The 72089-nt window shown below is 43.0% G+C and overlaps 1 protein-coding gene across 1 annotated transcript; it reads left to right on the top strand.

Annotated features, from left to right (window-relative positions):
• The first annotated feature begins 41784 nt into the window (after nt 1-41784).
• WDR1 (WD repeat domain 1) lies at nt 41785-65936 on the top strand. Its single transcript, XM_090035594.1, has 15 exons — nt 41785-42000; nt 42229-42350; nt 46273-46363; nt 49261-49408; nt 51662-51842; nt 54077-54154; nt 54922-55002; nt 55118-55351; nt 56246-56335; nt 57086-57240; nt 59153-59240; nt 60880-60990; nt 61416-61589; nt 63041-63185; nt 64183-65936. Exons 1-15 carry the CDS (start codon nt 41985-41987, stop codon nt 64290-64292), a joined length of 1824 nt encoding a protein of 607 aa, XP_089891720.1. The 5' UTR covers nt 41785-41984; the 3' UTR covers nt 64293-65936.
• The last annotated feature ends 6153 nt before the right edge of the window (nt 65937-72089 follow it).

Genomic DNA, 72089 nt, shown 5'->3' with positions numbered 1-72089 from the left:
CAAGGGTCTGTTGGCAAGAGGTTAGAGACTGCCTCAGCAACTGGGACCTTCTCAGATCGGGCGAACCTTCTCCAGCAACCTTCTGCCACACGCTATTGCTTGGGGGGCTATCGGGCTATGCCCTGCGTCCAAACAAGCAATACAGACAGATTCCCAGTTATCTGGAAGCAAGCCTGATGCTTCTCCTTATGGGTGAAGGGGGATTTTCATTTGCTACTCCAGTCAATGTAGAGGGTTTCAGAATTCCTTTATACCAGTAACAATGTGAAGGAAAGTCTCATTTTCTTTCTTCGTTGGTTCAGCTGTCCTCAGGCAAACTGAAGTAAACTAAAATTAGCCTGGATCAAATGCAAAGAGCAATCCAAACTATCATGAGAGAGGGAGCAGATGATCTAGCTGCATAGGAATTGCCACACTGAATCAAACTAGCAGTCATCCATCTAATGCAGTGTCCCACTGCCAACAGAGTGCCAGATGCTTTTCTATGAAGGTGTAAGAAATCGTGCTATGGACAATTATGGGATAACTTCAAACTTCAAGGAAATGTTTCCATTGGAGCCCTCAATAACCAGAGGCTGGATTGTGCTCTGAAGCAGGAATGTGTATATCCATTTCAAACCTGTCATAAAGGTTTTCAAAACATTGTTATAATCCTGGACATTTTTTTTATTCATAAGAAAGTCTAATCCTTAACTGGTAGGACTCTGTGTCAAAAAACATCTAGCCAAGTTTTTGTACTTTGCAAAGCACTTAGAACTCAAGAGCTGCACGTTGCAATTCTGTCCTGCAATGCCTCTCTGAACAACACTGTACGCAGACTGTTTCTGGATTTTAAAAGATACTTAAAACAATCCCTATGATAAGCTTGCAAACGTTACCTTCCTTATGACCACTTTCTGACCACTGTATTTTTATTCAGATTCAGATCAAGTGTCCCTTAAAAGGCTCCAGGTGGAGGAAGAAACATTAGATTTTTCATAACATTAGCTTTTAAAACTCTTTTATGTAAACTCACTTTCACAAACCCCCTGAGAAGTATTTCTCTCTGTTCTTTCCACCTGCTGCCTCCTGTGAAGTATTCACAACAAACATACATTACTTGCAGTGCAGTTTTAGAATGGTTTTGCTTCTAGTCCAATAAAGCTTAAAACTATGTTGATATTGTTTGATAGACAATTTTGAATAAAATTGTTCTTTTAGTATTTTTGCTATCCATTATTAACATACAAAGAAGAAAATCCTCACTCCTGTACTTTATATAGAGGCCACTGTAGTTTGTGTCCAAGATCTCAACAAGATTATGGTACAAGAAATTATGCTACTGTACAGTCTGACATTTTATTGCATTAAATATGTTTGAAATTTATCCTCATATTCCTTGACATACAAAGATATACAGAAGAATCTTGGTGGTGGGGAGGGACACTTGCATACTATAATGTACTAATTTGAGACACAGCTGTACTATTAAACGTATGTAACCTTGGACAAGTCACGTAAGGGCAGATTGAAACTCAACACCTAAGCAGGATTTAGATGGCACAGATCACAAAATGTGAACCAAATCAACTCTATTCCAATGACTATAAAACCCCTTGGCACCTAACTTTATTTAGAACCTACATATTAGCCTGCAAAAAACCTACAATACTTTTCTTAGGCGTCTCTCTATGTAGTTAGGAGCATTACTCCTGATGAAGCTCTATCGTGATATATACTGGAACTGGTACAACACCTAAACACTCTAGGAGTCCCCCAAAGGAACCTTCAGAATACACCTAACATAGACAATTCAGTACAAAGTGCAACAGCATTGTCACTCAAATACAGCCAAAGCAGGAAAAGGTAGTGGCATCCACCTATTGCAAAATAGCTTACTGGTTAGGACACATGTAGGTGCCCCATAACCTGGTGATTACAACAATCTGGAGGGAGGCGCCTTGCACCTTCTTATTGATATGCGGCCACTGGGCAGCCAAAAATAAAAGATTTTTGGGACCAGGAGTGCAAGCCAGAGATGGCCTGCTTATACAGCACAGTGCTGGGAACACACCTATGAAAGGGAAGAATCCTGCATCCTGGTTCCCCTGATCTCAGTAATTGTGTATAGATGCTATCACCACTGGAGCACTAGTTACATCTCCAGAAATCACCAAGCTATTTTAAAAATGTAGGGTGTGCAGATTAGAGGCCATGGCATCCTGTATGGCATCCATTATACAAATATAGTAGCTGCATGTTGTTCCTGTATAAGTAAAATAATCTAAATTTTTAACCTGTAAAGACAGGTTTGCAAGACCAGATCTAATTTTTGCTGAGTTAAAAAGGAAAACACTGCCTAAGGTCTTTGACCGCAGAAACACAAAGCAAGCAACTGAACCTCATTACTATAAGGAGTGGTATTCAGTGTTAAGTCAAAACCTGATAACCTCGGAAGACCATCATAGTTTAACAGTTGTTAAACAATGAATGTGGAATCTTATAAATTCTTCACTTAGCTGAAGATGTCTTTGTGATCATCCCTTTTTTTTAACACATACCTGAAGTGTAGGCAGATAGATTCATGGTATTAATGACTGTAGATCTGTTGGTGTGAACCCTGGAAAGAAGAGGATTTAAGGACGTGGAGGACTGAGGAATCCAGCAAAATCTCATACATCCTGGGGTGCAGCTTACGTTCCTTCTCCTAGGCATATGCTTTTTGCATTTCCATTAATGGCTCTGAATGCTAGTTAAATTTTTGTTTAGCTTTCCAATAAAGTGATTCTTTTGAGAAGAGACAGGTGCATTCTGTCTTTATTCCAGGACCCCACCCAACAGATTAAGCTCTTTTACCCTAAATTTGGGATGTATGTTCCCTTTCCTTTTACCCTAGGGCTAGGAACAGACATTCAAAAAGACGGAGCGTGAATTGATTCAGTCTTTGCAGGTAAGTCTAACCTGTAAAGCTTGCACCAATTAGGAGATAGGTAGACTTTAGGGCTTATTTAGGGCTGTGCAAAAATTCAGTTGCCAATTCAATTTGGAGGAGATTTGGCCCGATTCAGCAGCCAAATCTCCTAATGCAAATTGAACTGGGAGACCCATTAAAAGGTCCAAATCAAATCTGAAGCCTCTAAATCGATTCAGAAAAGATCTGGAAAGATTTGGCGATTTGGATTCGGAGAGGCTGCAGGTTCTCCTCTGGCTGTGCCTGCCTCTCCCCAGCGTATGTCCTGGAGCAGCCAGAGACACTACCCAGGGGGAGGAGGTCATGGCCAGACTGCCTGGTGCAGCTCTGGAGCCCCAGCCCAGGGTGGGAAGTGCCACAGGTATCCCCTCCTCTTCCTTCCCTCCCACAACAGGCTGGACTCACATGAATGCTGCCACCCACATGAATCAGAATTGCCACACTCTGACCCGGTTAGGACTGGGGCAGCTGAGGGCCCCCTCCAGCAGGCCTGGGGAAACCAGGGGGCTGTGGGTCAAGATTGAGGGGCACCAGCAGGGTTGGCCGGGTTGTGGCTTGGGAGTGAGGGCATGGGAGGGGTGGGGGGCTTGTGGGTCAGGAGTGTGGGGCACTGGCAGCACCAAAGGGATGAGGGTCAGGAGTGAGGGGCAACAGCATGGCCTGGGGGGGCAGGGAACTGAGAGTCAGGAGAGAGGGGCACTGGCTGAGCCAGGAGGCTGCAAGTTGAGACTGAGGGCTGCCAGCATAACTCGGGGAGGGGGTGGGGGAGGGGGAGGCGAAGGACTGCGTGTTGGGAGTGAGGGGCACTGTCAGGGCCAGGGGTCTGTGAGTCGGAAGAGAGGGGCAGCAGCAGGGATGGGGCGCTGCAGGTTGGGAGTGAAGGGCAATGGCAGGGCCAGGGGGCTGTGGGTTGAGAGTGACGTGTTCCTGCAACAGGTGTCCTCTTTTTTGCAACTGGAAATATGGTAACCCTACATAGGTAGCACTACCTGAATTTAAAGCTAGTTTTGGTACATGTACCTGTACTGCAGGTTGGTGCAATGTAGACAAATCCTGGGCACAGCAAGATAAAAATAAATTATACCACTAGGCACCTAGAGGGAGCTAGCTTCCCTGTATCCAACTACCTAACTGAATTCCTGGCAGGTTTACGATTCCCAGGTAAATGTCCTCTAATTTTTATTCTAGGCTCCTGTTTGGACTTGGGGGCATCCTCATGAACTAAGGATTATATGTTTTGATGGTGTGTTACCAGAAAGTTTATTTTTAGGCCATTGTCTACTTTCAACCTCCACACACTGATAGGCACTGAAGTGCTTGTTGACTTTTTTTTGTAAGGAATATTTTTCGTGTTCCAAATCAAATCACTCAAATCAATTCAAAATCTGTGAGTATTCAAGAACCAATTCTATTAACCTTACAGATTTGTACAACTAAACTCAGCTATTGAAATGTTTTTTGGAAATGGCAGCTATGCTACAAAAGTAATTTCACATTTGCAGGGATTTCCACAGAGCTTGTTATCTCTGGTAGACACGCTAGGAAGGTCTCTAAAGCTATCTATCTTCGGGATTCCAAGTCAAGATAAGGAATCAAACCTCCCTAAAATGTGTTTAGGTTTCTAGTATTTCCTCTTCCCCCATGTACTCTGTGACCTAAATAGCTCTCTCTGGAATTTGGGACTCCATTGTGCTATTTAATGTTGGAAGGGTAACAGCAAATCTCAACAAATGTTTTGTTTCTATATTTCTTACAATAAAAGTAGAGAAAAGTGGAATATTTCAATCCATTTTGTTGAGTCTTCAATATTGAATGAGGCTTTCACAACAGGAAAATACTTTTCATGAGCCTGCCTTTGCCAAATGCTTAGCCAGCTCTCTGCAGACCTGCAGCCAGTCTGTTGTTCTTTTTTTATTTTTACTCAAGAGAGTGTTTTTCTATCTAAATAAAGACAGCTTAAATTTAGAAGTCAAATAAAGTATTTCAGAGCGCTAATGCACTGCTGTAGCACTTGGCTTTGTAAGCATATTTATTAAGTGGGGAGAGAGAACAGCTTCATCTTTTTAAAGTATTCAGAGCTAGTAGAAGCAACTTCATGGCTGAATCACAACTGCAGTGAGTTTGCAATCACAAAAGAGTTCAAATGCCTATATTTAGTTTGGTACTCTCCCTGCTCCTGCAACATTCAGAGCCCCAGGAATCAATTCATATACATCTAAGAGCTCTGGCACTAATGGACCAGAAATGTTTCAGGTATTGATACATTGATATAACATAAGCATAAAAGAGCACATCACCAAGCACATTAAAAGTAAAGCTTTAACAAAAGGAACAATGGCAAGAGGGAAGGGGACAAAAGAGACCCAAATATATAAAAGTATGCATGTCCACATAATAAACTGCTGCCTGTCCTTGCGGTAACAGAACATTGACAGCACCCGCATCTCCCTGCATTACCTGAGGCAAGTCAAGGTGATCTTGACATGTCAGACAGTTGCTTGTGTAGTTTTACAGGATAAATATATATATATTGCTATAGCAGGGGTGTCCAACCTTTTTGAATGTTGGGCCGGATCGTGAACTTTTTACCACCAAGTCGGCCGGCGAGCCATATTCAAAGACCTCACAGGAAGTGGTATCACATCACCCCCCTGAAACAAAAGTACAGTGTTTACTTTCGTTTCCTGTCGCAGCACCTCAGACCTCAGAAAACAGCTTGGAAAGCCACATGGTCCGCAGGCCGCATGTTGGACAAACCTGTGCTATAGGATAGCTTGCCTTGAGCATGAGTTTGGACTATATGGCATCCTGAAGTCCCATCCAGTTCTACTTTTCTATGATCCCTGCCCCAAATAAACTTAAAAGCTTCCCCCACTACCAACATCTCTTACATCCACATGTGAATGGCAAATATTTTGTAAGATTTTGCGGGGAGTTGTTATAAGGTTTTCCGACTAAAAATCAGTTCCTGGGGTTTTGCAAAGCTATTTCCTTCAGCGGCTGAATTCCTCCTGATAGGGATAAAAAAATATTTATACATGCAACCTGCTACCTGGTACTTAGGAAATTAATCCCTACTGTCAGGGACTGAATTTATCCTACAGGTTAAATCTGATAACACTACAATAAAGGGATAGAGCTTTAGCATCAGATTCTTTAAATATATTTAGATGCCTAAGGATACATGCCTCGTATGGTATGCTTTAGGGCTGTTGGTTGTAGCCATGTTGGTCTAAGGACATAGGCAGACAAGGTTCTTTGGGTGGATGTGATATCTTTTATTAGACCAACTAAGTAGTTGGCAAAATTGTTCTTTGCTATTTGTTTTTGTGCCTGGAAGCTTGCAAAGAACAATTTTTCAAACTATTTATTTGATATAATAAAAGATATCACATCAACCCAAAGGACCTTGTCTGCCTAGAGTGGTATGCCAAACTGCCTAGATACCAAATTCTAACTATTTTAATTCAATTTGCATTCAATGGGAGACAGCCATCAAAATCTGGCCCTGGGAAGTTGATTTCCACTCACCTGCACCTTGGGTAACCTTTACACCTCTTGTAAAATGATTGCAAAATACCACAGATTCCTTCTCTCTGTGAGCCTGTCAGATGCACTTTGAACAGTTGTAAATGATGGAGTGATGATGGAATGACCCTAGAGGTACCATTCTTTGCCTGCAGTTCTCAAATGTTAAAATCTTATTGAAATCAATAGCATGTGCAGATGCCTGCTGCTGAAGAATTTCTGACATGCAAACACTTGCTCAAATCTCAAAGTCCCTTCTATGCCTGGCTAGTAACAAAACACATCTTAAGGTGTTCTTATCTAACGTATTTAGTATACGTAAACATGCACAATCCCTATTAAATTCAGAACTCCGTGCAATGGTGTTTAACACGCACAGCAATTCTGTTACTTAAAAGAAGCATTGTAATAACAACAGCAAGAATAAACACCAGCTATCATCACTAATCACTTCCTGTTTCTTCAACTGCTGTGAGCAAAATATTGTATGGAAAATGGTCTGGCTAAAAACTGTTAGGCTGCTCTTTGAAATTACTAAGATGTCAGCAGGAAAACAGCATATATGCAAAAAAGGAAGACAAAGGAAGAATCAGTAAAACTCAGGAAGCCGGGAAAACAAAGGCACACTCATGTGTTAACTAATGTTAAATGTCATTTGTATAGAACATGCCTGCAGAACCAGAAGCCCTGACCTAGTCATTGGCGGTTTCATTTCTGCTTTATGTTTCAGAATGGTTCTACCCAAGACATTTCTAATGCGCATCTCTAATTGCATACTCTTCAAAATTACTGTAAAACACAGCTCCGCCTTACCAAGGATACTGCCTTCCTGGGCTCAGACCAGAGCTGAAGACATGTTTGCTAGTGTTCCCTAGTTATCTCTGTCTGACTTACAGCCAATGCACATTACTAGGGACCAGTAACAAAAGCTTCTGCTATAAGCTGGGAGCTCAGCAGTTGAAAGCAATTAAGGAGGAGAAGCTCCTGGGGGTAATAGGTGAATTCAGTATGACAGTGAGCCGCCAGTGGGATAAAGCCAGGTAAAGGCACATGCAGCTGTTTTAATGCCATTATCAGGCACTGATATAACATCATCTGGTCTCTTAGGTTTAGGAAAGATGAATTTAAACTAGCGCTGGTATTGAGAAGAGATCTGGGGATGATTAAGGGAATGGAGAGCCTATCAAAAGACAGGAGACTGGAAGAAGTTGGTTCATTTAGACTAGTAAAATGAAGGGAATGTAATTGCTGTCTATAAATATATCAAGAGGGAAACACGAGGGAAAGAAAACTATTTAAACTGAAAGACAATGTTGGCATAAGAACAAATGGGCATAAAAGCGATCTTGAAAAATATAGGCTGGAAATTAAAAGGAAGTTCCTAAGCATTAGAGCAATCAGGTTCTGAAACAGTGTTTCACTAGCAGTAATGGAGTTAAAAACACCTAACTACTTTTAAGGTAAGAAAGCTACTTTTTAAAATGGATCTTCATTAGCATATAAAAGCCATTATATGACATGCTGCTTGAAAATAACAGGTATTGTGTTTCAGTAATGCAGGATGAACCTTCTAGTTTTATGTTACTATATCAGTGCAGTACATGCTAGAATAAGGGGGATTTGTCTGAAAAGCATTCTCAGAGTCCAATCTCTGCTATCAGAAACAGTGGAAAAGATTCGCCATTGATTTCCACAGAATTTGGAGTGGATCCATAAGAATAAAACAGGTTCTCATTAGGAAAATGGTACCCAGAGCCTGTGTGACAAGCATTGAGGGGTTTAACTGCTTCCACAAATTTCTAGTCTTCTGACTACCACTTGCCATGCAAATAGACAGTGGGATAGTGAATGGTAGTGGTTGTTCTCCCCTGTATGCTGGCCTTGCCATCACAGCAGCCCTTATTGTTCTGGCAGTTGCACTGAGAAGCCCTGTAGCCTAGATCTTGTCTACCAAGTAATTTGAGTTTGACATCACTGAATTATATCATGAATAACAGTTCCTAGGAGGGCCAAGGAAGAAAGAGTGAGTACCCAAGGCATTTACCATTGTTGAGCAGAAGAGCCAGATTGTGCCAGAAAGGCACAAGTCTATAGTTTGGGGTAGCACAGAGCAGTATAATAAGGTATGAATTATGGGGGCACCAGCCCAGAACCCATTTTCGAGGGAGTGCCAGAATGACAACCTGCGCCACAGCAGCAGCAGCCTCTCAGGTCAGGTAAGATTCACTCAGCTCAGCTTTTGCTCTTCAGTGCTTCGTACAATCCAGTCCTCCCCACTCTGTCCAGGGCACCAACATGGCTAGTTACACCTGTCAGCAGAAGGATATCAGTGAGTTAGCCCTACCCATCTTCTCTAATAACCATTTTCACTGGAATACTTTCCTAAAGATAACTAGATTCACTGGCCTGCAGGGATCCTTTTTCCTGATTTGCCAAAATCTGCTACAGCCCAACAACTGTCCTGAGATTGTGGGTATTCTTTCACTACAGAGGCACTTCATAGTTCAGGTAAATAAATAACACACAAACAATGACAGTGGAAAGTACAGGCTCAGCTAGTGAAGATATAAATTAATAAGGGATGAGTCAAGTCACTTTCTTCCTCTGATTGGCACTAGAAGTCATTTTAAAAAAATGTCATTGCTATTCATAGTTAAGGGTATATTAGGCCCTGTTAACCAATGAAAATGTATATCATTACTGTGCAGGAAGAAGTTCAATATGATTAACCATTTATTCATGGAAATATTTTTACCAGTTAAAAGGCAGTATTTCTACAAAATAACAGTTGAGATTTTAAGGCCTTCTATATATAATTTACGGTGCAATGTTGGGATACATAAATGGAATGACTGACATAGATATTTAAATTTAGCGTTAGGATACCCTGGATGATAAGGTTCGTTCAAAGTCTGTTTCTGGAACTGCTTCCATGCAAAATTAATTATTTATCCTTTTTTACAGATTGAGTTTTGGAATCCAAATGTCTACATTCAGTCCCTACATTCAGTAACAGACTGGACTGCTCATCTACGAATTTTTTAACTTGTCCGTGTTTTAATTCATGAATTTACAGCAAATAGCGGTGAAATTCTCCAACTCTTAAGTGGTTTCCACAGGATTTTTTAGACTTATCATAGTTCATAGAAAGATAGATGTATGTAATTTGATTTTATTATGTTTTGTATATATAAAAAAGAAACAAATGGGGAAGTACAATAAGTTCCCTAAAAAATGTGATTTACAGGAATTAGATGGCATCTATCAGAAATTAACACACGTTCTATGAGATCTTACTTGCTTAAAACAGTTTTTAGGTTTTTTAATACCTATTATAATATTTATGAATCAGAAATAGAAAAAGCTTGTCTACAAAAACAGAATTCTAAAGCATTCTAGGTGAAAAGTTATAAAAATTATATTAAGCAACCTTTCCCTAGCTAAGGTTACAAACTTCCTTTCATTTTGTTTGGCAAATTGTTTAGAACTCGAAAACTGCAAAAATACATCTGAATGTGGAAGGGAGAATTTCTGTCAAACTATTTTGGGTAAAAAAGCCATTGAAAAGTCATTACCTTGATGTGAAATTTTAGGAATTTTGTCGATTTTTTTTCTCTATATGTAATTAAATATTTTTTTGTTAATCCCTGTAAACTTTCACTATAGTTAAATATTCTTAAATATATTTACACTAACTATAAAGAAAAAAAAGATAATTAACAAAGCAATAGACCTCTATTAGGGTGTATTCAACTATGATTGATGTTGATTGGAACTTTCTGACACCCAGGATGCAATTAAAAAGTATATTCATGGGAAAACATGTTGCCTTCTCTTGGGTGATTGCAGTTTAGAAAGAACATAAGGGGTCTTTTACAGCTGACAACTAACAGTAATCTTTCTTTAACTTGAGTCACAAAAAAAGTGCATTTTGGAGCTACAGGTCTAGATTTCAGTGTTGGTTCTGGAGTTGTGTATTTTGGCTGATGGAGATGGTATAGCCTTCTCATAGGTAACCACAATCCCACAAAGAGATTAAAAAATGTATACCCCTGTGGCAGGGCACTGTTAGTGCCTGCCACTTTAAGGGCTGAGACAAGCAGCCAGTAGATACTTGATTGTGGCAGCCATTTTAGATCTCTGGCCATCTATATAAACAGAGCAGTTCACTGCTCACAGGCCAGACAGAAACATCACCTGGTTGCAAGGCTGAATGCAACATCTTGGAGGTAAGGGAAGGATGGTTGTAGGTAAGGGGATGGTTTGGAGGCTCCTGGTCCTGGGCATGACCTAAAAATGCACCCTGCCAGAGATGGATGACCTGATGGAGCTCCCAGTGGTGTGGGAGCTCCCAGGAAATACCAGGTTAGTTACCACGCTGGTGAAAGACAGGTTGGGGTGCCTTAACCCCTAGCCCCCACAATACTGGGTTACAAGGAGGCCAGGCATGGCTATAGCCAGCTGAGCCCAAAGAAGGTGTAAGACCCAGATGGGGCCAGGCATGGCTACAGCCACCTGAGCCCCCACCAGGAAGGGAAACCCTGTGGCCCCACTGAGGGGGCAGAGATGAGAAGCCCCAGTGAGGGAGTGGGTGTGGAGCCCCAATTACGGAGGTGGCCTCAGTGAGGGGAAAACCAGAGGGCTGGGAGCCCAGTATGTGTGCGTGAGTTGTTTAGAGTTGCCTGGTGAGGGGCGTGGGGCAGAATTAGCCCAGGGTTTGGCACAAGGACGGACCACACAGAGTAGGGGAACTCACAGGAACTGAAGGGACTGTGAGGCGAGGCCAGTACATGAGTAGTGAAGCCTGATGGTCCAGAGGGGTCACTCAAGGAGAAGCAGGCCAGTGGAGTGTGGTCTGGTAATGGGCAGTATGCCAGAGGCCCTGGTGAGAGAGGGGCAGAGTGGTAGAGGCCTTCTGTGAGAGGTTAGGTGGTATGAATGTGCATGTGCCTGAAGCTCAACTTTGGACTCAGTTTGCTCCATGCGCCCACCTTGCTTCGAAGATCTGTTCACGCGCTGCCTTAGTGTGGACACCTGGTGATAGATGTAGAGAGGCTTCATGCAACCTCTGTAGGGACCTCGATCACCCTGGGGAGTACCCCAGAACTTGCCTGCCATGACTTTGGATATAACTTCAGTGGTGGGGCCTCCCACTGGAGGTCCCTTGAAGTTGGACGTTCCTCCCAATGAATATTCATGGGGCTCCACTTCCCCTACACCCCATTCATATGCCAGTCTATGGCGGGTCGCTTGATGTCACTGTGGCTTGCCCTCCAGTCTCAATGGTCTTTGCACTTTTGCGGGTAACAAGTCGTATTCTCAACTTATTGACAGGCCTTTGGGTCCATCGGATGCTCCTGTGGGCTCTTCCCTCCTGTTTGGTGCTGGTTACTGACTGCTTCTTGTAAGCGACCCTTGTGGCTCGTTATGTCCTACCCGGACTTTATGACTCAAAGTTATTGCCCATGATACAAAATAAAACAAACATAAGGCAATTCAGTATTATGCTCAAAATGAAACAAAGAAAAAGGTAGGACACAAAGAAAAAGAGGGCAGGTGGGAAAGAGGGAGATCAAGAGAAACGGTCCCTCCTCTCTCTCTCTGCCCTATAGCCACAGCCTGGCTGCGTCCCCCCCAATGCTGCTCCCCTCTCTGCCTCCGGTGGGACCTCCTTCTGCTCTTCTCCCAATTGGTTCCTGTCCTACCGTTCAGTGCTTCTGGTGCTCGGAGCATGGGACTGCCTTCACCTCTGCAGCTCCTGCCGTTTGTTCCCGGACTGAGTTTCCTCCCACACTCTGAAGCTTCCTGCAACCATCGTGCAGGCTGTAGGAATCCACTGCTGCCTGGATCGTTTCTCTCTGTTCAGGATTTGTTCGGCTTGCTGGTGCTGCCTGCCACTGGCGTGGAGAGCCGCTGCAGCCTCTGCTGCCTCTCCTGCTCTCCCCATCTCCCTGCTAGTGCCAGCTTTTAACACAGCTAGCTGGCATACGTCCTCTGCCAGCTTCAGCTGTATATGAGCATGGCTAACAAAGTGCGTGGGCTTTTCCCCTCAGCGCTGTCCTGTCAGCATGTGGTACCCTAAAGTAAGTAAGTGTTTCTCAGTTTCAGCATCTCTCCTTTGTGTTTGCATTGCCCCCGTGCTTGTACCCCTGTGACGCTCCAGTCTCAGGCCAGGAGTAATATTAATCTGGATGGTATCTGCAAGGTTTGGGCTGCAGTGTAGGGGAGGAACAGAGCTGCAGATAGTGCCCCCTGGCATCGGGGCAAGAATGGGCAGCCTCCCACCTAATTAACACCATAATTATGTATCATTAAGGCATGGCAGGAGAGGAGACAGGCAGCTGGCCCAGAAACAGGTGGGCAGGCCAATGACAGACTGGCCCCAGGAGAGCTCCCGGTTACAACCACTTAAAAAAATTTTTGTTTAAAAAAACACAAAAAAAACCTGTTCTATCCAATGTTTAGAGTTAAGTAACACTGAGAATGGGAACGTATTCTGCAAATTCTCCCTACTACTGTTCTCACAGAGGGAGCTCTCTCTTCCCTGCCCCGATCCCAGTTGCCTTCATTCTCAGTTACAATTTCACAGTCAAGTACCTTCTCTATCCTCATTAAAGGGCAATTCACCTGGGACTGGGCCCACTGCCTCTTTCAGTGGCCAGGCAACTTGTGGAAACCCAGACGCAACTACAGAACTCCCACCACATGTATATTGCTTAATCATATGCCTAGTGGGACAGCACCTTCTAGACAGAAGCACGCATCTCCATTAAAATAGCCAAGACAATGGATTACCAATCCTAAACCGGTTGCCTAAGACCAGTCTAGGAGATGAGCTTTCAGAGCCATGTGCTTCTCTGTGCTGAAGGGATGTCTAATGTGCATCCCTAAGGCAAGCTCAGCTATAAGAAAGTATGTTTTTCCCTCTTAAAGTTCTTCCTCCACTGATGGTCATCTGAGACCTTTTCTGCCAGTCAGTGCTACTTGGCTGAACGCAAAAGTAGTAGTGCCCAAAAACAGTGAAGCTATTCTGAGAAAAGGTTTAAAAGACATGTCTGATGTCAGGCCACTCTTCTCTCTCAAGTGCCCTTATCACCCTCATTTGAAGTGATTGAACAACTTAAGATATTCTTTTAGTAGTCTGCTTATTTTCACTGCCATGAGCTTGATTCAAGCTGCAGCAAGAGCTCTTTAGGTTGGACATTAAGAAATACTTTCTGACTAGGAGAGTGGTGAAGCACTGGAACAGGTTACCTAGAGAAGTGGTGGAATCTCCATCCTTGGATGTTTTTAAGGCCTAGCTTGACAAAGCCCTGGCTGGAATGATTTTGCTGGGGATGGTCCTGCTTTGAGCAGGGGGTTGGACTAGATGACCACCTGAGGTCCCTTCCAAACCTAATTTTCTATGAGTCTATGAAACTTACAACACTCACCATTTTTTTCCAAGCTGTTTCCAGAGTTCTGTGAAAACTGAAATGATTTGTTCATGAAAACAAGTTTGGCAATGGGACAAAACTAGAGGAATCACAGAAATTATCCTATTTGATTTCAAGATACAGAATTCTATTACTTCCCAGCAAGGATCCCACAATGCAAAGCATGAAAAATCCCAGAATAAATATGGCATAGTGATGGAGGAATGCACCATGGAATTCCTGACTAGAGTGCAAATATTTATTTTGATATATCACTGTGTTGTGAGGCTGCAAAAATACTACTACTCCACAACTGTTAAAAGGCAGAGAGAAAACACTGCAAGGTCTTCAGAGAAGCAGCCCAGAGCTAAATAAATAATTGTTTGCAAGAAGCTATTCAGATTCACCGTATTTGCCAACTGATCACACCTCCTTCTAAACAAGCAGTAATTTATCTATAGGAATATGACAGAGAGAAAAGAGTTATAAACAAGACAACGCCTGCATATATACTACCTTACATAGGGCTTTGAATTTCCTTCAAAATTTACAGAGGCCCAATTTATCCCAGATACCTCCATTTTTTTGGGACTGGGGTTCTCTATCCCGGAGGGCTATCTAAAAAGGGATAGAATTCCAGAATTCCAAGATTCCACACACAGATAAAGGAAACCCAGGGATTTACTGAAAGGGTCAAAGAGCCTACCTTGATGTGCTTTTATGACTACAGAATAACTACTGCAGAAAATATGGTAATAATATCTATTCAATTTTTTAAAACATATTCTTAGGGTAGACAAACTATACCTTTTTAGCAGCTTCAAAAAGGAAGGAAGAGCTGCTACTGCTATAGCTGTAATTCTGTAACTGTTATCTCTACAGGAATCTGAAGGGACACAAGTATAGTAAAATAGTTCTGACTTTACCAGGCTTCATCCAGGGTCAAAGTTGGGGTGATTTAGCTCACTTGTAGCTCTACTTTTCCACAATAGAGTATAAAAGTTGCTGTGTGCTTTGAGCAGCATCCCTCTTCCACTTTGGAAGGCTCTGTAAGTGTATGTTTGTTCGTACCCTTACACTGTAAGACTTACAGACTCATTTTCCTAGCATGCAAGCAAGTGTCCAAGGGTAGTTATATTTATTATTCTTTGGGAGAGCTATTGCAGGAAGCAGACTAGTGTAGGCTGCATTGGGCACTCTAAGTAAAGTCAGTTCTTGAGCTATGTTTACTGTCTTAAAATAAGCATAAGTATTAGGCTTAACTTGTGCTCTGTTTGACTGTTTCTGTTATTGGACCAACGTCCTGGAACAAATGCAACAAGTTACATAAAGACTCCAGAATATGCACCAACCTCTCTTTCAAGTCACAGACAGAAGTTACATTTGTCAAACCATGAACTTCTGTAAGGCCATCTGAAGACAGTACCAGGGGTGGTGCTAGTCTGTATCAGCCTAGTCCTGCTCCAGGCACATGCTTACATGCATTAATGAATGTGTGAGGATTCAGACTGTCATGCAATCAGGCACTTTTAAAGCTGTGCCCTTACAGAAGTTCATGGCTGCAGAGCACTTTAAAAGTGTCTAATCACATGACAGTCTGAATCCTCACACCTTCATTAACATATGCCAGCATATGCAGGCATAGGCTAATACAGCCCAGCACCACTCCTGGTACTGTCTTCAGAAAGGGAGGGGGAGAAGGGAGAGGAGGGACTTCTGGCAGGGTTTGCCCTGCCTGCTCTGGAGGGTGGGGTGGGATGTGGGGGGCTCCCTCCCATCCTACCCCCCCATCCCCCGTTCTCCGCCTCCCATTCTGAAGACAGCACCAAAGCTCAGAGGGGGAACAGGCAGGAGTAGGGGAGCGTGACTGCAGACACACAGCCATTCCAAATTGCAGCTGGCTACCCCAACCCTCCAGACGCAATAGTGAATATCTGTTGGGTGGGTGGAAGGGATACTAACTCGTGATGTTTCCTGCAAAGCACCATGACTTACAGAGGGGAGCTGCACATCTGTTAGCACCCTCAGTGGGAAGCTATTCTCCAAAGTCTAAAATATCAGCTACTATAGAGTTGCGCTAATATTTTATCATTGTTTGGAGTCAAGAGTTATTTTTAAAGGACCTTGAAAGTATTTCAGCTGTAAATTCTCTCAGACTAAGACAGTGGTGCTCTATTGCATTCATTGCAGGACCTAGCAAACTTTCATCATTATAATAAATAAAAATACATAATGTCATTTCTATCTATCTACCTCCTACTCCTTACATTGGAAAATATTATCGCATAGCAAACAATTAAAATCAGTATCTTTTGATTTAAAGAGTAAATAGGAGGTACATATAAGGATTAAAGATCCAAAATATAGTTTCATAACTGTTGTTAGGGGCTGGAAGAGACCTTACAGATCAGTGGGTCCAGCCCCCCTGCACTTGGACAGGAAAGACTGCTAGGATCAGATGACTCCAGCAAGATGGGCATCAACATGCTTTTTGAAGATCGCCAGGGTGGATGACTGTACTACTTCTGGGGGGAGCCTGCTTCAAACCCTCGGTACTCAACTTGTAAAGAAGTTTTTCCTTATGTCTAGCCTGAAGCGATTCTCAATCAGTTTGTGTCCATTACGTCTTGTTCTCCCCTCACACAGGCCCTGATATTCGGCTTTGATAGACTTGTAGACTTTCACCAAGTCCCCTCCGAGTCTTCTCTTCTCCAGGCTGGACAGTCCCAAGTCTTTCAGCCTCTCCTCATATAACCTGCTGTCTAGGTCTCTAATAATGTGCGTGGCTCTCCTTTCGACTCTCTCAATCTTCTCCACATCCTTCCTGAAGTGCAGTGCCCAGAACTGGACACAGTACTCCAGCTGTGGTCTCACCAAAACTGAGTAGAGAGGAAGTATTACATCCTAAGCCTTGCTCATGATGCCTCGGTAAATGCATGCCAGTGTTTGATTCGCTCTGCCAGCTATGGGATTGCATTGGTAGCTCATATTTATTTTGTTGTCTATCACAACACCCAGGTCTTGTTCAGGTGTGGTGCTAGCAAGTATAGCACTGCCAAGCCTGTAAGTGTGTTGTGAATTATTTCTCCCCAGATGGAGCACTTTAAATTTCTCCATATTAAACAACATCTGGTTCAGGTCCACCTACCTCAAGAGCCTGTGTGTGTTGGCCTGTATTTGAGCGTGACCACATTCCTCCACAGTTTGGTGTCGTTAGCAAACTTTGCCAGTTCACTTTTACTACCCAAATCCAAATGATTGATGAACATCTTGAAAAGCACTGGTTCGAGTACTGAACCCTGACGGATGCCACTGGTCACCTTCCACCATGACGACTCAGTTCCATCAATCAATCAATCACAGAAATCAATCATATAATAACAGCAAAGCCTTTCACTGTTTATGCAATTGTTCCTGGTAGGTTTTTAATGTAATTTCATGTAAAATTCTTTTTTTCTGTTATGAATGACCAGTTTTGCTTTTTCTTTCTTTTCCATGTTGCTCCATAGCTGAGCAGGGCAGTGTGCACACTTTGTATATTGAACAGATTCCAACACATTATGCATTAGTCAAGAAAACCAGACAACTGTGATCTTGTTTCTTTTGAGTCTGTAAAAGCAAAGCCACAATGAATGTAAAGAGGTTTTTTTCCTAATTGAATTTAATTAAAGCAAGCAACTGTTTCCTTCTCTGCTTTCACTATTATAATACATTTTGATACATATAAACAGAACACAAAGACACTGTATACAAAAACACTTCCATGGAACTATTATAAGTGTTTTAATTAACAGTATATGAGAACATTCTGAAAAGCTGAAGCTAGTATTAAGCCACTAAATAAGTTACATTGTCTCATAAGAAGTAGACATATTTTTTGTCTTTTTAAGATTCTTTTCATATTTATTTTGCTCATTGCAACAGCCAAAATAACTTATTTTCTTAATAACAGTGTTTAGTTGTTCCTACTTCCATTCTCCAGGGATCTATACTCTAATTGCTATGAAGCTGCAGTGTCATTTAATTTCTTCTTTACGTGATGACCAGATGCACTAATAGCTAAACCAACACCTTCATTTACAGTTTTTGTTCAAACGTTCTGTTCAAATGCATCCACTTCCTCCATTATATGCTTTCCCATGGCTTTCTCCTATATTCTAACAAAAGTCTCCACATGGAAGAGGTTCATAAAAAGGGGTTACCAGCACGCAGTATGCTCTAATGTAACAGAATACTCTAAAACCATCAACAGGGTAAAATTTATACCCAAACCATTTCCTTAAAGCCCCTTAGAAACAGCTTCATCACTTGAATCTGATCTAAGGCTGCTTGCAAACGTGTTACAAACAAACAAACAAAAAGCTCTTCACCAGAAGCAGCAGCACATTAGTTGGACCTGGCTCTGCAACTTCTGTATAGATCGGGTGCTTCAGTGGGATTTTTTCATGCTTTTAGCTAAAGCTGATTCAATTAGTTATTTGATAAAAGCGCCAAAAAAGCCCCTCTAAACCTAGAGACACACTGCAGAGCTGGGTCCAACTAAGGCACCGCCTCTTCTGGACATGAGCTGGGCTCAGCGCAGGAACACACTGAGTTTAAAGTGTCACACTTTTTTTTTTAACATCTGCAAGCAGCCTATTAGCTCTAAATGATGAACAGTTTCTTATTTTTCATTCTTCACCTGTTGCATTAGAGAGCTCGCTAGAAATTTATGTCTCATAATGTTAACTTTAGTGGGATTCCATTTAAAGAAATATCATTTTAGAACGATCATATTTAGAAGCATTTTTACCTCTAATGGAGCACAGAAGTACCTTTAGTCATTGAATGCTGAAGATAACCCCTTCCCAATCTCTAAAAAAAAATTTTTTTAACATTTTTAATCCTTATATAGTTCCGGAGAAATTATGAATGCCCAAAAAGCTAAAGAGATACAATATAGGACAAATGACTCTTAAACAAATGCTTGCCTAGCAGACAGGATTGCTACTGTGCCACCATTACAGTCACATTCCAGTGAATGTGACATTTGGCTCATAAGATATACTCACTCACTTGCCACATATTGTCCTTACTAGATTTGCTTATTTTTACAAACTCACATCTACTACATATCAAGTAAAAAACTGGAAGTCATTTTTCCTGGTAAGGGAAATGCTGGATCAATCAGAGAGGAGGAAGAATAGTCTTAGATTTAGATTCTAGTCTAATGCTGTGTAGACCTAGGTTCAGAACCCAGTTTGATTGCAGACTCACTTGTCTGATGCTGGATAAGCCAGTTACTTGCTGCCTCATATGGTAACAAAGGATGATGATAATTCCTGCCATGTTATTATTTACTGTTCTATGTTACCATAGTACATCAGTCCTAGTAGTCAACAAGGACCCATTTATGCTATGTGTGGTACAAGCTCAGAATAAAAATGGTAGTCCTTGTCATGGAGAATGAATAATATAAAACAAAGAAAAACAGATAGATATAGACAGATGGGAATACCGAGGGACAGCAGTGACTAGCATGACAGACAGTGGTCTCAAAACAGCCTAACAGTGGCCAAGTTTTCTGTAAGTATCCTGGCAAAGGGGAGATTTAAGGAGCAATCTGAAAGAAGATAATAAGGTGGCTTTTGGATGTTTACAGGGATCCTCTTCCAAACATGAAGTGGGGGTCCTTTTGTAGCAAGTTGTGTCAAATTGAAATTGTAGCAAAGGACTGATGGGAAGTGGCAATCAACCTCTCAGTAATGCATGCCAGATTGAAGAAAGGAGAGCTGAAGTATGATGGGTTTTGAAAGTGAAGATGCCAGCTTACATTTGCTCTGATAGAATAGGGGAGGATCCAGTAGACAGAAAAATAGGAGAGATTATAACGATCAAAGCAACAGGATAGAAAATTATCTTTGCACTAGCATTATAAATGGATATCATAGGAACAATATGTATTTTTCACAGCCAAAGGAAAAAGGTTGCAGTAGACAAGAGATGAGATGACAACAGCATGAATAAATATTTTAGAAGAACTGCTTCACCATTCCCTCCCCACTTCTCCACCCTGAGGAGGTCCGGGGCCTGGCTCAGGCATTATCTTGGCCATCCAAATGGAGGGAGAAAGACCTGGCCAGCTTAAAGGCCCTACAAAGCTGATAGGCCTTCCTAGGTGGGTGCTGCCCTGGGGTACTACCAAAGGGTGACACACTTAAAGACACTCTTTGGTGCTGCCCTATTACAGTGACTTGGTGGGTACAGAGAGTTGTTCTTTATTTTTTCCATTTTTGTTAGTTTTTTTTTTTAATTTATTGTATTTTGTTGGGAAAGGGGAGGAATTAGGTGTGTTTTTGTCAGCAAGGGGGAGGGGAGATGACAGTCACAGCCCCTCTGCAGAAGAAGCTTGGAAAAGACATTGAGGAAGGGGGAAGGATTTCCCATGGGGGTGACGCAGGAGTGTAGGAGAGGTTGGACAGGGAGTGGAAGAAGTAGGTAGAGGTTTCTTATAGTTGGGTGTAAGTGGCTGTTGCAAGCATGGTTGGAATTAGCCAGAGGGTTTACTTGTGTAGAGATTTAGGCAGGGAAACAACTGTTGGGGGAAGTCAGGAGTTGGAATTATCAAGTTTTGGGCTGTTTCTTGGGGAATCTGACTGGTAGGTTGTTTGTTTATGTAAGCTGACCTGAGCCTTTTTTTGGATGGGGTGGGGTATAAATCTAAAAAATGAATAACCCCACCCCCCCCACCACTTAGGGGGCATGATGCAGAAAGACTCTCTAAGACTTCAATGTGGCCTAGATATTGGAGGTTCTAGTTGATGACAATGCTCATATTACCAGACCTACCTGAATAACAAGTAACATGGTGGTATTGTTCACAGTGATCAAGAAAGGAAGATGGAGAAAGGATTAGGAGGTAAAGATTAAGAGCTTTGTTTTAGTTATACTGAGCTTGAGGTGACGGATAGCCAACACAGAGATATCCAAAATTTTGCATTCCATAAGGGAAATGTTCATCTCAGTTTTGGAAAGTGTCCCTGAATAGAGAAATGTAGAGAATAGAGTTGACCTTTAAAAATAATCATATACACTTTGGCACAATTCATAGGCTATGCCTATAGTGCTTCTTCTCAACCTTGACACTGAGTCTGAGACTAGCCAGCAGGGACTCTCAGAGCTGCTCAAGGTCCTCCAGAGCTTTATACATGGCCAAATTGTAAGGCTCCAGTGTGCTTTGGTAGAGCTTATTTCCTCAGATCCAGGGATGAGAAAAGCCGTATGGACATGATCAGAGTCTTTTTTAAAGGACTTCTCCCAAACCTCAGATCCTAATTTGTCAATCACTCCAAGACATTTCATTTCTAAACCCAAACACGTTCAGCTTAAGAATCTTCATCTAATATCATGCTCCATATTCATTAAAGAGATATATATATAAAGTAACACACAATTGTCATGTGCTGAACTATGCTGATACGATACAGACCTATTGCAAAATTCAGCCTATTTGTAAATTGTGTTCTGTAATTTTATTTCTAAAATCTGCTAGAATTCTTTACGCTGTTTCCTGGGTGATAGTGAGGAGGCAGTGATACAAGAGCATTATACGTTGAGGTGTAACGTAAAGATATTATTTCAGCCAAAAAATAAAACTCCATCTGTTGAAGACAGTATGGCTGCTATATCATCCTAGAGCTGTCTAGATTCAACCAATGAAAAAGACAGTTGTACATTTTATATAAATAAATTGACATTCTTAGAAAAATGGGATGTCCATTCTTCTTTCTTTTCAGTTTGGTAAATGAGGAAAATTTTTCATTTTTAAAAGGCCCTAGGACATAAACTTACTAAGGATGAGACTACGAAGAAACAAAAGCACATGAAAATATAAGTGTTTTTTTGGACTTTCTCCATTAACACTGACAAGTTATTTTATAAACACGAGGTTTACATTTGAGTAAGTACATGAATACGTTTGGTGTTGACATGTGAAGATGTGAAATTGGAAAGGAAAGAAATTACTTTTGAAAATGTAAAATTTGTAAAGAAAGCTACTTTGCTATGGCAGAACCCTCTTCTGTAAAATTGTCATGCCCATCCCTGGGAAAATTGTCCCCACTGCCAAGGAGAATTGTCCAGTAGTTTCTTATGCAAACCTTCTCCCCAACGCAGATGGGGAAACCCCTGACTATGATTCTGGCAATTCAGAGCTGACAGAAGCCATTATACATTTATAACAGTGTACAGGTAGTATATATTAGAACAGGTAGTATAAATAACCCTATTTTTTAGGCTTCCTAGGCTAAAAACAATGAAGTACCAGCCTGTGTAGATAATCTATACTTCCCTACACAGAACCCTTCTAGCCACCCATGTACTATAGTGAACTCAGGCACACCACTTGCAGTCTTTATCAAGGCTGTTAAAGCAATGTTATTCCAGCTACAGCTAAATCAGGTCAATACAGGCCCCTCAGTGACATATCATGTGTTTGTCTTTCACAGGATGCCTGTGATCTCTTATGCATGACAATTTTTCTTGACAGCTTACTTCACACTATAATTCTTTGCATTTAAGTAAAGCCTTTCATCTTTACAAGAAGTGGCTATGTATCTCTATTACACGGTGTGTATTTTGACATGAATAGATCTCATGACTCCCTGTCTCCTCCTATAGTCACTGAACTAAGCTATCTTCCTGGAATAGGTGTACCTAATGTAATTGTTTATCATCACCAGATATGAAACATAGGTTTACCTGAATCTTGAAGGCTTGCTGTTTCACCAAATTACTACTGAATATTTTGAGAAATGCTGGCTACATAAGGTGAAATTCACTTTTGTATCAGCTACAGCACAGGACCTATGTACCACTCAGGCAAGAAATAGACATCACAGACTGAAGGGGATCAGCTGTGCTGCTCTTGATGGCACAGGACAACGGACAATGTGATTTTTCCCTCTTTCCTCACTCATTCAGACCTGCTGCTCTGCAATTGCTGGGGAACAGATTTGCCTGGGTGGGAAAAGGCTTTAATGGAGCTAAGCTGGAAAGGGAATCAGAAGGGACAAGTCTGGCTCGGTAGAGGAAAGTTCTTCACTGCCCAGCCAGACCCATTCCCTATAATCACAAGGGATGAATCTGGCTGGGTAGGGGAAAACTGTTTCCTGTGCAGCCAGATCTGTTCCCCGTAATCATGGGGGAAGGGTCTGGCTGAGCAGGGGACCGCAACATCCCTGCTTATAAAGAGGCACCCCAAGATTTCCTGGGGTGTCTCTCTAAGCGGGGCAAGTCAACAAGTGTTCTGGGGGCTTGAGGGATGTCTGTAATGTCTGTTTCTTGCCCTAGGTCGAGGAACCCTCAAGCCCCCAGCACACCCGCTGGGCATGGTTGGAGTGTGCAAGTCACTCTGGCTGATTGTACTCTTCCACCACAGAGGTAGTCAATGTTTGCAGCAATAAAGCAGCAGATTCTATTACTACCTTTTGTTGCACCACTGGTTTTCCTTTGATGTGGTCTGACAAAGGGTACTGACATCTATTTGCTCACAATTTGTGCCACCATAAACATTTTTATGCAGCACAAATGAGATGTCAGGTGACATCTGTTTCCACCCTTAAATTCTCAAACCAGGAATTAAGAGATACATAGGCCCTGGCATACCTCCCTGAACAGGCAGGAATTCCATCCTTAGAAAAATGATTATCTGATGAGCATTCATTTGACAACATTATTGAACAGGACATTTCAGAGTCACACAGATGGGAAGGCATTAGCAGACTAAACACTTACTAGTAGGCATATTTCATGTGGCTGATCTAACTCTTAGAAATTCATTCTCAAAAATCATCAGGCCAGTTCAGAGAAACTTTGAGTTAAATTGCTGTTTTTTGTTGTTTGGTTATTTATTTTACAAATCTTCAGGTAAAATAATCACTATGACAGCAGTTCTCTTTTAGTGTGTGGCAATTCTGTATTCATAGATTTCATAGACATCAGGGCTGGAAGGGACCTCGGGAGATCATGGAGTCCAGCCCCCTGCCCAAAGGGCAGGAAGTTAGCTGGGATCATAGGATCCCAGCAAGATAAGCATCCAATTTACTCTTGAAGGTGTTCAATGTAGGTCCTTGAACCACCTCCGCTGGCAGACTGTTCCAGACCTTGGGGGCTTGGACAGTAAAGAAATTCTTCCTTATGTCCAGCCTGAAACTGTCTTGCAGGAGTTTATGACCGTTCGACCTAGTCAGCCCTTGGGGCACTCTGGTGAACAAACGTTCCCCCAGATCCTGGTGGTCACCCTTGATAAACTTATAGGTGGCCATCAGATCACCCCTGAGCCTACGCTTTTCCAGGCTAAAGAGTCCCATGTCTCTCAGCCTGTCATCGTAAGATCTGTTTTCCTGACCTCTGATCATGTGCGTGGCTCTCCTCTGGACTCTCTCAAGCTTCTCCACATCCTTTTTGAATTGTGGAGCCCAAAACTGGATGCAGTACTCCAGCTGCAGCCTCACCAAGGCCGAGTACAAGGGGAGAATGACATCCCGGGATTTCCTCGAGAAACATCTTTGGATGCAGGCCAGCGTTTTGGTCGCTTTACTAGCCGCAGCATCGCATTGCAGGCTCATGTTCATCTTGTGGTCAATGATGACTCCCAAGTCTCTTTCTTCTGTAGTGCTAACCAACGTAGCACTGCCGAGCCTATAAGGAAGCTGCAGGTTTTTCTTCCCAAGGTGGAGAACCCTGCATTTTTCAGTGTTAAACACCATCAGGTTCTCGTCTGCCCATTTGCTGAGCTTGTCCAGGTCAGCCTGGATCACCCGCCTATCTTCTGGCGTGGATGCTTTGCCCCAAAGTTTGGTGTCATCGGCGAACTTGGCCAGTCCACTCCTGACTCCGGTGTCCACATCATTAATGAAGATGTTGAACAGTATGGGTCCAAGGACAGAGCCTTGAGGGACCCCACTGGTCACAGGGCACCACGATGAGTGACTGCCATCAATTACAACCCTCTGGGTCCAACCACGGAGCCAATTTCCCAGCCAGCGAATCATGGTGGAGCCAAGGCCACAACTGGCCAGTTTGGCCAAGAGATGATCATGGGGTACCAGATCAAAAGCTTTTTTGAAGTCAAGATATATGACATCAATCTCTTCTCCCTCGTCCAGGTGATAGGTCACCTGGTCGTAGAAGGAAATGAGATTGGTCAAACAAGACCTACCCGCAACAACCCCGTGCTGGCTATCCCTTAGGATGTTAGCCTGGGCCAGTCCATCAAGGATGGCCTCCTTAATAAACTTTTCTAAGACTTTTCTTAAAAACAAAAACTTTTCTTTTTGTTTTGCAGAAACAGAAGTCAAAACAGCCATCTCTAGCCAAGGTTTTGTGCCATACACACAATTATTTCTGGATTTTTTCTTTTTCAGTGAGATGTCATCTAACATACAAACCTGTGTAACACGCTGCTATGCATGCCAGTGAAAGCTGTTGTATCTATTCTCTAGTGGCAAGCCATGAATCCTGATAAATCCACCTTCATTAAGAGATCTCCCAAAGCCTTCAGTAACATAATTGTGCTCTATTTCAGAAAAGTAACTCAAATGGTATTGCTTTCCATTAAATGTTAACATTTTACTAGCATCCTGTCAAAAATAATCAGCAGCTAATCAATGCTAATACTGGCATATGCCTTTAATTTTTTAAACTCGGACATATCATCTTGTGCTATAAATGATTCTGGAAGCCCCGTTTTCTCTCTTTCCCCATTGCTATGTCAAAAGTTGTTTAAAACAATGGCTCATTTATCTCCTATACACCCATGATGCCTCACATAACACTCAGAAGATCCTTTGACAAAAGGACCTGTAGTGACAGAGAAATTAAAGCTTCTCATTATAGCTCCAGAGGTGTGAGTTCAAGTTTTGCTCAGGACTTGTACCAAAGAACTTCCCCAGTGGACCCAGCTATTACTGTCATTTGGCTGGGAGGTCAAAGGGAACCAAATGTGATACTAGTCACATCATTCCTTTGCACATTATTGGCTATATATATTGGTGTGCTTTAGAAATACTAGCCCAATGGGCTACAAGACTCAGCAGGACTTGTGCTTGCTCTTGAAGATCTGTGATGCTAAGGAACTAAGATTGTTACAGAAACTCCAAGTAGGGTTTGGACTGTTAATTTAGTTATTTTTATAATGTTTTTAATTTAGAGTTTTTCCACTATGATGTGCTAACAACACAAATATTGAAAAAGTCTAAGGTCAGTTCTTATTACAGAATTAACCAAGTAACACAGAATTAACAAACACTACATTTCAACACTCAGTTCCTCATTTTTATCATTTCTCTCTACATCTCTATCTAGTTATTATAAACTGTATGAAGTAGGGAGCTTAACTTCTTTGCCTGTGAAGCAACTAATACACTTGCAACTCTGTAGGGCTGATCCAAAGCTCACCGAAGTCAATGGAAAGACTCCCACTGACTGCAGAAAGTTTTGGATTCAAGCTGGGATGGAAATATGGCAGTTGGAGAGATTAAGTCAAAAGTTCATCCAAACCTAATTAAGGCACACCAGTTTCTAAAACCTGCAGCAAGCAAAAGTGTCATGTTCTTAGCAACACTCCTGACCCTCCAGTCCAAATGATCAGGAAACCTTTGGCACAATCCAGATCAGGATTTGAAAATAAACTCATGCCAAAGGTGTAAAGCTAAGAAGTTGCACATACATCAGTTTAAGTGATCAGAAACTGTTTTAAACCTGTAACAGAACATCTCAGTGCACATAAATCAGTTTCAAAATGGCTGAAATTGGTTTAAGATAAACCTGGTTGAATGTAGTATCAGACTTAACTGATTTGGGTCAAACCAGTTTATGAAACTTCTGTCACAGACCCCTTTCCTAGTTCAAGTTAAATCAGAGTCCTCCAGCATCCCAGCATTTTTCAGCCCTAGGCCATGCTGCACTGGGTTGGGCTGTCTGCTCCAGAGAGAGAGCTACCAAGCTGGAACAGTAAGGGCTGGCTGACAAGCGGGAGGAGCAAACCTGGCTGGCAATGCAGTCCAGTCTACAGAAGAGAGGGACTGACCCCTGAGGCAAACTCTAACTGGGGTCTGGGGGCAGGGAGTGGGGTTAAACACCTCTTCCCCCACTCAAACTTACTGCTGGCTGCAACTGTGGACTACAAATCCCAGAAGCAGGAAAAGGAAGTGATAAGCAACCCTACAGAATCCTGCTGTTGTAAGACTGGACTGCAAATCCCAGAAACCTCTGAGGCATCAGGAAGAGGAAGTGAACACACAGCCAGAGAGCCAGGCAAATGTCTGTTCACTTCAATTTCAATGCAATCTCTGCACTTTAGACTAACCTGCAAAGACTATCGATTCAGCCTCGGGCTTTTTGACCGTCTGTACCTAGCCCATGAAAATACTTTCAGCACTCTGTCACCACACCTCTAGTACAAGACATTTATTAAGGGAAAGCTCCCAAGATACAATTGTTAGGAAACAATTTATAAATAGAAATAATTGTTCTTATTGAAGGAGCTTCCTGCTTAAGGTTTGCCTTGTTTTTGAGTGTGGTCTTTTTAGCAGACTCCATTTAATTCTTGGACTTTGACAATCATGAAAAAAATGGTCTCTGAAAGCCACATAAGTAATTCAGAATCAAATCCTTACTACATGGAAAACTGATACAATCCTAGATACTGCAATAATTTCCTCTTAAACACTGCATAATTTGAGTTTCCTTTTCTGAACTGAGTCACAAGCCTATGTTTTGCTGATTCACAGAATGCAGATACTCCACAGCTCTTTTTCATTCAGAGCTCTCACTGAAGGTTTCTGGGGATCATGGTGGCCTTATGACTGATCTAAAAATTATCTATAGTAAAATGCAATATTCTATTATACTAGTTTTAATCTGCAATATTTACTGTTGTCATTTTCCTCTGTCAGTATCTTGCCGGTCAGGAGTTTGTGTGTCAGTCATTGCCTGCTTTATTTGTCTAATTTATGTAAGTAAGGAGGATGTATTCATCATCACCAAAAAGAGTTAGTTAGCTGTGATAGTCTGAAGTCAACGACCTGGACGACAGCATAGAGTGCACCCTCAGCAAGGTTGCAAATGAGCCCAAACTGGGGGGGGAGTAGCAGATATGCTGGAGGGCAGAGCAAGGATTCAGTGACTTGGACAAATTAGAAGACTGGGCCAAAAGGAATCTTATGAATTTCAACAAGGACAAGTTCAAAGTCCTGCACTTAAGACAGAACAATTCCATGTACCAGTACAGGCTGGGGGCTGACTGGGTGGACAGCGGCTCTGCAGAAAAAGACCTAGAGGTTACAGTGGACAATAAGCTAAATATGAGCCAGCAGTGTGCCCTTGTTGCCAAGAAGGCTAATGGTGTACTAGGCTGCATTGGTAGGTGTGCTGTCAGTAGGTCAAGGGAAGTGATTATTCCTCTCTGTTCAGCACTGGTAAGGCCACATATGGAGTACTGTGTTCAGTTTTGGACTCTCTCTTCAGAAAGGTTGTGGACAAATTGGAGAGAGTCCAGTGGAGGGTGACAAAAATGGTGAGGGGGCTCGGGCACATGACTTACAAGGAAAAACTGAGGGAACTGGAGTTATGTAGTCTGGAGAAAAGAAGACTGAGAAGGCACTTCAACTACCTGAAGCAGAGTTTGAAAGAGGATGGAGCTAGATTGTTCTCAGTGGTGGCGGATGACAGAACAAAGAGCAAGAGTCTCAAGTTGCAGCAAAGGAAGTTTAGGTTAGATATTAGGAAGAATTTTCTCACTAAGAGGGTAGTAAAACACTGGAGCAGGTTACCCAGAGAAGTTGTGGAAGCTCCATCCTTGGAGGTTTTCAAAACCTGGCTAGACAAAGCTTTGACTGGGGTGATCTAGTTGGGGATGGTCCTACTTTGAGCAGGGGGTTGGACTAGATGATCTCCTGAGGTCATCCCTAGCTTTCTATGATTCCAAGTCAGGCAGAATGAAGGACAGATTTGCACTTTATAGATCAGTGATTCTCAAGCAGGATGCCATGACCTCCTTAGAAGAGTTCTGCAACACTTGGTCTGTGAGAGAGGGTAAGCACTGCTTCCTTTACATGTTGGGTACCCTGAGCCAGCTCAATGTCCCAGCATCATTCCTTAAAGACCCTCCCACCACCTGAAGCACAGGAGGAGCAGGGGAATGAATTGAGCTGAAATGGACAATCCCTGACATCTGGAATCCCCTCTGCTCCAAGTGGTGTGAGCAGGTAGCAGATGGTCATGGTTTTTCAGCCCAACATATTCTCTCTCAGTCCTCTCATGCTCTGAGTTCTCGTGGGAAGGCCAGTGAAGACTGGTGGTTCCAGTCACTGCCATTCAAGTTCCTGGAAGAGCAACCACAGCAACAGAAGTCCTGCTCACTCCCTCAAGTAGACGCAGTGGCGTACCAAGGGGGGGGGCATGGCCCCCAGGCGCTGGTGGGGGTGTGACAGCTGGACTGAGAGGCCATGGTGCCTCCCACGTTTGGTGTGTGACCCACCCACTCGCCTGGTGGGTTGTACGTTTATTTACCTGTTATGACCAGAAATTCTGTCCGCCACCCCTCCACCGGCATCCGGTGTGCCATGATGTCAACTTCCCCGTGGAAGTGCCATGGAGCAGGAGAGGGGGCTCCACACCCTGCTTGGATCTTCTCCGGGGAGCACAAATGCAGGCATTGGCTTCCAGGTGTCGGAGACCCATGGTACGCAACTGGGTAGAGACAGAGGAATGGAAGGGGCAGACAGCAGAAAGAGCAGGACATGGCAAGGTTCTGTCCCTGCTGACTTCACCTGGCACCAGCCCCTCCATGCAGCAGCCTCTGTCAGCCCCTCCCATTTCCTGCTTCTTCAGGGGTCTAATGACCTACCCCCAAGCTCTCCAATCTGTCCTGCTGAGCAGCCTTTGCCAGCATGGAGCCCTATGCATCACCCCCACCCTCAAGGTATCCGGGGTGCCCAGCTCACCCTGCTACCCCTTAGAGAAATCCTATTAAGTGCCATGGGGTACAAGGAGGTAAGCACTGTCAGAAATATATGTCTTTAAATGGGGTACCACTACATTCTAAAAAAGTGGTGTCTTGAGTCTGAAGGACTGAGATTCACTGTTATAGACTAAATCAGTTATGCCTAGCATAAGCTTTAGTAAACAGAGGACTTACTCCATCAGATGCTAATCAACATCTGATGAAGTAAGCCTGCTGGTTACAAAAGCTTATGGTAGGCATTTTTAACTTAGTCTATAAGGTGCAAATCTATCTTGCCTTCTTCAAAAACAAAATATAGTTCTTACAAAGTGTTAATCTTTAATCGGAGCATTGTATTTTCTGGTATTTGGGAAGTTATCTAAGCTTCAGTACAAAATTAGTGTTTTTATGTTATGGATCAGAATATTCTTTTCTATGAGTATTTCTATACTCTTAATTTGCCTTAACTCCCTCTCTCTTAATAATATCCAAATTAATACTATTACAAAACAGAAGGCCACCATTTTGAAAGATGGCACCTCATTAGAAGTACTCATGGCTGCTTGCAGATGTTTAAAAAAAAAGTGCTTTACCAGAAGCAGCACATTTCTTCGACCCAGCTCTGCAGCATGTGTATAGATCACTAGGAGGGTAGGTATATATAGATCACTTCAGCAGGGCTTTTTGGTGCCTTTAGCTAAAGCTGATTCAATCAGCTATTAGATAAAAGTGCCAAAAAAGCCCCACTAAAATGCCTAATATAAAGATGTTGGGCAAGCTAGGTCCAACTAAAGCACTGCCTCTTTTAGGCATGCTTGAGGCTCAGCACAGAAACACACCAAGTTTAAAATAAAGTGCCTGTTTTGACTGTTTGGGTGTTTTTTTAACATCTGCAAGTAGCCTAGGTGCCTCAACTAATAGGTTGATTATTCACTCTCAACTCCTACTGAACTCAATGCTTACCAGTTCTGGAAATCAACCTACTTATTTTAGGTGCCTAAATAGACTTCACTGTACACTTCTATACTCTCAAGTTTCACAACTTTAGGCCTGGACTCCAGTAGCAAAAGTCAGAAAGTGCTATAGATAGCTATTGTTTTCAGAAGAGCTATGTCAAGCAGTGGGAACCCTATCACATGGTAGTCCAATTATTTTGGCTCTGATGGATGGCATCAGTGGTGTGCGGCTGGGAGCAGATGCTGTGTCTACCACTACAAAATATGACACATGTCAAAGAACAAGCAGTAGAGTATCAGTAGCAAAATAAGCATGCAGCAGAGAGGACTAAGATTCAAAATAAAATGCAGATATCAAGCCTGTATCATAAGTATGGTATCAAATTAGCAAATAAGCTACTATAAAGGATACTGGCTACCACCCTAGAACTCTCACAGGTATACTACTGATAGCTGGAAACCAGCATGCTTTATTAATGTGTGCATTTGGTTCTGTATTCCAACTTCTCTCTGGAAATAGTTAAAAGCTAATATTGTTTAAGCAATCTCATATTTTTTTTAACTTGTCTCCAATATAGAGTGTAGTTTTTTTGTTTGTTTGTTTACTTGTTTTTGCTTGGGTATATCTATATAAGATGTTGGCTGCAGTTGTCTGATTAGCTTTGCAGGAAGTGTCTCAGTGTCTACACGTGTGGGCCTATTAGGCTGCAGACAACTAGTAAACTCTGCAACAGGCTAGTTCTTGTAAATACAAGTAGTGTCCTGCTGTGGAGTTTTTTTTTCATGCACAGCAACACATGCGTAGACACTGACCCAGCTGGCTAGCCCCACACTAGAGCACCCTCATGCCCCAGCCAGCCTCTCAGCAACATGTTGGATTGGGTCTCACCGTGGGTATATCAATCATAATAAAATAAAGTGGGCACATTTACATGTGCATATTAATGCAAAGCAATAAACTCCAGTGCATATCATGCCAGAGTTCATTGGTCCCGGGCGCTGCGTTTACACGTGCGCAATGGAGCAATAAACTCTGGCATAATATGTGCTCTAGTTTATTGCTTCACTTTAACATGCAGATGCAGACGTTCCCACTTTACCTTATTATAACTGATATGCCCCTGGGGAGAACAGAATTCTATAGGTATTTGAAAGCTAGACATTTGTTTTGTTTTGTTTTGTTTTTACAAGTAACATGAACACCCCCTGTACTTTTTAGTAAACATAAAAATTGTGCTACAGCTGAAAAATCTACAGCATAACAGAATTGATAACCAGTAGATAAGGTATCACATCAGATGGAAATCATGCCATGTACTCAAAATGTGACAAAATCCTTTTCATGTTAGTTGGCAGGTAGAAATAGAGGAACCGTAACGCTTATATTGCTGGGAACTGTAAATTATTCTATGTAATTTGGTTTGTACAGTTCCAAAATATACTGGAGTAAATATACATAACCCTTTTGGATTATTATTAAATGTTTTCTTATAAGTCTGCATCTATTATTTTAAATAAAGCAGAATAGATTAATTCCAGAGTACATTTTATATCAATTTAGGTACTGGCCAAAATCTTGAGGCAGACAAAAAACTTGTCAGTCTGCTTATGAATCACTTTTTCATGACAAAAATTTCTTTTCAACCCAAGTGACATTTAGTTTATACCCTCAATTATGTGAACTGACAGATTTTGTTACTTTATTTAGTTCAATGGCAGCACTATTCTTTTGTTTCTGTGTTATCTGTAAACTGTGTAACTGCTGAATCTAAGCCATTTGACTTGGTATTAGCCTGTGGCTAATTTCATGGGTTAATTATGTAACTCTTCTTATTTTCAAATCAATTGCTTTTTATCTTCAATGGCTTTCTTGTTATTTTTGAATTATGGGAAAAAGTTAAAAAAAAAAAAAGACAGCATCTAATTGGTACCCCATGGGCCACTTACAACGTACATGCTCCAGAATTTAGCTTTTTACTCTTGTCATACGTTCCTGCAGATTTTGATCTATTCATGTACTTAACTGTTCTCTCCCCACCTCAGTCTCTAATTTTTTTTTTAATCTTTTGATGGTACAAAACTCATTCAATGCTCCTGGTGAAAGCCTAGTTAGTCTCAATTGATACCATTGGGTTACTTGCTTTATTTTCCCTGCTGTTTCCTTTTCGTAATACAACTAAGTCTTACTGAAGTTTTCTTTATGTTGCTTTCAAAGACACCTAAATCTTTCTCTTTAGAGGGTACAAATAATTGAATACCCATCAACATGAGCAATTTTAATTAGTCATTACTAATAGCACAACCTAAAGTTGAGCATATTGAATCAAATATGTAGAGAATGAGGCATCACTTAGAAACAAAATTATTCAGAAGCTACACTAGAATTCTGTACATCTTGGTTTAGAGCACAGCAGATTAAAACTGCGTATGTAGGTTGAGACTAGGTCCAAACACTAAAAGTTTCAAAGTTATGCTACTTTACACTGTCAATTTATGACCCTCTGAAGTGATCTCAGCATCCAGGGATCATAGATGGAGAAAGAGAATCTTATTTGTGGGGGGTGAGTGCGCGTGCACACACCAGCACACATGCACCGCCCCCCAGCAAGTAAGTCTGTCATGGGGAAGGGGTATGGAGGAGCAGGGCTGGGTTGAATGAGGTCCCAGAGCTGGGGCAGGTTGTGAGACGCTTGGAACCCAGGCAGCTTGTGCAGGGGCACAGGGGAGCTCCCACCACTGCATGCCTCCCCACCCAACCCCAGGACAGGCACAGGGGGCATGTGCCTCCCTGATCTGTGTGTGGGGCAGAAGTGGGCTGCCACTGTGGGCTGGGATCTGTACTCTGCTGCCAGTGCCCCGAGAGTGGCTCAGTGCCATGTGTCTCGTGTGTGCTGACTGTGCCACCTGCCCGGCTGTGGGAGGCATGTGGCATCATGTGGCTGCAGGTCTACTAGCAGCTGGGTGCAGAGCACAGCCTGCAGCAGCAGCCTGCTTCTGTCCCATGCACAGTACAGATCAGGGGGCACATATCCCCTGTGCCTGCCCTGGGGGTGTGGATAGCAGCAGGAGCCGCCTTGCCCGTGCTCCTGGAAAAGCCCCCCACTCCTCCCGCTGCAGCCACCTGGAGCCCACGCCCAGGCTGCCTGCATTTGTCGGGAGGAGGGAGGCTAAGCCCCATTAGGCCTGGTTTTCTGCCACCTATGCCAGGGATAAAGGAGAAATGAGGACTGCAGAACTACATCTTTTTAAGTAGTCAAGCTAACTGAGCCAGGGATGGGAAGAGAGTGGTGTAGGCACTGCCCCAATGATTCTACGCCTCCTAAACAAGCATTTGGGGGATGGACCCAATGATCTTGTGAGGTCCTTTCCAAACCCTTGCAGTCAATGAACTGGGTATCTCAGCTCATGGTGCTGTCACATTTATGTCCGCTTTGCACCAGCAGACTCCTGCTAGCAGTTTCAGAAAGGTGAAGAATCTGGGTGAAATTCTGTTCCCGTTGAAGCCAATGGGAGTTTTGTCATTGACTTCAGTAGATCTAGGATTCTCCCCTTTATCAAAAAGAGTTTTATGTTGTTAAACTTCCTGTTTAATTTATATGAAGTCAATAAATAAGATATTAAATGTTATAGCTTCTGATATTATCAATATGCAAAAAAAATCATTATATTGTTATTTCTTTAAAACCAGATCCAATTTTTCTAGCATTACCCTTAGATGTCTTTCAAAATGAAAAGCGAAGTTTTTCAATGTACAATGCAAGATATTGCGGGGAGGGCGGCAAAAGGCCAGGTTATTTTTATTAATGTTTTATCACTGTCTAAAACAGTGATGGCCATGATTTCTGGCAACTATGCAACAAATGAGCCCTGTCCTCCCCACAAGAGTCCCACTCCAATCCCCTCCCTCTGCCAAATCTACTACTTTGCTTTCTACTCCCTTCCCTACCTGGCACTTTGCCACCCATGCCTTCCCCAGTCTGCTGCATACTCCAGACAGACTGCCTATGCCACTTGTGGCATGTATGCCACAGGTTGACCACCTCTCATCTAAAACACTTATCTATGATGGCATCAGCCACTCTAGAAATTTGTTATAACAGCAGCTATTAGCAGGCATTGTAAGCCAACTCCATTGTATAGTAATATTAATAAATCCCTTTTTATTTTAAGTGTCTTGCTTCAGTTTTGTTAGACTAGCAGCTTCTTTTACAGGAAGCAGACACAAAGGCTGCATCCAGACAAGCACAGCTGTGCAATATATGACACCGCAGACATGTCTGCGGTGCCACATATTGCATATTTGGGTGTTCTCCACGCTGCAAGGGAGCAGTGCAGGTTGGGGGGGGGGAGGAGGGGGGTTGACCCCTGGATATCCTGGCAAAGGGCCCATGGATCAGTAGGGTCCAGGTCTCCACAGACCATCGCTGCAGAGAAACTTGTGAGCAGCCTCCCTACATATTATTTTTCCAATAAGACAGGGCAGGTGAGATTAGAAGGTGCCCTTGGAGTAGAGCTGGCAGTCACAGAGCCCCAGGGTCATCACAGCCATCCCTAGGGACTGCACACTATGACAAATACAAAAAGACTAGTTCTCGTTCTCCCATTAAGAGGGTGTGATGATATGTGGAGTTATGCTTGCTGTCCCCAGGTGGCAGAGCAGAGTGGAGGGTGTTTGTTTTTTCTGATGCTTCGGAGCTCTGCTCATTGCCATATGGAGCCAGGAAGGAATTTTTCTACCCCTTCTTGCTAATTTCTAGGGTGGGTTAGGGGGAGGGGGGCTTTTTTTTTTGTCCTTGTCAGAAGCATTGGGTATTGGCTGCAGTCAAGGCTGGGGATTTTGACTGGGGTGTGCTAATGCTCCTGGTGGGACTAAGATCTCAAGACTCCTGGCTAGAGGTTCTTGTCCCTCCACGCAGGGCCAGACCACTTGCCACATTTGGGATCAGGAATTTTACCCCAAGATCAGAATGGTATAGACTGTTGGGGCTTTTGCCTTCTTCTGCAATGAGAGACATGTCCATCTTATTTGGATCTCTCAAGTGTAGCAACAGGACATTAACTACTCTCATCCCCCTGTTTTACCTGTGGCAGGTTAGGGTGCTTTTGGTGTCTTTGGGCAAAATGCCTTGTAGTTGTATGACTGGACTGATTATGTTGTTTTAGGAACAGCTTAGATGAGGACTTGTGGGGGATAGGGATGATCCTGTTTCAAGCAGGGGTTTGGACTAAATGTCCTACAGAGGTCCCTTCCAGCTTTTTCTATTATTCTATTTATAATATGTGTTTGTAGAACTGTCTCCTTCTGAAGATGGTATCAATATTGATGTAATCTACTTGGACTTTAAGAAGGCCTTCAACATGGTATCCCATCCTATTCTTATAAGCAAATTGAATGGCTGTGCCATAGACGATTACACAGTTACATAGGTGGCAAATTGGCTTATGGGTCGTACCCAGAGAGTGGTGGTGGATGGGTAGGTATTGACCTTGAAAGATGGGGTCCCTCAAGGCTTGATCCTTGGACTGGTGCTGTTCCATATCTTCATCAGTGACCTGGATGAGGGCGTAGAAAACACTCTGTCCAAATTTGCAGATGACACCAACCTATCAGGCGAAGCAAACACATGTCTGATGGGAAGAAACCGAATCCAGGTGGACTTGGACAGGTTAGAGAAGTGGGCAAAGAACAATAGGATGCAGTTCAACAAGGATAAGTATGAAGTGCTGCACCTAGGGAGAGAGAATCACCAGCACACCTATAGGCGGGGGGATAACCTTCTCAGCAGCACAACAGCAGAAAGAGATCTCGGAGTCATTGTCGACTCCAAGATGAATAATGAATCATCAATGTGACAAAGTAATTAGCAGAGCTAACCTCACTTTGCCATCCATTCATAGGTGCATCATAAACAGGTCCAGGGAGGTGATGCTCTGCCTCTATGTGGCACTGGTCAGGCCACAGCTAGAGTACTCCACTCAATTTTGGGCGCTACAATTCAAAAAGGATGTGGACAATCTTGAGATGGTCCAGAGGAGGGCCACTCGTATGGTTAGAAACCTGCAGGGAAGGCCTTATGAGGAAAGGCTGAGGGACCTGGACCTTTTCAGCTTCTGCAAAAGAAGGCTGAGGAGGGATCTTGTGGTAGTATACAAATTCACCGGGGGGGGGGGGCGGGGGCAGCAGGGAAAAGAAGGTGCTCTGTTTACCAGAGTACACCTTGGGGTAACTAGAAACAACAGCCACAAGCTGACAGAAAGTAGATTTAGGTTGGACATCAGGAAGAACTTCTTCATGGTAAGGGTTGCCAGAATCTGGAACAGGCTTCCAAGGGAGGTGGTGCTCTCCTCTGCCTTGGGGGTCTTCAAGAAGAAACTGGACAAGCCCTTTTTCCTGCTACTGGCAGGGGGTTGGACTCAATGACCCAGTGAGGTCCCTTCCAACCCTAGCATCTATGAATCTACAAGGGAACCGTGACCTGCTTTGTAATGCATATCAGCAACCAACAAAAGAAATAAATAAGAATACAAATTCTATTTTTTCTCTAAAGAGGCCTGTGTAATATTAAAATTCTTAATACTGTCAAAGATGGAGCCTATGATATGACTAAATGTGTCCACAGATCAGCAAGAGACAAAGCTCATATTTTCAAAATATTATAAATTTTGAGCGTCTTAACTTTTGCATGCCAGACTTGCATCTGATTCTCAGAAGTGCAAATCACCAATAACCGGAGCTGAATGAAAATTTCCCCTGAAAAAAGATTTTGACAAAATGGAAATTTTTTAGAGGTTTGGGGGTTTTTTAAGACTTGAAACACTGAGATAAAACAATGAAACAAAATGAAAACAAATCATATTCATCCAAAGCTTTTGGAGCGAAAACACAATTTCCTGTTTCCACTCAAACCTTCAGCTGAGGCTAATGGAAGATGCAGATGCTCATTGTCTCTAAAAATTAGGCACCCCAAAAGGATACACCCCTAGTTGGACAACACCCTTGAAATTTTGATTCTAAGCTTTTCACAGATCCCTTGACAGCGTTTCAATACAAAGTACTGCCACTCTGCTGTTGTCACTCTGCCTTAAACCAGAATTTGCCTCCTTATGTAAACCCAGTTAAGGAGTGAACTGTTTGTAAGATGCATGTTGGCTTTACCAGTTCATATTTTCAGTAAGTTCATAATAACAAAAAGGATAGAAGAGAGGCAAAATATCTGCTTTAAGAAATAATTCAGGCATTATATGCTAAAATGCTATTTTCTAGTCATCCCCATACCTAAACCACATTCTAAGCATCTTAGGGCATGTAGGGTTTTGGTTTTTTTAAGCTTTGAAGCATCAATTACTTACACTACACTATGCAAATAATAAAAGTACATGCTTTTTAATATTGAAAAATGTTTGCTAGAAATTTGCTTTTTCTATCAAGTGGAAAAGGGAAGAAGAACACTGAACCACTGTGTGCTCATAAGGACTGATTTTTTATTAATCATGTTGCAGCCTGGCTGAAAAACATGTTTTTCAGTCAGGAAAAATTAAACGCCCTCAGGCCAGATGTTCCCATTTGTTGACTTGAAAGAAACAAAACAAAACAACCCCTCCAACACACACACACACACACACACACACACACACACACACCTCTTGTGTGGATGCTACATGCTACCCTAAACAGTCCTCAAACATCACGTGGGACGGATCAGCAAATGTGGCAGACTGGTGCTTAGAAAGGATTAGTGTTCTCCTGGCCCAGATTTCCTATAACCGGCTGTGTATCACAGCGATCCAAGGGACTGGCTGCCCCCTCCCCACAGATTCCCGTGTGACTATCTCTAAGAAGCAGACACGATGCCTCTGTGATGCCAGTATAAGGCTGTACAACGTAATAGCAAAATTACCTATCCTTTCCTAGGGCTGCTACACCAGTCCCTGCTTCGCCTCTACCCGCTGTGAGTCTCAAGTGAGCGCTTCCCTCTGTCCCCTGTTTGCATCACTATTGTCTTTTCCCCAGAGTAAGGGAAACTCCTCAGTGACTCTCCTGGGCCTCCTGCTATCAGGCCAGGAAAACAGGAGCAGGGCTGCCCTGGGGCCCAAGCACGCGGTTGCCAGGGTGGACTCAGCTTGACCCGTCCCCTCATGTGAGGGAAACAAGCCATGTGGGGGCAGGCACAGCTGTGTACAGCTAAAGGCCCCCAGCCCAGGCGTGCAGGCACAGCTTGGGAGTCAGCCCTAAGGCTGAGAGTGCTGGGGATGCACCTCGGCTGCCCTAGGACCCGAGGCCAGGGGCAGGCCAAGCTACTCCCCGCAAGGAAGGGCGGCCAGGGCCAGTAGCGACGTGTAGGGGGTGCACGGTACACCCCCTCACAGCAGCCTTCTCCACTGAGGCAATGGGCAGGGGGACAGGCAAGAGTGCTAGTGCCCCCCCGAGAGTGCCAACCAGGGTATGGGGGCAACAGAAGAAGCTATCCCCGCAATCCCCCCACGGCCAAACACGCCAACAGGGAGGAGGGTTCCCCCATGGTTGATTGCACCAGCCCAAAAATGCCAGCAGCATGCCACTGGCACTTCTGCATCAGTGCGATTCCCCCCACTCACTGACTGGACGCTGGGGGCGCAAGTGTCCCCCCTAACTCAGGAGGCACCAGTCGCCCATGGCCAGGGCAAATCCTGGAGCCCTCACTTGGCTCCCACAGAACTCAGTGCCAGGTGAGGTTCAGCGTTGCCAAATCTTAAATATGAAATTATTGTATCAGAAGCTCAAAATTATTGTATTTGCTAAAAAAACTATCGTACACTGAAAAAATATGGAAAGAAGTATGCAAATAATTCTTTGTCTTCTTTACTTTATATTGTTCACTGTAAGCTGCCAGTGAGTGAGAACTGGGTCATCGAAGGTAAAGCATTTCCTCATTTGGAGGCAAGTAGCCATAAGAAAGTGCTGATGGCATTGCTTCTCAGCCTCTGGAAGGGTCAGATCAAGCATAGTCTATGCTAGGGATCGGCACCCCCTGGCATGCGTGCCAAGCATGGCACGTGAGGCCATTTTCCTCAGCATGTATTAGGGCTGGGGAGGCAGAAGCTGTTTGCAGCCTCCCGGCTGCAGCCGGCACCAGCTCTGGTAGCTGCTGCCAGCAAGGAGCCCAGGCTGCTCCCAGCAGGCAGCTAGGATACCTCAAGCCCTGCTAGGAGCAACCTGGATTCTGCGGCTATCAGCAGCTTCCCAGAGCCGGGGCCAGCTCCAGCTGGGAGGCTACAAACAGCTGCTACCTCCCTGCCCCAGTGGAAGCTATGCCGGCACCTGCTGCCTTCCCAGAGCCCAGGGCCAGGAGACAGCCGGGGGCCGGAGCCGGGCCACAGGGCAGCAGTTGTTTGTAGCCTCCGGGCTGCAGCCGGCCCCAGCTCTGGGTAGCTGCTGATGGCCACAGAGCCCAGGCTGCTCCCGTGAAAGCCCTGCTGCAAGCAGCCTGGGCTCCATGGCTATCAGCACCTATCCAGAGCCTGGGCCAGCTGCAAACATCTGCTGCCTCTTCGCCCTGGCCCCAGCCCTGGCTGCGTCACAGCCCCAGCCTCGGGCTCCGTGGAGACAGCACATACCAACAGTGCTCCCCACTGTCCTGCCCTCGCCACTTCTGCAAAGCCGCATTGGAACCCAGCATGGCAGAGCACAGCAGGGGCGGAGAAAGCTGCCTGCTCCCTGCTGCCCTGCCTCACTTCCCGTGTGCACGGGAATGGCGTGGGTAGCAGCACAGGGTTGTGCCCCTCACTGCTGCCTCCACCTGCAGGGGAACTGTGGCAGGGCAGCGGGGAGGTGGGAGCAGGCAGATTTCTGCACCCCCCGCTGCGCCCTGCCCCACCGGGTTCCAACGCGGCTTTGCAGAAGTAGCGAGGGTGGCACAGCGGGGAGCACTGCCAGTATGTGCTACCTCTCCTGATCCCGGGGCCAGGTCTGGGGTGGGGAGACAGCCGGGGCCGGGGCAGAGAGGCAGCAGATGTTTGCAGCTGGCCCAGGTTCTGGGTAGCTGCTGACAGCCACAGAGCCTGGGCTGGGGGGCAGGGGCAAGGGGCAGTAGGGGTAGGGGCAGGGCCTTTGGGTGGGGGGCAAGGGGGACAAGCAAGGCATCCTGCTATGTACCCCTTGCCCTCATTCTGTTTTTCTGGCATGCCAGCACTCCAGCACCTTGCAAGGTAGGCATCTGTGGGGATTTTCAGCACTCCAGCCAAAAAACGTTGCCTACCCCTGGAGTCTATCCTTACCTAGGGGAAATACTGTGATCACCGCAATGGCTTCCTAATTGTGCCCAGGGAAGACCACTCTGCTGGCACGGGGTAGTACCCATGTAAGTAATGTAGAGTTAACCTTGGCTTTATGCCCACTTTATGGAAACGGGAGACTCCTCCCTAGCTTGCACCTGTAGTTAACGGCTGAGGGCAAGTGAAACTCGGGGGCATCCGAACCCCAAGCCTCCAGGTTTGGGTCTGCACGTAGGATGCCTGCCAGAGGATTTGAAAGCATCTAAAGCCCGTGGTGGGGGTGGAAGATGCTCGCCAGTAGCAAGGCCACACGTGGTTCCTGAATGACTCACGGATTTGGAACCGATTTGGTGGGAACATGAAAATTTAACAAAACCCCCAAAAGGCAGTTAAAGACTCCCTGAGAGTGACTTGGGTTTTGCATATGCTGCGTCCATTACCTGCTTATGGTACATTTTGAATACTACTGTCGATCGAAGGTTGAACTCTGCGCACAAACAAGATCACCATCGTGCACCTGGCAACGCGAGTGAGGGCAGCCGCGCCCTTCCTCTCGGCTTCACCTTCGCAATGCGCATGTGTGTAGCAGCACGGCGGGATGGGAGAGAGCCGCGCGCATGCGCAGACATGGAGGCGGGGCTGCGCTCAGCTCTCTTGGGGCGGGGTCGCGCGGAGTGACGGCATTTCCGGGGACGGGCACGGGGCGGGGCTGGCGGCCAACCGCAGCTGCCGGCGGCGCTCGGCAGAGCAGAGTTGACTATATATGGTCAAAGGCAGCGGCGGGCGGCGTGCTTTGCCGGCGCTTCCTGCTCCGCTCAGCTCCGCGCCGCTTGCAGCAGCAGGGCGAGGCCGATCCGCTCGCGCGTCCCGTCGCCGCCGCCGTTAACAAGTGGGCGAAGATGCCGTACGAGATCAGTGAGTGAGCGTGGCTCCGGGGCGGGGGCGGTGGGCGAAGTCCAGTGGGGTCCTGCTTCCCGCGCCCGCAGGTGCGCAGCGAGCGCGGGGGGGGAGGGGGCATAGCCCCTGCGGCGCCTCCCTTCCCTTCCCTTCCCCCCGCCGCGCCTGCGGTCAGCAACAAGTGAGGGCGCCTGTCAGCCTGGGCCCTGCCTGACGCCCTTTCCACCCCTCTTTGCATCTCCGCAGAAAAGGTGTTCGCCAGCCTCCCCCAGGTGGAGCGGGGCGTCTCCAAGATCCTCGGAGGGGATCCTAAAGGCAACAGCTTTCTGTACGCCAACGGGAAGTGTGTCGTCATCAGGAACATCGACGTAATGTATTCTCCTTCCGTCTTTCCCCCCTGGTTTGTAGGGTCCCCTCCCAGCTTGGCAGGTCTCCTGCACTGCCCTGGCATGGCGCTGTTGCCATGCGCGTGGAGGGCAGAGCAGAAAGGGCCCGGCGAGGGTGCGACTGGGTCAGGACCTTGTGGGGAGACCTGTGGAAAATCCTGCGGAAGGGGTTGAGTCTCTGGTTCATCGGACCCCTGCTGACTTCCTGCCCCGTGGGCCGGATGCTGGATCTGATGATCTTGTGAGGTCCCTTCCAGCCCTGATGTCTGAAATCTCTGCCTCTCGCAGCAAGGGAGGCTGTCTTACATGAGCCGCATGTCCCTGTTGCCAGATTCCCAGCCAGCTGGCTGGTGCATAGGGAGGCAGGGGAATACCTTTATTTGGCTAATAGTGACCCCGCGCTGCCTGTGCTAGGCCTAGGCTCTGCTCGGGGAGGAAGGCACCCGGCCAGCCCCTCTGCTGAAATCCAGTCCTTCCCCGTTCCGCAGGCTCCAAGAATCCAAAGGGTTGTCAGTCACTTGACTGACAGGCTAATGTCTGCATATTGCAGGCTTTCAGCCCTGAGCCTAGGGCAGTCCTTTTCAAATGAATGAAACCTCAGGAGACGGCAGGTACATTTAATAGTGCAGGGTGTTTCTTTATATGGGTATCAGGGTGTCATGTTAAGTATACTGTTTGAATGATAATAGTAACCATCAAGCTTCAAAGATGGCATCCTATTGAAATGCGTTGGGGGGAGGATAGTCTCTAGGCTCTTTCTGCTCTGCTCTGCTCTGAATTCAACACTAGCTGTAATATGTAGATGTATTCACTGGCAAATCTCTCAACTCTCCCCCTCTCTCAGTGGTAACCTAAGCTTTTCTGCTGAAGAAAAAAGCATTGTAGGTGGGAAGATCAGACATCCATTACAATGAATTTGTCCGAAAGTGCATCTCTGGAATCTTTATTCATTCAGTGATTTGGTTTTTATTTTTCCTTGTTAAATCTTTACTCTCTGCTCCTCTCAAACCTAGCTGCCAGAACCCCAAAGGTGTGCTTCCCATGCTCAACTAAACAAAAATGGAATTGAGTATTTGATCCCTTGTAAACTTCTTGTTTCAAAATGTTTTCTGGAGGTTTCTCCTTTAAACAAAAATAAGTAAATAAAATAACCTCCTTTTTGTAATGCTGTATGTGGTCATCTGTGTGGGGGAGGGGGGGCGGTTATTTGTGTTTTTTCCTGCCATGGTCACTTGGCCAAGAAAATCCTAATCATCCTAAAACCAGAAGCTTCTGGTACTACATACTATTTAAGTTCTGTGTCAGTAGTATATAATACTAATGCATTACGCTTTAAATAGTACAGTCAAAGAAAGTATGTGAGCTAGAAATAAACCTATCCAGTCAAGCACTATGCCTATCCTAATTAATGACCTCGCTGTCTAGGACCATTACCCATCAAAACTAGGGAAGGCCAGAGAAAATATAACAACTCTGCGTTCCTCACCCCCCTTCCCAGTTCTCCAACCAAACAGGCTGACTTTTTTTTTTTTTTAGGGGGGGACCATGAAATCCCTGCATAAAAATGTCAGAGTACTCCTAATGGCAACTGAAATTGTTCTGGTCTAGCCAGGTTACCGAGCAAGTTACCAGAGTTCAATGCTCAGAGCTCCAGTATTGCTACTAGAGTAAAATACCAAGTAAAATATTAGGATTTGACAGTCTCTTGTCCTGACAAAATTCTAAGACTTGCTTCAAAATCCTGAACCAGTCCTGGGAAAGGACAGCTAGCCAGGGGGACTAGGGATGCTTGTAAAGCTTGGAATTCACACTGCCTCACTGTCATAAGCAGCTCTGTTTCAATATTCCAGAGGAGCTACACAAACATAGCAAACTGTTGCATGTCGCTGAATGTATTTTACTTGCTCTCTAGTACTTTTAAAATGCTAATGGTCTTAGCAGGAGCAAATGTAGCACTGTGGGGTTTTGCTTTTGTTTTGTTTTTAATTACTATTGTCAGATTATCTGAAAGCCTCTCTTGAACTTATAAAAGGCACTCAAACACAGGACATTGGTTTATGCTGTCGTATATGCATGAAAAAAATTAACTGAAAACTTTATGTATCATTTTTTTTTATTTTTTTTTTTTGATAATGCCTGGCACCCCATGAAGTCTCTAACAGTAGAATGAAAAACAACCTAAACAAAAGAACCCTTAAATGTTCTGTGTTTTTTATAAGTCAGTATCTTTCAAATCCAGTCTCTCTAGCCACTTAACTTCTGGCTGTTTTAACTGTGCTGTAAAACTGGAACTACCTATTACCTTTATTAACAAACTTTCTGGCTCTCCAAAAGATGGAACCCAGCATAGGGAAAACATTAATTTGCATTTAGTAAAACTGTTAACATGTCTTGCATAGTTAAAATTCAGACATGCAGCAAATGGGCGGATGAGAACCTGATGGTGTTTAACACTGAAAAATGCAAGGTTCTCCACCTTGGGAAGAAAAACCTGCAGCATCCTTATAGGCTCGGCAGTGCTACGCTGGCTAGCGCTACAGAAGAAAGAGACTTGGGGGTCATCGTTGACCACAAGATGAACATGAACCTGCAATGCGATGCTGCAGCTAGTAAAGCGACCAAAATGCTGGCGTGCATCCATAGATGCTTCTCAAGCAAATCCTGGAACGTCATTCTCCCCTTGTACTCAGCCTTGGTGAGGCCGCAGCTGGAGTACTACGTCCAGTTTTGAGCCCCACAATTCAAAAAGGATGTGGAGAAGCTTGCGAGAGTCCAGCAAAGAGCCACGCACATGATCAAGGGGTCAGAAAAACGGACCTTAGGACGACAGGCTGAGAGCCGTGAGGCTTTTTAGCCTGGAAAAGCACAGGCTCGGGTGATCTGGTGGGCACCTATAAGTTTATCGGGGTGATCACCAGTATCTGGGGGGAATGCTTGTTCACCAGAGTGCCCCAAGGGATGACAAGGTTGAATGATTATAAACTAGTGCAAGACTGTTTCAGGCTGGACATAAGGAAGAACTTCTTTACTGTCTGAGCCCCCAAGGTCTGGAACAGTCTGCCATCGGAGGTGGGTCAAGCACCTACATTGAACATCTTCAAGAGAAAATTGGATGCTTGCTGGGACCATATGACCCCAGCTGACTTCTTGCCCTTTGGGTTGGGGGCTGGACTCAATGATCTTCTGAGGTCCCTTCCTGCTCTAATGTCTATGAAAATGGGGAATGGCAGGGAGCTGGGTCACTTCTTCTTAAGATGCAAAAAATTTATAATTTATTGTAGCTAGAAATGCAGTCAACCATTAGAAATGTACTAGAGTGCAGAATAGAAAAGCACTCTTATATGAGGCAAGTAATGGTAAGTCTCTACAGATTGAAAGTATTCCAAGAGCAAGATCTTTTACAGTTAAGAGTTTGCAAGTTTTACAGTACAAAATATGTGCTCTGAGTCCAGCATCTCCTGAGGAGAGTGCCAATATTACCATGACATTTAGTGCATCTTCTGAAATGAATGGACGAGAGTCTCTCCCTATGAATGATGAATAACTTGAGACTTCTAGATGTTTAATTTTGTTAAAGTGACCACTAAAAGTAGAGGTGCTTAAAATGGTCCTTATTGCTTGTATTGTCCATCTGTACTAGGATTTGACAGTCATTAGGATAGACCCTATGTTATTTAGGTGACACAAAGCAATAACTTCCCCTGCTATTGAATGGCACATCTGCCATTACTTTCCTCACCCCTCCCCTGTGGACAGTGACTTAGCCTCTATGTTTAAACAGTGTTTTTTTTTTGTTTGTTTGCTTGTTTTTGTTTGTTTGGTTTTTTTTTGGAAACTCTAAATCTGTTTCTGATGAGAAATGCCCAGAAGTTTTACTACTTTTTTTTGTTTTTTTTTAAAATAGAATCCAGCAATTGCAGACATCTACACCGAGCATGCCCATCAAGTAGTGGTTGCCAAGTATGCACCCAGTGGATTCTACATAGCATCTGGAGGTAGGGTATCACTGTCCATACTGGTGCGATTTACATGGACAGGCCTGTTTAAAATGCTTGAATAAAATTCATTGGAACATAATTTTACATATAAAGACCACATACTATTCTTAATAAGGATCTAGTAACAAGAAAAACAAGCCAAAAAAAAACCCCATAGTATTTTTTTTTTTTCCCATAATTTTGCACTTACTGCACTTGTTTTCTTTGACAAGAAGATGGTTTGTAGAGTATTTAGAAAAAAAAACTGTACCTGGATATAGACCGTTAATGTTTTGTCTTCTAGCTCTAGGTATTCTTGTGTATGCAGCAGGACTAAGTGAACTGTGAAGTGAAGTAATTTTGCCCTTGATGGGTTGCAAATATGCTATCAGATTCCTTTTAGGGTGAGAGAGTGTCTCTGTCTGTCTGTCAAGAGCAAAAAAAGTTGTTGGTTTTCTTTGTGCTGGTAATCTAGCATGATTTGATTTTAGGCCTATAACCTAAACTGCAGCTCTGACCACAGCAATTTCCCATGGTGCGAATGCTGACTCACATAAATTTTTTCTCAGTTCTCTGAAATGGAGTGTATGAGTCCACACTATGAGAATATATGCCAGGTGAATGTCTTGTTCCTATAGTAGGAATTCTTGCAGATGTTTTTGATGGTGACTAAACCAGGAAATAAATATGCCCACATAATGCCAAACTTTATCAGAGAGAACCAATATTTGTTAGATGAGAAAACAATCAGTAATGGAAACTTTAAAGATGATGGTATCAAATATTGTAGAGTAAATGGTAATATAGTAAAAACTCTGTTATCCAGCATCCCCCAGGAAATGGAGGGATGCTAGATAACAAAGTATGTCAGTTAACTGAGTGGCCAGAACAGGCATCCGTTGCCTATTTAGGCCGCCATGTCTGAGCCATTGCCGCCCCTCCCACAGGCCCCGCAGGGCAGGGAGGTGGGCCCTGCGCAGCCTGTTATGCCCCTGGGCCATTGGGGCTCGGCAGCGCAGGCTGCTTCGCCTCGGGCTGCGGGGGCTCGGTGAAAGAGGAAGTGCCATGGTGGGCACTTCTGGCTTCACTTTTCCTTACAAGCCAGCGTGCTGGTTAACAGAGCATGCCGGCCTGTAAGGTGCCGATTACCGGAGAGTTTAGTTGACCTTCCCTTGTTTTGAACAGAAATATATTTGGGGTTTTTTGATAAATCTGCTTGCCGTTGTCAAGTAGAAAACTTTTTTCCTCAGAAAACGAAGATGAAAAATGTCTTACAACTTCTTAAGTAAGCCCCTGGCATAATAGTGAAACTAAAACTTTCCAGATATTAACCCCTGGACAATTGTTGGTGTTTTGTAGAGCCTGGCAGAGAGTCCTGGCCCTAGGCACTGCAATAGTATTGCTTATAGGTAATGGATTTCCTGAGCCTGCAGCATAAGAATGTGGTCTGCATGGAGCCTGAATTCTAGGTTCAGTCAGCTGTGTGATCAGTGGTGTTGTATGATGGAGGTCTCCAAGTATGAGAAGAAAGGAATTGTTTCATGAGCTGTGCCATTACTATAAAATCCCTGTTTAAGGTCTTCAGCTAAAACATTGGGTTTGCTGGTTGTTAACCCTGCTTGGCTTGTATAGCTCTGTACTCAAAGCACCCTAAATACTGTATGTCAGGAGGTGCCATTGGTGGGGTAGCATAAGTATACATGAGAATTTAAAGCAGAGTGCTTCACTTCTTTATCTAGCAGAGTAACACACGGGCTCCTTGACAGTCTTCTGTAACTTTTGAAGAAAAATGCAGAAAGTTGTACTCCATTTCAGAAAAGTGGGAATTCCTAAAAACAGAATCTTTCTGACTTCATCCCTCAGAACTGCTGTCTTGAATTTCTATGATGCTTTAGTAGTTCCCTTTTATGGACCTCTTCTTTAAATAACTAAACTGGTCATATATTGTGAGCACTTGACAGGAGGCTTAAAAAATGATTGGGAGCCAGTTTTTGCAAAACTACACAAAGGTGGTGTGTAGACCAGTGGTGGGGGACACTTTCTGGCTGTGGGGTGGAATGACCCACTTGGGTCCATAGTAAGATGGCCCTAGGATCCAGCTGCTGCCACTTCTCCCACCACACAATGTGATATGGAATGAACAAAGTCCCATGGACAGTAGGTTGCCACCCCCTTGTGTAAAATTCAGTTTGACTGAATTCTTCTGCACTCTAAGGTCACTTTTGAATCCTTCCTCATTTGTGGTCTACTTGAGAATGTTGCTTGCTCTTAAATGGGTGTCAGTTTTTAGCAGGTCAGCTAGTAGACAGTTATGCAAGTAGCAAAGGTAGCACATGTGGCATAGGGCTCTTTCCTTGAAACTTTCTAAACCTTTTTTTTTTTTTTCCTCGAGCTGTTAAGAAGTGTGGTACATGTATTTTTTTTTTTTTTTTTTTCTCTCTCAAATTAAACAGTGATGATGTTACTGCTACTCCAGAGGTTGAACAAATTTCTGTCCTTTGTGCTTTGTATGTGCCTGACTATAGATTTCATGTGCATCTAACTTCTCTGTGTACACAGTGAATAGATCAGGTATTTGTACATGCACTTGATCCATCGGGCATCTGAATTCATGTGAATGCACATCTGACTTTAATATATGTAGAAGTTCTTGGCTTAAATTGAGTCCCAACTGTTTATAAATAGTCTGTGTTCACTCCTAAGTATCTAAAATGCTGCCATGTCTATCACTGCTATTAACAGTCTTAAATTAACCTGAGTCCAAAGGAATCTTGGAGTATAACGGTCTATTATGGTAGGTGTTTAGAACTGTCATTCAATATGGCTGAACATTTTTTACTGTGACAGATTGAGTCATGTGACTACTTGAGTCCTAGTGGCACAGTGATAGTAATGTACTGCTGTGTTTATGACAGATGTCTCTGGAAAGCTTAGAATCTGGGATACCACACAGAAGGAACACTTACTGAAGTATGAATATCAGCCTTTTGCAGGAAAAATAAAGGATATTGCTTGGACTGAAGACAGCAAGAGGATTGCAGTTGTTGGAGAAGGACGAGAAAAGTGAGTTGTTGGGATTCGTTTGTTTGTTTGTTTTTGTTAGAACACAGTTTATGGTATGTTTTAAATTACTAATGAAGAAAACTTTATGCTCCATTAAGGAAAAAATGTCTCATTCTTCTTTTAGACTTCCAGATTCAGTGTTCCCCAGCAGAATTTTTGTAGCTGTGTTGTGAGGTAAAGGACTTCTGAGTAGTTTATACCCTGGGGACGTCTGATTTCAGTAGAATACTTGATTAGAAAAGACAGAGTAGGGAGAGCAGCACAACGTTTCTTTTAAATGCATCAGTTCAGGACAATAGGGTCTTATTAATTGGGAATTTGTTTTACCTTTTTTTAAGAGTTGTGTTTTTTAGAAAAATGCATGTTGATGAGATCAATATTTTGCATTGTCCATAAAGGTATAAGTAGTCTTATTGTAATTGCACTTCAGAGTCCACCACCAGTCACCCTTATGTACTTGACTGAAGCATCTGTCCTATAGCTGCATTTGGTGATTTATACTTTTGCTAGCATGGAAGATTGGCAGGCTTAGGAATGGGGAGGCCAGTCTAGAACAGATGGACTTTGGGGGGTGGGGGTGGTGAGCACTGCCTCCATGGACACCAGTCCAGGACCCCTGTGGACGGGGCATACTTGACAAAATAGATGGGATGGGGCTGTTGGCGGGCAGGGACCAGTGTCGTGGAGTGGCATGGATGGGTGGGATTGTGGGACAGTGACAGCGCCAGGCCTGGGGCGTGTTTCTGCCAACAGAACTGGCACCTGTTGCAGGGACATGTGGGGAGCATATCACAGCTCTCCCTGGGCCCATGATCCTAGCCCCACCTACACATCCTGCTGCCTGCAGCCCCATCCCAACAACCTGGCCAAATGTGCCCTGCCTGCAGGGGCCTGGGGCCAGACTCCATGAAGACCCCACCCACCCGGTCTGTCTGCCACCCATGGTGACAAGTATGGGGCTGAATAGGATCAGTTGCCCCCTGCTGCTGTGTTGGGCCAGGACAGCACCAACTCTCTGCATCTAGCCCACAACAGTTTGCCAAAAAATCCTTAATTTCCCACCCGTGGTATTGAATCTGTTCTATAACTGTGTTATTCTGACAATAAATGTTTTGATTTAACTGTTCCAAAATGTAACTTCTAAAATAAGAGCTGACAAAAGAAATTGTCCTTTATTTGGTTTGACTTTAGAAAAACAAACAGTATAAAAATAATAAAGTCAATGTAGTTCTCTCTTTCAGTATCCCTGAAATAGTAACTGCCAGCATTTAACTAGACAAATCTTAACATAGTGATTTTGTGTAATCTGTATTCTTTGTTTCATCCAGGATATACTGAAATGTATCCCTAGAAGAAGTTACAATAGATTTTTCAGATCTCTGTGTTGTTTAGCTTAGATAATAACTAAGGGTCTTACAGATGAGAACCTAGAACACCTGTAATATTAAAGCTAAATATCAATTCTAGGCTGAAAAGTAAGATAATGGATCCAATACTGTTTGCTTTTATCTGTCTGTTAACTGTTTGGAGACCATTCACAGGTTTTGTTTTTAAGCTTCAAGTTACAGCTCTCTTAGAATAACATATCCAAGGGATGCTGTTAAATTGTTAAAAGCTTTTATCCAAAAAAGGTTTCTTTTGATATTTTTTTGCCATTATGCTATCATCTACTGCGTTCTTAGTAGCTGAAATTACATTTTGTCTCCTGTACCAGTAGTACTCAAACTTATACCTTCAGGCCAGCTTTAGCCTATGAGGCTATGTCATTTGGCCTATGGGTCTCCTCTTTGGTCCAAAAATTTGGCAGTGGGGGGGGGGAGCGGTGGCAGTGTTAATTACTGCTTCCCTGTTGCCAGATTGATAGACCTATGGAAAGCTCTGCAGCTGAATAATTGCATTGCATGCTAGATCATGCTGGCACGTGAGGTCAGGCTGTGCACCAGCTTGGACAAGCATGTGCAGCTAGATCTGGTGCATGGGGCTGGGCCACTACACTGGACTGAACCCAAAGGCTTGACCCTCCATGCAGGATCCAGAGTGCAGATTTGGTCCCACACCTGTGGGGCTGAAAGACTGCACCCATCAGTGTCCTAGGTCAAACATTCAAACATGGGTAAATAGTTAATCTTAAGCGTAGCCTAGATGACCTTATCTTCTTATTTGAGTGTAGTCAGTATGCTGATCATAGATGCTTCAGGAGTTATCCTTAAAAGTTACGCAAGAAGTTTATGTATTGTCTGCTTTTTAAAATAGATTTGGAGCTGTGTTCCTGTGGGATTCTGGCTCTTCAGTAGGAGAGATCACTGGGCACAACAAAGTGATCAATAGTGTGGATCTAAAGCAAACAAGGCCTTACCGACTGGCAACTGGCAGTGATGACAACTGTGCTGCATTCTTTGAGGGACCCCCATTCAAATTCAAGTTTACAATAAGCGTGAGTCTAATGTACTGTTTACTTTGTAGGTAAGCTTAATTATGGGCAACTGTTTTCCAGCATACTTGCAGTTCTTGGAGCAACTCTCCAAGAAGATAACAAAAGATCTCAATTTCCATTTTAAAGTTAACTGGCACTGAGTATCTTTTTAATTCATGATTGAATATAATTGAAGGTCTATTTCAGATCTACAAAGCAAAATAAATTATGAGTTAAAGAGAAAACTAAACAATCCTCGGATCTTAAATATCTACCTTTGAACAATTCACAAACTTAAATTCCAGTGTCATCTTTGTTCGGTCTCTGTTCGGACTTTTGTCAGTCTTGTGGGCTTCTGGGAAGTGTAACTGAAAAAAGGCGTTTTTAATGTATATTTTTGGGGAGTCTTCCATTTAAAGAAATTGCAGAATGGTTCAACAGTTTCTTAACAGAACATTTCAGGGGAGATCCAACTTAAAAAATGGTGCTGGATTCCCCTACCCCTCTAAATCTTATCAGAAGTTTTACAGATTTAACCTTTTAAGCAGCAATTGGATGAATGTGTATATTTGAGTATATCACAGTGTTTTCTAAAACTGAACTTAACTACAACGTGCCTCCTTTTATGTCAATCCTGCTTGCATATTGCTCATCTTGGACAATGGAGGTAGCTAGTTAACTTACTTTCTGATCCCTTTCACCAGTGCATTATGAATGCTTTTAAGTAACAAAGTGAAAACTGGAGAGACCAAAAGTAAACCATTCAGAAAATTCCTCAGAAGCCCTGAGCACGTTTTCTTGGCTTTTACTTGCAGCTTATCAGTTTCAGAGTGGGATTTTGTCTCTTAGTGCTTCTGCAGATGGATCAGTCCTTACAGTAAGAGTGAGACTCTAAAAATAGTAATAAAATGGTCAGCTAAGGAAGTAAAATGCCTGTTGTTCCCTGTATGTTCATTTAAAAGAGATCTTATCTTACACAGCAAGCTAAGTAAGTTCTTCCTCCTTTTAAATTTAACAAAACAATTGTTTTATGAGATCTTCAGACTAATTAAACGTCATTCCTGAATATACTTTGGAACTAAAGTAGCTACTTACTTTGCCAATCCACCCTTAAAAGTTTTAAGTGACAGTATATTGCTTTGTCTTGTGTGCAAGCAGCGCGCTGTATTGCTGTCTTTCAAGGCAGCCCTACTTTAAAGATTGACATCTGAGCTCAAGGTAGGAGAAGGGAGATTAAGCTCTGTAACAGCCTATGACAAATTTAAGAGTTTTTGAAAGATCATAAGGAATAATTTTTTATTTATTTTTTTTAAACTAAGGACAGCCTGTGGCTGACTTACTTTGATTAATCTCCCAAATCTTTCCTTAATGAACAAAATGCATTTGCTTTTTTTCTGGGTGGAGGAGGCACATCTTAGTCTGGGTTCTGCCATTTTTAAATTGGTCCAGGTGCACCAAATTTCTGTTCTGTTATGGATATAGACTGGTTTTGTGTGCTGAACTTCTGTTTTGTTACAGGCATAGACCAGTTCCTGATCACTTATACTGGTAGAACTGTAATGTCTGTACCTAGCCTAAGTTTTTTGGCCTGATTTGCTTCTCTATTTAATATGTTTATTTTGGCTAGCACCAGTTTGAATGGTCTCTCCTATTCCTAAATAGTTTATTTAGGGACCACACCTCATTCTTGCCAGCTCATTTTTGGAAAACGTGCTAGGGTAACAGCATCCTTAGCAGAATGGAAAAAATGTGTAAAGCTCTTTAAACACTGGTTACACTTTCTACTAACTAGATATGAAATCCATGTCCCCTACCTGTAACCTGAGTCTTTGGACTTCTTTCAGGTGAAGTAATAGAATATTTTGGGTGGGGAGGCAGAGTTTGGAGGCCAAATCCTAATCCTGTTATAAGGGCTGCGGTTCAGCCCAGTTCATCCTGACCCAAAGCACTGACTGCTACTTCTCAGTTTGTCTCATTTGCTTTACTTGGAGTTCTGTAAACATTGATTCCATGGCTCCTCCTTGGAACTTGGCCTCATCTATAGTTCCCTGCATCTTCCAAGGTTACCTATGCTGAGTTGATTCGGATGACTCCACTGGACATGGCTTACCCTAGGGTTTAGTTTCTGACTTGAGTGGCAAGGAGCTTTTTATGGAAGCATTTCAGTCTTAATGGGTGATGTATCAAGCAAGCAAGTAATGCATATGCTGTGTCTAAAGCTTCTAAAAAAACTTTTTTCCTGCTGTCTCCTACAGGACCACACCCGGTTTGTGAACTGTGTGAGGTTCTCTCCTGATGGGAACAGGTTTGCTACAGCTAGTGCAGATGGCCAGGTAAAAAGGAGCTGTTACCTTGATGTTGTTCCCTGTATCCCCACCAGTGTGTGGGTTACTCCTTGTGTGTGATGTTGAGGAGGATCACAGAATACAGGCAGATTCTCTTTTCCTTTTGAGAAAAGATGGCCTAAAACTGTTCAGTATTGTACTATAATATTACTCGGACCCAACCAAAACATAGGGTTGTTCCGAGCAGTCTGTATTTGTTCAACTTCTTTTTCTAGTCTCCCTCCCAGTGACAGGTAATCAATCAGAAGACCTAGGGGAAACATTCAAGTATTTTCAATGGGGCTTTGTCCTATACCATTATAATGTCACATCCACTGCTAGAGGAAGCTGCATGTAATACAAATGTTTAGATAGGATCCAAGCCTTCTTTATGCAGGTCTTCTACCTGGGAGGGCAAGAAGTGCAGCAGTGCTGTTGCCATAGCTAGCTGCTTGCATGTAGGCAGATTTTCATGACTAACTGAGAGCAGCTGCTTTCACAGTAGGAGCCATAATTACAATACCTCCACTGTTTCAAATGTCAGGAACCAGTGCTCGGTATGGGTCAGGGTGATTTTTATTTATAATGTCACATCATCTGATAGCTAAAAAATGTTTGCATTTGTTTTGAAGACCTAACTTAAAATGGACAAACTTCCATTTGTGCTATGCAGCAAAAAGTGTTAGATGTACAATGCATTTATATCATTTCCCAAACACTTTGTGTATCCCTTTTGGTTGTCACTTTAAGTTTCATTCATGCTTTTCTTTTTCAAGATTTTTATTTACGATGGAAAGACTGGAGAGAAAATTTGTTCTCTGGGTGGAAATAAAGCACATGATGGAGGAATTTATGCTGTAAGTAAATTTTTGCACTAGTCAAAATAAAAAAAATCTAGCATTCCATTATGAATTGCATCGAAACCTAAAAGCTTGCAATAGTACATACTCTTAAGTGGTGTTTGTTTTACAGATTAGCTGGAGTCCTGACAGCAGCCAGTTACTTTCGGCTTCTGGAGATAAAACTTCTAAAATTTGGGATGTTGGTGCTAACTCTGTAGTCAACACATTTAACATGGGATCAAATGTTCTGGATCAGCAGTTGGGTTGCTTGTGGCAAAAGGACCATTTGCTGAGCGTCTCCCTCTCTGGCTACATCAATTATTTGGATAAGAACAATCCAAGTAAGCCTTTACGTGTCATAAAGGTATGTTGTCTCTTTGTATTCTCTGTAGCAAACTGCATTACTTCTACCGCACCATTTAGTATTAGTACTATTCTTGTCTGGAATAGCACCTGTTAAAAGGGTGACTATATAAAGAATGCTTTTAAAATAGCTTGTAACTGTCAAACTCTAATATTGTTGACTATAACAGTGACTAACAAGTCACAGAAATGAAAACAATTTCTGATGCATTGTCTATGCTTAATAGTCTTAATTAAGCGAACAAAATAGCCTTCCCAGGCTTGAAACATCCTTAAGACATCAAAGGAATCATCATAGAGTTGAAAAAAGACACCTATGAGTATCTTATTTCATCCTTTTTAAGTGCTACATGATGTGAACAAGGTGAGCAGGATCACTGTATAGTCGAGCTCCAATTTTGGGAATTATAGAACTAGCTGACAAAGCAATCTCATGGGACCTTACACTTTTATGTGAACTAGAAACAAATGTCCCAGATATTTGCTATTTCTGCTATGTTTCTGGTAACTGGTATAAAGTATGTGATTGTATTCAGCTGTCTCCTAAGTGCTGTTTGCTTACTCATGAGTTATAATTTAAAGTTCGTGCCTGAAAAAGGCTATAACTGTATCCCACTCCAATAAAGTTAAGTAATAGACCTATTCATAGTGGGTAATTCATTCCTCTTAAGAATGCAGAGTATAGAAATAGCATTGCTGTTAACACCAAAATGGAACTAACTGTAAACAATTAGGCATTTGAACCCTAGATGGGATTGTGTAGTAATCAAAAGTAAAATGGGATGGTACTTTTCTCAACTGTTAGTAACTCTTCTTGAATTGATTAGTTTTTTGTGTATTTTTGATTAAGTGAAAAATGTAACCACTTATCAGACATGTTCCTGTTCTTCCACAGGGTCACAGTAAATCAATTCAGTGTCTCACGGTGCATAAAAATGGTGGAAAATCCTATATTTACTCTGGAAGTCATGATGGACATATTAATATCCTTCTGGGAATCAAATTCATCTTTGTTTTAGTACTGTCTTCTTCAGATAGCTATTTAAATCCTAGAGTTTTAGGTTTTACTGCTGAACTAATTGTTTTGGTATACCTTTATCCATAATCTATATCATTCACTATAGTAACACCCTTTCTTGATGCAGGGTGTTCTTGAACCTAATTCCTGTTCTTAGACTGACAGTATGTCTCAAAGGTGTAATTAGCATACACTAATCTAATCTAGCTAGCACAGGCAGCAACAGTGAAGACAGCTCCTTGGAGGCTGTGTACTCTGGCCACTAGTGTGTGCTAACACATGTTCTGCTGTATCTACATTGTTTAAGTTGGCACAGATCTTTTGGCATGTACTACAGTTCTACCCTTATTTCCCTGTGGAGACACTTTTGAGAGGGTTATAGCATCCTGTTAGCTCCTTTCTGCATTACTTAGAATTGCATATTTCTCCCTGCCTTTTTTTGAGGCGTGTCTTGTGCTATTATCCTTCTGTTGAGTCTGTTCAGTGCTCTGAATCTATAATGCTTTTGGAAAGTGCAATTATTTTGGTTCAGAGATCTGAAGTTTAATGTTTCAGTATTTGCAAATACCTTGCTACTGTGATAAATTGATTATCCGAGCAAAATCTTGTTTAGTTCATTTCAGAATAAGTGAGACAATGCTTAGTTTTGGATAGAATATGGGTGCTCTAGTTCTGTCTATACAAGATCTGTTATTTCCTTAATTCTACTTTGCACATTATTGGGATTCTGAAACTGGAGAGAATGATGGCTTTTCTGGGAAAGGCCATACAAACCAGGTTTCTAGGATGGCTGTAGATGAGATGGATCAGCTGGTCAGTTGCAGTATGGATGACACTGTGCGTTACACCAGCCTCAGCAAGAAAGACTACAGGTCAGTTAAACTCTTGTTTGGCTCTCTGGTTTGGACCAAGAGGATTTAAGCGATTTATACTATGTGATGCTTGGTACCCTTGCTATACAGTTTGTGTGGCTTTTTCAAGTTACCATGGAAACAGTAGAAATGCTTCCTGCATTTTATTTGAAACTAGTAGACATTGTTCTTTGGTATACTTGAGTAAAAACATTTTTTTGCTCAGGGCAGTTTAAAGTTCTGATTTTCTTCTTGTACAGCCAGATTTCTCTGCGCCCGCAATGCTTGAATAAGTTCTTGCATTCCAATTTTATACTGGGGAGAACAAATAAGTTCTAAGATTTTTGGAAACCATTGCCTCTGCTGATTTATCCTTGTAAAGGAAGGTTATTTCATACTGGATAATCTTAGGTGATGTATAGACTAGACATTCAATTTGTACTGGGAGAATTGTTGTTTTTCTAGCAGAAAAAACTGCAGATGTTCAAGTTTTCTTTGGTTTGTTTTTTGGTTTGTTTGTTCGTTTATTTCCCCTGGAGCAAAAATGGCTGCTCTTGGAGAAAGTAACTGTGGAACAATCCAGGTTAAATCAAGATTTCTCCCAGGAAACTGAATGTCTGCATGCGTTTCCCTGGGCTTAACTCCTTCTGGGGACCAGGAGTGGAACTGGGGAAAAGGCTCCTGTGTCTAGCCTGGTCTGAAGAAGGTACAAGGAAGCAGTTGCTCCCCCCTTCCCTCATCTTATTCCTGGTACCTGCTGGTGTATGGAAAAGCCCCAGTTGCTCCCTGTGAGCTGCTTGCAACTGAATTCCTAATGTAAGAAGCAGGCATTTGCTGTGCTTGACTGCTGGGCACTGAGAGCTAAGCTCAGGGAGAACTGCCTGCCTACTCAGCTGGGTGGCAGAGGCAGGGACTTTTAAGGAGGGGAAGGAAAAAAAAAAAAAAAAAAAAAAAAAAGCCAGAAGGTGCAGGAGCTGGGCTTGGGGAAAGGCTCTATGCTCATGGCTTGTCTGGCTTGTAGCCTGTACCATCCAGCTGATCCAGATCAGAGCAGGGTGGCGCAATGCAGGCTTGGGAGCTTTGCTGCTTTGGTGAAATTTGCCCCGATTCTCCTTGTACTACTGTCAGCCCTGAAAGCAGGCAGACATGTCCCTGCAGCAAGGCTTCTGGAGCCTTGCCATGGCAGCTGAGTGCTTTGCCCCGACCCCCCTCTCTCCCCCACCAACACTCCTTGCATCCTCCTGGAGGAGTGCAAGGAGCAGGGCTATTTTCCTGCACGGAAGAAAAAGGGCACATGGGAGGATGTGCCCTTACCCTACTGTTGCTAGCTATCTCGCTTGCTAGCTAGCTGATTGGCAGGTTGGGGAGAGGCATTTGCCAGGGGCAGGAGCCACCCTGCCTCCCTGGGGGCACTGTTGCTGGGTGCTGTTGGGAAGGGGTTGGGGGCTGTCTAGCAGTTTTGTTTTGTTTTTTCAGCAGCCAAAATAACTAATTAATCTGCCCCCTTCCCAACAGCCATCTAGTACCACTGGCTGGAGAGCTCACTGTGAAGTAGTCTAGCTCCTAGGCTGTTCCTTCTGCCAGAAAAACGTCTTTTGGCACAAATGAATATCTGTACACATACTTAATAGGTCCTGGGCATCTCTGACTTCTAACAGTAATCTAGCTGTAGGTGGCAACGTGCCTGCTCAGGACTTTTAATCTATAATGGTATGTTCCACGATGAAGATAATGATTAAATAAGTTGTTTTAAGGGAAACATAACTAAGTACACGTAAGAGATGAAGGGTGAATTTTTTTCGTTTGTAGCTTTGCAGGAAGTATTTAGTAGACGGTTTTTATGTTGGGCCTCTAAGTTTGTTTGGTGGCTTGTTTGTTTTTTTTATTGAACAAATGTATCAACCAGGGGAAAACAACCTGTTCTTCCTTTCAGTGGTCTGGATGCTGTAAAAATGGATGTTCAACCAAAATGTTTAGCTGTTGGTCCTGGTGGATATACAGTAGTTGTATGCATTGGACAAGTGAGTATCAGAATAACTGATCTGTTTTAACCTGTACAATATTTAGTGAATTGTGAGACTTGTACAGCATATGGTAAATGTAATTGAAGCAGCTGTTGTGAATCAGTTTGCTGTCTTGAACCACTTCACACAGCGTAGACTAGAATCTGATCAAAGATATTTTTGGTTGAGGTTTTATCTCATCTACTCCTTGCAGTTTATATAACTTTTTCCTATAAGTTTTGAAATTGGTGCACTCCTTCAGTAAGCCATACAGTTGTTCCAGAATAAAACATCAATGCTGTATCCTGCCTTAGACTGGTACCAATTTTTAAATCTGTAGAGGAAACAAATTTGCTTAGTTAAACCATGGTGAGGAGAAAGGAATGGGATGGTTGAAGGGTTAGCGGTTCATTGAAATATGAAGGAACATAACTGCCACTTCTTTATATAACCAGATGGAATAAATTAATATCAAACTTTCTAGATCGTACCCTTATGTGCAGACATTATGTGCATTCCCATATCTTAAATAGGTATCTACAGTCACTTAGGAGCATTTGGATTTGTTTATATCCTTTTTGTGGGATGGGTGGAGGGAAGTATTCATAACCAGTATACTAAATGCTGTTAAAATGATGTTATCGGGTCACTAGCATTGTATAATGATGGATGTGATCAGTATTCTTGATCTTAATAGATACAGAAACAGGTATTCTTTTCTTCTGTTTTTTTAATTTTAACCACTATATTACCTCCTCTGGCTAGCTCACTAAGCTGCAGAACTCCAAAGATGGGTCCAGCTTGTTTACTCTGTGTTGACAGCATAAGATGGATTGCTTGACTGTTGTTGGAATGCTACCTTGAAAAAAACACCGAGAGAATAAATGTGGCTTTAAAACCCACAAGATCTTCGCATCTGCAGAGAGATCTTCTGTTGTGTTTCATCTGAATTGTGTTTATTCACTGAATAACTCAGCTATTTTAAATCTAATATGGACATATTTTGCTTTTTTTGCGGGGGCGGGGAAGAATCTCTTTAGCATCATCAAGAAGTTAAGTTTTGGCTCTGATTTTACAGTTTCCCATTAGATGGAGCTAGGCAGGGAAATTGCTGTTGGTCCATCTGGGTACACAGTAATGCATGGGTGCCACAAGTGTCATGGGCAGCCTCTGTGTGGCATATAGCAGATGAGAGGGGACAGGAAACACGGAGAACAGGAAGCAGGAAACGAAGCGGGGGATTAGAGTGGCACTCGGGGCTGGGTATATTGCTTATTTGTGGTATGTCTGCCAAAAAAGTGGAACATGAAACTCTACATTTTCATGTTGCTCTGTTTTGTTTTGCTTAACAAAAGTGAACTTTAAGGTGCAAAAACATGTCAATCACTTACAGCTGCTAAAATAGACTCCGTGTTCCAACACAGTCACAGTCCTGTGAGTCACTTAAGTGCTCACAAGAAAAAACTTAGTCACCAAGCGTGCGTCCCATTCTGCTCTGTGGATTACCCTTCCATCTGGAGAATGAATCAGTATTCCCTTTGGACCTGTAAATGCCCACTGCGGCAACTCACAATATGAATTCATATTCATGATTAGATAATGTGGCCTATTGGATATTTGAAGCAACAGTCTATAGCAAACCAGTTTGTATTTACAGATCATCTTGATGAAGGATAAGAAGAAATGTTTTGTAATCGATGATCCTGGTTATGAGCCAGAAGCTGTAGCAGTTCAGCCAGGAGGCAATACTGTAGCCGTGGGAGGATTGGTAAGGTTGCTCTCTCTCAAACTCTTGGATTATGAGCACAAAATAAAGGCAGCATTTTAATATTATTTAAACTAGCTATAGCCAAGATCTAATAGTTGTTGCACTGTTACCATTTTCCAACTTTTTCAACAGCACATCACCATGACTTTTGTATACAGGTCACCTACTTCATTTTCGTTCATATATTTCTTATAAAGGATCAAATTTGTATCTATCTGCATTCAAAATTAATTTCAAGGAAGCCTTAAACCCATACTTGTGTTCTAGAGAGCACTTGCCTATTTCAGACTTGATAGACTTCAGCCATGGCTTCTCCTTTAGTGCGTAAAGTAAGAAATCCTTGATGTAATTGACTTGAGGTTCTCTAGCTTTGTAATCCTTCCTGTTTGTTTGTATAGCTTTGATATTTTATTATTAACTTTCAGGATGGAAATGTCCATTTATATTCAATCCAAGGAACGACCTTGAAAAATGCCGAGAGGACTGTGGAAGCTAAAGGTGCTGTGACTGACCTGGCATATTCTCATGATGGTGCCTTTCTTGCAGTTTGTGATGCAAACAAGGTTGTTACTGTCTTCAGTGTTGCTGATGGCTATGCGGTAAGAACTGCTGTACTAGACTCTTGTAATCGCGTAATTGGTAACATTGGTCTCAACTTCATAAGACATGGGTAGAGGTGAACGAAGCTGTATTGCAGCGAGATTCCATTAAGCTCACTTGATAACTTACAGCTGTCATCTGTCAAGCTTTTACTTTCACAGTAGCTAGTTTTGCAGTATCAAGGTTATTATGTAGGACAGTGGTGACCAAACTTTTAAGCTCACAGACCAGATCCTCAGTGGACCCAATGCGGTTGCCACCACTCCCCTTCCACCAAATTTCTGGATGTATAGAGTGCTGTGTGGACTTGATTACATGGCTCTTTGGGCTGGGAATTCCCTGACCTAGGGTGAAGTGGGGAAAGAGTAGTATAGGTTGACAACTAGAAAAGCTAGGCACTTAACATCATGTAAACCAAAAACAAGAAGAAATGAATGATGAGGTGTAAAGCTATGAACTAGCAAAACATCTGGGTTTTTTTTTTTGGTGTTTTTTTTATTTTTTTTTTTTTTACTTTTTTTGACTGCCATTGAACAAGGATTTGGGTTTTCATTTTTTTTTTTTTTTTGTCTCCTGCTCTGTAGGTTATATAATGGAAACATCAGTTGAATTTAGTTTCCTGTGGATCTTTGCTAGCCTTTCCCTGTGCATCACTTTGTCCACAGACATATATTTTTTGTGCATTCTGCTAAATGGACAGCAATGAGGCATCATCTTGATCAGTTGACTAGTGACTGATCCATGCAGCCACAATGTATGGTCTGTTCGGAAGGCTGTCCAGCTAAGTGGACAGATGTAGACTTAAATTCCTAATTTTTCTATTCATTTTTCATCAGATTTTATAGCAAGGATCAAGGCAAGTAGCAACCACAGCTTCAGCTGACATGAAAAAAGTCTTGTCAAGTAACCATGACTGACTAAAGCTACTTTGAAAAGCCCTGGATGATGTTCCAAAAACTTTTTTCTTTTGTCACTTGCTACTTACACTCTTATCTAGAAGAAAAAATTAAGATTTCATTCTTGAAATATTCTACAGAGCTTCTATAGGGGTTTCATAGAGTAATGTTCTTTGCTGCAGTCTCTGTTGGCATGGGACACTGGTTCTGGCATCTTCACTGTGTGTGGTTACTTGAACGTTTCAGTCCTGCCATTTTATAATGATTTGTGTTAGAATTCTTGTCTCTGTCTCTGTCTGTCTGAATGATTTGTATAATATGAAATAGTACAAAATGAGGACTTAAGCAACTCCCACATGTTAAAATAATAGCTGTGCTTCATAGATGTCCTTCTGTTTCTTCACCTGAGATGCACAGTTATTGAACCGGAGCAACATGTTTAAAACTGTTGCCTTTTAACAGTTAACATAATAGATCGCAGAATTGTAGGTGGTTTCCTCCCCAAAAAACTTAGCTTGCACAATAACACCTTTTTTTCTGAAACTACCAAACAGGAACACAATGTATTTTATGGACACCATGCAAAAATTGTTTGCATTGCCTGGTCACCAGACAATGAGCATTTTGCTTCTGGAGGTATGGATATGATGGTGTATGTTTGGACCTTAAGTGACCCAGAGACTAGCATCAAGATACCAGGTAGGTTTTGCATTCATATGCTAGAAAGATTTGAGCTGCAGGACTAATCCTCTACTTTTGTAGCAAGTAGGTCACTAACAAACATACACTTGCAGTGGTGTCCAAAGAGGAGAAAGCTGCTGCTGCCTTGAACTGGGCAGCAGCTGTTAGGTAGTACTGGTTACACTGGCCTGAGCCTGTGAAAATGCAGGTTTACCAAAGGTTTCCTTGGAATCTCAGACCAGCAGAGACTCCCTATGCCTGAAGAAGTGTGACTGTGCCTGAAAGCTTACCTAGAACTTTTTTTCCTCCTCAGTTGGTCTAATAAAAGATATTGCATCTCCTCAAAGAACCTTGCCTACAGGTTTAGCAGAGTCACTCCAGCTTTAACCTTGTTTCATGCAGGCTCAAAGTTGGGGCAGTTTAGTTCACTTGTGTTTCTACATGCATACTATAATGGCTGATGCCCACTGCCAAGCATTGGCTTCTCTTCCTCCTTTGGAGCTGCTCAAAGTGTTTTTTCTATGCCAGTGGCTCTCAACCTTATTTGGTCTCAAGGTACCCCTCACTGGGCTAGAAGCACCCCTCCATGACTTTTTTTTTTAATTGAGGCACCCAGTTTCAAAAACTAATTTATATATTATAGTGCTTACTACTTTATGTAGGGCTGGGGTGTCATGCAGGCAGGGACAAGCCTGACACAGGCCTGTCTGCTTAGCTTCTCTGCTTATCTCCATTTGCTTACCTCCTTACACCTCACTACACCCTTCAAGGGATCTAATGGCACCTTGATTGAGAATCACTGGTCTCTGCCCTTCTATATGTCTCAATTGTTTAGCCTACTCTTCTATCCAACTCAAATAATGGTTGTCTTGGCAAACTGTGTAGTTGCTTGCAACAAGAAGCTGTTCACTGCTATAGAATGCACTACATTACAGAGCACGCCTAGAATGACTTAATTCATTGTCATTTTTTTCATTTAACCCCCTCCCCCCCCAAAAATTGTTTCTTCCTACAGATGCTCATAGATTACATCATGTAAGCAGCGTGGCATGGCTGGATGAACATACCCTGGTAACAACATCCCACGATGCTTCTGTCAAAGAGTGGTCTATCTCCTACAAATGAACATAAACTCTATCTTTTGGAAGGACCTAATCAGGGACTAGAACTACTGCAGTGGAACATAGCATTTCTCTTAACGAATCTGTAATGGCCTCTGGGTCTTCTATCATATCCTCATATCTTTACAGGGTGTTCATATCTGTAATTAAATGTACTTTGAAAGCTTTAGCCAGTAACAGTTTGCACATGAAAAGCACTTAACTTATGTCTGGAGCTTATCCTTTGTGCTGAACATTCCAGAGGCAACAGCCTAGCAAGTTGGCGTGAACGATTCAAACCTGACCAGTTCTTTTCTAACAAAGAATACGTGAAATTGTACAGCATGAGAGAGAGACTTCTCATTTTTCTAATTGCAGAACATTTCTGTACTAACAGTCATAGTAAGAATATTTAGTTGTGATCCAAAAGAAATCAATCTGTGTGCAGCTACTGTATATTGCTTTGCTTGTCTGTACTGCACCAAACTGTTGCCTCAGATTTCCTCCTCCAGATAATGAAGTGGGGTACATGCATAATAAATTTTTATGTATTTCATGTCAACTTCTGTGATTTATTTTAGGATGATAATGTGGGATTTTGATGTACTTACTGTTGTGGGTTTAATGTTTACAAACAACGATCATGGTGTTTTCTTCAGAAACATCTGTTACCTTATGAACAACTGAGAGTGGTCATTTCAGTGTTGGGAGAAAATTAAATTTCTGCTTTTAAAGATATGTTTTGTTTCATAAGGAGAAGAATCAAGTTATTGTAAACACATTCACAGTAATTATAACACTTTTAAAGGTACAGGAATTAAATTAAGTGAAGCATTGTTATGACTTGTGATTTTTGCAAAGAAAGCAATTTAAGTAGTGCTGAATATTACTTCTACAATAGCAGAACCCAATTACAGTGAAGCTGTTTAACAAGCCATTCAGATTAACTACTCCTTACTTTTTTTTTCCCCCTTCCTAACAATCAGTGTCAAGTTTTTTAATGTCAATGACTTGAAGTTTTAGGGTATGGAAGAGCAGAGGAAAAAGACAGTTGCTATGAAAAGGTAGGTAGATAGATGACTAGATCTTGTGACCAAAGAAGAAGCTGCCACTGCCCAAAGGTTTCAAGTATTAAAAGGAAACTTTTTTTCCTCAGTCTTGTTTTGTATTTTAAAGGGGATATTTTTGTTTCTGTTTTAATATTTTCTCCTATCTCATGATTTCAGCCTGTTCGTTTCCCTTTTTATCTGAATGGGAATATTTTTTTTGTTTTTGTTTTTTGTTTTTACTTTAGCCAATCAGTGTCCTTAATGATTCCTGATAGACATCAGATTAAAAATTTCTGTTCCTGCTTGCATACTGGCCTCTGTCCAGTACTTACCTTTATACTTTTGGATTTTAAAGGGCTTGATGTGGCATCTTTTAAAATTTATACTTTCAATTTCCATACAAGTTTAACTTTTGAAACCTACCAGAATTCCTACCCAACTCGCTCATTGTTAACTTGAGGTAAACTTTCACCAAAGTGAAGTTTTCTTTTGTGTAATTCTTTATTGGACCCTCTGCACTGCTCCTTATTTTTCGTAATATTCATGTATGTAAAATTTAAAGGGCAAAAGGGTGGAGTATTTGAGGATATGTATATCTGAAATAAAGAATGTTGAACAAGTGTCATACTCTTTTATTTGTAGTCTGTTAGCCACAGTAAGCTTGCACTGCTGTTGCTTGCACTAGCCTACCATGTGGCATGCACACAGTGCTTGAAGCTAACCTAGCGCTACTGGCAATTCCTCTGAAACTGCCTTCTATTTTTTTTTTTTTAAGAGGGCTTGCCAGAAAAAATTCAGGATGGTCTTGAATGTAGTTTTCTAAAGCACCAGAAAGCAATTATCTGCCATACCTCACTTTTTAAAAAAGTAAGTAGCCATTGTGCAAAGCAATGCATCATTTCCCTGGAAAAAACAACTGAGTTCTTCTGGCATACAGCAAATACAGAGCTGTTTCTTGCCTACTTCTCATAGCTTGTTTCCTCAACCTCCAGATGCTCAGGTTAGGGGGTGAAATGAGCACATGGGAGCACTTGTTCCCGGCATCGGTTTTGGAAGCTAAATGTACTTCACCCAAGAAGGCAAGAACTGGGTGACATCTTAGGGTGTTTATATATACACACAGTACAGGGAGGGGTGCTTTAATTACAGTGGCTCTTAAAGCATCTAGTGTATCAGCATCCTAGTGCTTAAAAATGGTGCTGGGGTGCTAAAAGCTTGTTCAATGAGCTTTAACTAAATTGCTCCCGCTGCCATTTTTAAACACCAGGATGCCGATCAATGAGATTCTAGAGTCCAGTACTTGCCATGCTCCAACAGACTCAATTTAGTGAGCCTGCTGTGATATGCTGCAATTACAGTGCATTGGAGCAGCCTCACTACTTGTGTATAGGTGCTCTTAAAAACCAATTTATTCAGAAAAGCATCATACTTCAGATGCCATGAAGTAGGCAGTAGCCCAGTTGTGGCACAAGTACCACAGGTGGCATAATCTCTGCTTGCCATGCAGCAGTTGAGGAGGAGACGTGGAGTACAGTAGCAGATAGAGCAGGAGATTGGGAAGGGAGCATGGGGTAGTGAGCAGAAAGCTGAGCAGGAGTTTGGGCAGAGGAGGAGGATCGGGGCACTTGGAGACTGGTGCTAATTTTGGCAGGTGTGCCATGAAGTTGGCCCTCATTGCTGTAGTCTGTGAAGTCCTTTAAGGTGCCAACCTGTCCTGCCTTTGCCTGACTCACTAGTAAGAGAGTCTGTCAGAGAATACTAATGTGACTTGAACAGTCTTTGTGCTTGTCTGTGTCTGCTTCAGATTTGGTTATTTGCTTCACTGTTGGTTTCTGATTTCTTAAATAGAGAGAGAGTTTCTTTCATTGCAGAGTCCCAGTCCTGCTTCCATGACTTTAATGGCTCAAAGAAAATTGTTACAACTCAATTCCTCTCTTTTTCCCTCCCCCATTTGGCAATACAGAGCAGAGCCAGAAGGTTACCTGCTGTTAGGGCCATTCACAGTGGTATTGTTTCAACTAGCACCCTCCAATGTGGATTACGTGATACCTGTGAACCAGTTCTGAAGGTAAGAGATCATAACCCTCACACAAAACACCTGTGAAACAGGAGTCTAGTGGCCTGTATCTTACCAGCCCATCCCTTATTTGTAAGTGAAATAACTACACCTGAAACTTTCTTTCCTCTAAAATTTGTGATTTCAAGTATTTGTTGGTAAGACTCATCTGTTAGCCAATATGATAGGTGCCTGTGTCATCTTTAAAACTGTTAAGGACTTGAAAGAGGGAAGAACGTAACAGAATAAGGATTATAATTCTAGTTACTCCTTTTAGAGAAGGTACTCTAATTCAGATGTAAATGCAGTTTCCAGCAGGGTGACAAGGAAATGAGGCACTCTGCTAATCTGGGCCCTGTTTCCTACAGGGGGATATTTTTGTCTTAATTACAGATATCCCAGTTCATGCTATGGTACTTGAACCTTAATTTGTATTAAAGCAAAGAAGATAGAATATGGAGGGGGATTTTGGGATGCCTGATGGGAATAAGGCCTGTTGACAACCTGTCTTAACGAGTTGTCATCCCAAGATCTAGACAGGTATTCATTCAACAGAACTAGCCATGCTTCCTACAATTTGGAAAGCCCCTCTATCCTAGATTTGAAATTGCTTTCCATTCCTGTTACCAGATCAGGTTTCACATCAGCCCAGCTGGTGACGTACCTACTTTGTAGTCAGAGTGCAAGCTAATTAAGCACCGGGGTTGTTTTGTTTTCTGGTCTTTGACCGGCTGTTATTCTGGGTTGTATTTTCTAGTCTTAACGACTGTACTGCCCCCTTAGCTCTCTCTTAACCATGTTTCCCATACCATTTCTGCTGTATTTACACAGACTGTATGTAGGAAATCCCACTTTGCTGCCAATTTGCCAATCACCTCTGATTTATCATGTGTATCACCAGTTCTTCTGTGGTGTGCCGGCTGAGTTCCTTAAAGTCCCAGATCCACAAAGGTAGTCTGGTCCTGCTGAAATGAAGATGTCTGTCCAAATTAGGTATTGATACCACTTGTGAATCTGGGGCAAAGTTCAGGTGGTTATATGCTATTTACTTTCTATCTTCACAGTTGTTTGTGTTAATGAGTAATTCCTTGGATGTCTTTCCCATAAAGTCTTTGTTCTTCTGTCACTGCTGCAGGCAGCTGCTCTGGGCTAGGGGAGAAAAGGCTGCCCTAAAAATTCAGGGAGCTGTACAGTTTAATTTGCCAGTGTAAGGTAGGGCTTTGAAGTGGGGATAGTATGCCTATGCAAACTTGGCCTAGGCTGCTACTTCAGTAGGGCTATATTCCAACAGGAACCTGCGCAGTGCTGCACCAGCAGGGCCAGGAGGCTGTTGTGGCTGAGACGAGAACAGGGAACAAGCTGTTTGGGAAGGAAGTGGGAGCATCAGTCCTGATAGAAGTGCTCTGGAATAAGTTCAGCCTGTGAGGATAAAGCTACATTCCTCACCCCCGCCCCATGTTTTCACTCAATTGAAGAAAAAATTATTTCTCTTGGAAATGTGCCTTAAGTAGCAAGAACTATCTGGCTCAATGCAAAACAAGGTGTTGCTATAGATAACTGAAGCCTGTTGCTTATTTGTCTAGGTAAAAGCCCAGCTACAAAACATAAAAGAAATCAGAGGACTGGGCTGTATATTTTAATTTTTGGTGTGCAAGGCCTCTTCTTTCTGGAACATAAGGTGCCATTTATACCTTAGTCTACAGTGTGGTTTGCAGCATATACAATTCATAATCATAGTCTACAGCGTAGTTTAATTATATGCTATTCTGCCACGATTGGATTGTACTGTAGCTGGGCCTGAAGGGAGATAGATGTTTAGGTTCCTATAAGTTACTCTTCTTTGGTAGCGCTTGGACTCTGCATATAAATTTAAGCAAAACTGAATTTTAAAGTTTAATGGGCCTGATTTTCCAGGATTCTGGAACAATTTTTTAGTTGCTTCCAGCTGTATAGACAGCCAGCCCCAAAAGAGTGATTAAATGAGCAGATTTAGGCACCGGGAGTCTTAGGCAGTGAATGGAGTTAAATCTATCTAATGGAGGGCACTCTCTGAGGGAGGGGAGGGAAGCCTGGGTTTCCAGCTCACAGGACTGTTTGTGAACTTTATATTTAGTCTTTGGGTAAAAAACAAACAAAAATTAACAACCTTGAGGCAAGCATTTTTAGTGATAGTTTTTATTGGACAAACTGCATAGTTGGGGGAGACATTAGGCTAGCTTTCAACACAAAGTGCCCTTTTTCAGGTCTGGGAAAGAAGCAGACACAACTTGAATTAAATAACAGATGAAACAATGGCATATTTATGTAAATGAAAGCTTTCTGCCAAAAGCAGTGGAGGAGGATTATAAAAGAGGAGTAAAGAGTGCCAACAAGAGTGGCTTCCAAACAGAAACAGAGTAAGTAACTTTAATTGGAGAAATAGCAAGACCATTCCTTTACACATGGTTATAGCTGTGCTCTAGTTTTATCTGTTATTTAACTTAAGCTGTGCCTGCTTTCCTAGACCTAAATAAGGGCAGTTTTGGCCTAAAAGGTGGTCTAGCATACTTCCAAACTATACAGTTGGTCAAATAAAAGATATTACCTCTCCACTACTGGCTTGCTGCCCAGTGCTGGGAGGTGGCGCACACTGCCAGGGCTGTGCTCCACCTCCCAATGTCGGGCTCAGTGCTCAGAGGCTTGCTGCCCCATGGAGGGAGGCAGTGCAGCGCCCAGCAGCTTGTTGCCTGGTAGAGGGAGGAGGTGCACAGCCCCGGTGCTGTGCTCCACCTTGCTTCACTGGGCTCAGTGCCCAGCAGCTCCCAGCCCTGTGGAACTGAGCCCAGTGGGGGAAGTGGAGCCCAGTGCCAGGACTGCTCTGCCGCCCTCCACCAGGCTCAGCTCTCAGCGCCCATCCCAGGCAGCAGCAGCCCCCTGCTCACACCCCCAGGACAGCTCTGCTGGACTCCTCTGGGGATGCAGGCCCCTGATCTGCCTGCATTTGCAAGAGACTACTCCTCCAGTTTCATGCTTTGCTATTATAACCTATGGGAGAAACTTGAAACAGTGAAACTGTTTCAACTAAATGAAACAGAACAGTACTTTCAAAATAAAACTAAATTCAAAATGAGACACTGTCCCATTGAAACAGAAGTCAAAGCCAAATGGTGCTGTTTCACACAGCCCTAGTGGCTATACCACCACAGAGATAACTGGCAGCTCGACCCAGCAGCTAGCACTTCTCCCCTACTCCCTGGGGTGCAGAGGCAGGCTCCCTCGTGTTTTTCCTTTGGCTCCATGGCTTCTTTTCTGACCAATGGAGTGATGGGGGGTCCCTTATTCAGCCTATTCTGCAGTCTGGTGGTTAGGGCCCTCTTGCAAGATATGAATTTGGTAACCTTCAGTTGGTGATGGCCTTTGACCAAGGTCTGGCCTTGTTGCTGGGCAGGTGGTCTAAAAGGTAGGCTGTGGCATGCCCATGTGAATTATGTTTAGAATAAACCTAGCAGCTCCTGCAGGGAGTTGAATTTATAGACTAGCCCACCTCTGTTCTGGTTGCTGACAAACCTTAGATGGACAGTAGGTGTAGTCCATGCTAGAGCACCAGTTAGTACAGACAATGATTAACACATGTACCACGGCTTTTCTGAGGCACTGGCTAATATAGGCTAATATAGGTCTCAGTAGAGCACTGACTGATGCATGAACTGCTTACACAAGCTTAAGGTAAAACGCATATACACAAGCCTGCGACAAAATAAGAGAATGATGCAAGCTGAGCAGTATTGCCAAGAGGAGGAGCCAGGTGCATCCGCACAGAATGATGCGACGCTTGCATGATAAAGAACAGGGATGCAGATTAGGATACATGACAAGTGCAGGGCAGCTCAAGATCTCTGTGGTGTGTAATACACTTTTAATTGACATACTGTGGGTTAACCTGTATGAAAGGGGAGCTGAGAAATTTGGACCTGTGCACTGGCATGTGAGACTTAGTTTGTGCTAATACCTTGTCGCAAGTAAACATGGGTTACTGGGAGGGAGAGCAGATGAAAAACCTCTCCGATTCCAGGTTACCGACTAAATTTATGGATGTAAAATGTCTAAAATCATCAGTCCATGAATTCCATAAAAATAAGAAGTCCTGAGCAGATTTCAAGATTTGTTACCCTAATGAAGCTGCATTCAAAGAAAACATTGGTGCTGGACAAAATGGAGCAGCACCATCTGGTGTCTACGTGGGAGCAAACAGTGAACTGTTGGGGTTTCTAGCTCTGCAAGGCCTCAATAGTTCCTTGTGGCTATGACAAAGCAGAAAGGCTGGAGGTCACAAAGAAGCAGCAGGTAGTGGCCTGTTGGAAGGGCGGGGGGAGTTAGGGATACGCTGTGGGGGAACAGGATGGTGCAGGGTATAATTAGGGGTGTCGGGGTGTGGGATGAATAGGGGACACCTGGGGTGGTGGCTGCACAGTGTAAACCATGGGGTGGCAACCCAAGAATATATTTTACTAACAGTAAAATGTCAGTAAATTTTTGACTGTCAGTAAGAAGTTTGCAGATTGCTAGTTTAAAAAAAAATCATTGAGTTGTCAACCCTGTCTGAGTCTTGTCTACCAAAGAAGTCTTTTTTTGGGTGTGCTGTGATCTTTGGACACTGGAGTCTGAAACGAGCGGACACTGACCAAACATGCATACAAATACAATGGTATCTAGCTGCTCAGATTTGTTTCTTCTGTGG

Source organism: Crocodylus siamensis, chromosome 2 (genome assembly GCF_052110815.1).
Source record: "Crocodylus siamensis isolate JL-2025a chromosome 2, ASM5211081v1, whole genome shotgun sequence".
Lineage (NCBI taxonomy): Eukaryota > Metazoa > Chordata > Crocodylia > Crocodylidae > Crocodylus > Crocodylus siamensis.
This window is presented reverse-complemented; position numbering and strand designations above follow the sequence as displayed.

Coding starts and splice junctions, on each gene's coding strand:
- WDR1 (XM_090035594.1), top strand. Junction 54,155..54,921: donor CAGCTAGTGCAGATGGCCAG/GTAAAAAGGAGC, acceptor TTCTTTTTCAAG/ATTTTTATTTACGATGGAAA. Junction 61,590..63,040: donor GTGTTGCTGATGGCTATGCG/GTAAGAACTGCT, acceptor ACTACCAAACAG/GAACACAATGTATTTTATGG.